The following is a 72,089-nucleotide window of genomic DNA, read 5'->3' as shown; positions in this document are numbered from 1 at the left end:
ATACCATCCACCTGGAGCTTGTATACCAGTTGACCTTGTGCTAGACACGTTTACATGCTACCTCACTAACCCACACATGTGAGGAAACCTACTCTCTGACAACTTAGGAGTTGCTCTTTTAAGCTTTGAATGTCTTGACCACTAAGAGTTGAACATTCATTTAGTGGGAGATAATTAGCTTTGGCAAGTAGGGGCAAGTTATCAGCCACCGACACAAAAATGCATACAACTTGCTGTAGCATGAGTTACTCTTGCTCTAGGATTACATTAGCTCATACATTCCTCTCTTGAAAGCTTCCTTTTATTAAGTGTACACTGTGTATGCCTTAAGGCTAGCACTTGTTATTTGGCTTCACCCAATTTGGAGTATGGATACCCCACTTCAGAGGAAACTTTTCTGGAGATTATGAGAATAGTATTGGGTAATGCCTTGTACTCCCTACCTTAACTTCATCTCCCAATGCTGGCTCAGGGTCTGTTGATCTGGTTACCTTATTGCATGATCAGAAGCAGACGTTGCAAAGGTCTTTTGTGAGATACTGAGTCAGGAAAGATGTTTAGGGTTTAAGGGTTTAAACCCCTTAAGGGTGGTGAGTCTCCACCCCAGCTAAGGAAAGGCTGTTGGAGAAAATTGGAGGGTAGAGAGAGGTCAGGGAGGGGCTTTTGAATTAAGAGTGACAGGACAACAGGAATTGATTGTGCAATAGTTTGGAAAAACAAAAGGTTATCTGTGAATTTTTGCCCTAAAAAAACGCAATGGGAAAGCAAATACTTCCAGATATTTCAGAGTTTTGTGGCCAGCTACTCACTTGGTGGTCAGGTGTTCACAGGTACGTGTGACCGCCGGGCTGCTGACTTGACTCGGATGTTCTTATTTGACAGAGTTCCATCCTAGCCACGGCAAACTTAGCCGTAAGATCTGCTTTTGGAATCAGATGCATGGCTATGAAAGTTTCAGTCCAAACAAATTACATTTTCTAGTGAAAACGAAACTTTTTATTCAGCTTTCACCTTCTGACTGCCTTGAGGTAAAGTTTGCTTACAGGAAAGACGACTTCTTTATCCAGGCCACAGGATCAAACAAACATCTGTCAACAGAAATGCAGGCTCATGGACCGATCAGAAGTTATGACTACTTTCCAGGGCATACTGTAAGAGGTAATAACTTGTTTTTAGAAGATGGTAAAGAAATATGTGGGACTTCAGGAAACTGAAATGGAAGAGTCACTTTTTGATCAAATAGACCTCCACAAAACTCTTAGTGTGCTGTGGGCCAGAAGCTGTCTGAAGGTCATGCAACTGTCCTACCTAAACTTAGAAGATGAAGTATAAAACAACACCGTAAATCAAACACCTGTGGATGGCAGATATTTTTCCTTAATATTGCAGCTACCATAATCAATGGAAAACCTCACAGTACATTATGGACATCCTGACAGGAGAGATTATTTGTTTCCTCATGTGACAGGGTAAAATTCTGGAGTGAAGGCTTAGTAAAGAGCAGCTCTTACAATTCTTTTCCTGCTAGCATACAACAAAGTTTCATTGACTTCAGATGACCAGAAATGAGATTACCAAATACCTCAATAAGGACTAATCCATCTTTTTCTGCCTGCTAATTTTGTGATACCATTGTATATCTGAATGGATTTACAAGGGGAAAATATAGCAGCATGGCTTCTTTTTTTTCCCTTTTAAAATTTATTTGAATTGAGATTCTGATTTGTTAGCTTTTTAGAAAAAAAATCAAAATGTATGAACAGCTTCTCTAAATTAGGTCTAGGTCTGCAGAGGGATCAAAGGGAATCTAAAGCAGTTGTCACCTTAAGTAATTCATGGTTTGGTTTTGCTTAGAGGATTCTAAATTTGGGCTGAAAATGCTCCTAGAGAAAAAGTGTAAGGAGTAACCCTAAATAAACTCAAATCTATAAAGATCATCCATGAAAACTGTAATATATTCTGCTCATAATTTGTTTGTTGTGAGAAGGATTTCACATACGGCGAAAAATAGTGGAAGTTAACAGAGGAAACCAGACTTGGTTTAAGATAAGGTGTTTTACTGGATAAGTAAGATTTTACTAAACACAATCTTTGCTTTCCATCAATATTAAAATATGGATCACTAATCTGTTATGCGTTTGTGTACACCAGAATTGATGGTGATGAACACAGGTGAACTACCTGCATTTAAACGAAAGCCTCAAAAGCTGTAGAGGGGTAGATAATCTCTGAACACAGCAAAATACCAAGACAGTATTCAGCAAGCTTCAAAATCATATGCACCAAAAAATTCGCCAGGCCCACTGACCTGTCTATGTGAAAGTTTTTACTGGAAAAGTGTCTTGTTGCTTTTACTGCACAGTCCATTTTGGTGGGTTTTGTGTCTTTTTTCCTCAAAGTTGAGCCAGACAACACTGGAAGAGTCAGGGCAAGGATAGTTTTACTGGTACAAGTTCTTCCAACTACTTAATTGGCCTTGCCCTCAGATGATCCCTGTTGCTTATTTTTAGTAAAATTGTCCTATTTTTCAGGAATCCAGCCTATTTTATGTCTGTTTGGAAGAGCCTGACCAGTCTTCGCAGAAGGTCTATCCTGCTTTGGAAAGCTCATCTGAGCAGCTTTGGGTGTTCCAGTCACAAGAATGCTTCTCTGCCACTAACGGATCAGAAGCAGCTCGTATATTTGGAGGCTGTTGACATTACTTTCTTATGTTACTAGTTTGTTATGGAACCGTAACTGCTTCACCTTGGGATGTTCTAGGTAGCATTGCAGCCTGTATATGGATCAACGGTGGTAAGCACATCGTGTTCACAAGACGTGTCCACTGCAAGTTACAGAAAAGGTTCAGTAAATACGACCACTGTGGTATTTTATTATATCATGATTTTGTAATAGTAAGAACTGGTTATATGACAAAGTACATTATACAGTTTTCCATCTACTTTGTTGTTTCAGTGCTGAATCAGCCACTAGGCTCCTGTAAACTCCTAGGTGGTTTTGTAGCAGTTTTTAACCTACAGGTTTCAGAGAATTTGCTATAGGAAGACAGAAATCACCCTCACTGTACAGACAGGTAAGTACAAGAGAAAGAAGTAAGTAACTTGCCCACATGGCAGCTCAGGGGCCAAGCAAGGTGTAGAGTCCAAACCTCTGCTTCCTCCCGCTCCTGCCAGGAAAGGCTGGGGCATTGCTTTTGGGATTACACAGTCAACAGTCCTCATGAGAAACTTTCCTATGGTAAACTGTTTATTGATATTTGCTCAACTTTACCTTACTTAAACTCCTATCCTGTTGCACGTAACGTAGGTAAGATACTCCGGCTTTCAGAAGAAATTGCGCTGTGCTGTAGGCAGAAACTAAGAGCCGCACCAGGAGTGCTCCTCCGACGACTTTTGTTAGCTTCACGTCTGACTGACTTAAAACATTTGTTACAATTTTCCTGGAATCTTAAGGTTTAATTTGGAAGACGGTCATGGTAAAATGATTCTGCTGGGTACAAAATGTGAAAATATGATAGCTAATAAAAGATGCTGATTTACCAGAAGAGATGACAGCTTCTGCTTTCAAAACAAAACAAAAGAAAACAAACAACCAAATCCATCAACAAACAGTAATGATTCCACAAGGTTTCCATTCAATTTGAATTCATGCTCTGGATTTCACTTGATAGCATGGGACAAAGTGAGTCCCTGCAGCATCATGCCAAATGTGCTTTAGACTCTCCATTAAGTGGTCTGTAAAGAATATTTAAAATGAATCACAGAATCATTAAGGTTGGAAAAGACCTTTAAGATCCAGGCCAACCATCAACCCAACACCACCAAGCCCAATAAACCATGTCCTGAAGTGCCATGTCCACACATTTTTTGAACGCTTCCAGAGATGGTGACTCCACCACCGCTCTGGGCAGCCTGTGCCAATGCTTGACCACTCTCTCAGTAAAGAAATTTTCCCTAATATCCAATCTAAACCTCCCCTGGCACAACTTGAGGCCATTTCCTCTCATCCTATGGCTAGCTACTTGGGAGAAGAGACCAACACCCACCTCGCTACACCTTCCTTTAAGGTCTCCCCTCAACCTCCCCTTCTCCAGACTAAACCACCCCGGTTCCCTCAGCCACTCCCCATAAGACTTGTGCTCCAGACCCCTCACCAGCTCCGTTGCCCTTCTCTGGACACGCTCCAGCACCTCAGAATCCTTCTTGTAGTGAGGGGCCCAAAACTGAACACAGGATTCAAGGTGCGGCCTCACCAGTGCCGAGTACAGGGGCACGATCACTTCCCTACTCCTGCTGGCCACACTATTCCTAATACAGGCCAGGACGCTGTTGGCCTTCTTGGCCACCTGGGCACACTGCCGGCTCATGTTCAGCCAGCTGCCAACCAGCACCCCCAGGTCCCTTTCCCCCAGGCAGCTCTCCAGCCACTCCTCCCTAAGCCTGAAACATATTCCTTATAGATATCAGTCACAACTCTAACTGGAAATTTTGTTTTATTCTGTGTCCAGCAGTGTTGAACGCGCAAGTAATTTGCTGCCTCATAAATGGGAACAGTGAAGGTTGCCTGCTTCTGAACATTGTGCTAGGAGACCATGCAGAAGTGGAGAGCAACATTATAGACATGGATTTAGCTTTCTTTATAAGCACCGATACCCATTAAAAAAATAACAGATCAAACTATTATTTATGTCTAGAAATGTCACCAGAATGTGCGACTAAGGACATATTAGAGTGATCGCTTTCTATATATTAGCAGCATGGGAAATATTTTTAGTGTACCCATGTCTGGATTTTTCTGCTTTAGGTAGGTAACTTGGCTGATTGATAGTACAAAAGATTGCCTGATGCAAGTCTTCACTGAAGGAATCACTACTGCTGGGAAGTTCAGGAATGACTTTAGAGAAACTGAAATCTGATCACAATAAAATCTGCGTTCGGCTCAGACAGACAGCGGTAAAATGATGCCTTCGTGAAAGCGCTTCTAAGTGGGAAGGAGATCAGCGAGGCATTTGGCAAAACTCACATGCAGTGTTTCAGCAGGGGTCTTCAACAGAAATAGAATAACTCTGTTCCACAAAGGCACCAGGAAAGCTGGATTTCACTGCACGCATTGTCTTTGAAAACAGCCCTCTGTACTTTGAAAGGAACGGCAGCGGACAGTGACTGCACTGCGTAACCAGGGGAGATAGCACCGAAAACCTCGGGGCGTGTATTCGTCCCGCCGTGCCCACACGATGCCCCGGCAGAAAGCAGGTCCGCCCCGCGTCGGGAGCTGGGTGACCCTGGCAGTGCAACGCCACGTCTGAAGCCATCATCAGCCTTGCTGAGGGGGTCGAACCCGGCCGGCGCCCAGCAGCTCTCCGGCTTCGGCGTACAGGAACACCCTCAGCTTGACTTGTGACCAACGGCTAGAAGCTGAAGCTGGACTAATTCAATCTGGAAATCTGGGTTTTTAGCAGAAGCTGCAATTTTAAATGAGACTAAATCTGGAGAGGGCATCCAAGAGATGACCTCCTGCCTAACCAGCAACCGCGGGGCGGATGCAGAATCACGTGGCAGCTTGGAAGACAAGCTGGCTTTGCTACATTAAGAATTCATGTATATCAAATATGAACTTAATTTTTATCCTTTCCCACTGTCCAGAGATGTCAGAAATCAGTTTAATTGCATAGCCTGTCAAGACTCTCTGGGAATTATGTGTATTTTCTCTCTCTCTCATACAGAATCCATTTTTGCTCTGAATAATTACTGCCAGAGCTGAATCAGAAGCTGCCAAACTTTCAGAAAAGAATCCAACCCTTTTCGACAAACTTTCAAAGCAAATATGAATTTGCTTTGCTGGCCTTTCTTTTTTTTTTTTACGTGCACTGTCATTTGATTCTCTTTGAATAACTTAACATGAATGAATTTAGTGAAGGTGTGGTTCATAAGAGATCTTTGGGCAGATCCTCAGCTGGATCGTTGGCTTCAGAAAAGCTATGCTCAGTTATATCCTGAAGATGCACCACAGTGAATTTGAAAAGCTCTCTTGGAGATTATTCACCTCATGTGAATGCAACTGTTCCCATCAAATATCTTATTTTAGGGATTTTAGCTATTGAGTCAGAGGACAGACAATAGTATGGGTCTGAGCCCAAGCAATTAACTCTTCACTCAGTTTTATTACAGAATCCTGAACTGGACTCCCACAGAGAACCTATAACACTGTTAGTCAAAGAAAACAGAGCAAAATTTTAAATAATTAAAAATTTGGAAGACAAAATTAAACAGCAGCCCATGATTTGCACATAGAACATTTTTAAAAGACACAAACCCAAAAGGACATTAATTGAAACCTTTAATCCCAACAAATTATTCATTCTGAGATAATTACCGCCATAAAATCCTCTGCCACAGAGACACTGACAAGAAAACCATCTTCAAAAGTTACATACGTAAGCAGCATGGAACTTGAGAAAAGAGTTGGCAAGGATGAAACCCTACAGAGACGTGAAAAGAAGGAAAGATTTTGGAGGGAATTGAGCCTTTCAGCATAAGTCATTCCTCTGTGAATACATGCTATAATTTAAAAGACTCTGAAACAGGAAAGGGATGGGAAAGATTTGCTAGCAGAAAGCCAGTTCCTCTTACTTATAAGAAACCAGTAGGGGAAAAAAAAAAGCAACAAACTGGATCTTGAAAAACAGTTGAATCAACTGTCAGCAGTACAGGTGATTAAAACTGAAATTATACAATTTCTTACTCATGGCGCATGAAGTGCTATAATCAAAAGAAAAAAAAAAAAAAGGGAAGGTCTTCTGCTATTGGGATTCCTCCATTCTTTCCAGCTACAATAGTTTCTGAGATGTACGACATTAAAACTGTCTCTGTCCTTTGCTCCAGTCATGCTTATTTCGGCACTTACCCAAGGGTGATAGCGGCTCTTGGAACAAAGCAGTGTTCAGTCCCTGCCGTAGCCGTGCTTCACAAATGTTGGGTTTGGTTTGTATTAGCGGGGAAATGGCACGTGCTTTTTAATATAAACAAGGTTGGCCAGTATCTTAAATCACTTTCTCACTCTCTATGTTCTGGCTAAGAAGCTTTAGACTGACAAATAAATACACTTGCCAAGATCTCCAAAATGCTCTTTTCCTAAATAGTAATATTGCTATGTAGGAAAAGAGCGGTGTCCATCGGTACTGTATGTTGTGCCAACGGCTCTCCCAGGAAAACGCTCCAGTCCATGCACTATGGTTCTTTCCTACTGATTACTTACTCCTAAATATGTTCAGATAAAGGCGGCTTTGACATAAGCTTCTACTGAAAATTCTATATGGCAAAGGGTTATACTCATCACGGATAATTTTGTTGATAAATTTTTAAACGTTTTTAACCATTGCATATTTAGTCAAACAGACGTAATTGTTGAAAATTTGCAACAAAACAATTTAGGGGTTTTTTTCCTTTTTTCTCAACAAGTCTAATTTTATACTTTGGAAGACAGATATACACCTGATATACAGAGAGGTAGCCCTCTAAAAGTTACATTTAGTTACTATGAATAATATTCTTACTCTAGTAAGGCAAAAAACACATACAATATAGAAAATGTTAGGAGATTATTTTTTTCCTTTTTTTTTTTTTTGTTTTTTTAAATTTTGCTGACTCTCAGTATTCTGAATATTACGCCAAGCTACATGGGTGGGTCCAGAATCTGGTAGTTGGTCATTCCCATTAATTTAATGCAAAGCCCCGTTCAACCTGTCCGTGTATTAGCCACAGTGCTCGGGCGTCCACGCGTCAGGCATTAGGTACGGTGCTCGGGCTCGGTTTAGTGAGTTCTGTGGAAGTCTCGGGAAACTGTTTTTTAACCAGGCTGCTTGTCTCCATGCGCGTCCTGGCCTTTCCAGCAGTCAGCGATGAATCGCGACTTTTATACTTAACCTGTGAATAAACCTGCTGAAAGGCCTCTTTGGAAGTTCCCACCGACAGAGCAAGAAGCCAGCAGAAATGTGCATTTTAAAAAGAGCGGACGTCCCCGATTATGTGAGGGTAAATGACAAAGCCCCAGAAGGAGCCAGACCTGCAAGCACAGACCAGGGGAGCCCACCTCGCCCGCCAGCAGTGCCCCAGCTTCGCTGCTGGGCTGGGAGAGGGAAGGTAATTTCTCAGATCTCTCGGAACGGGGGAGCGAAGCACAGAGCGCAGCAGTGAGCCCAGGATTGCTTTCGGGAGGCAGTTCCCCTGACATCACCAGCGTTTACATCATCTTTATTTATGTAGCAGTTTATCACTCTCCTGGGGTGCAACTGCTGTCAGGCTGAGCCGGCTTCCAACTAGACCGGCAAGTGAAAGATCCAGTAGCACTCACCGCGCCGGACACCTTCCGACCTCCTCCGCCCTGGGCGAGCCAGCCCCAAGCAAGCACAGCTCCCACGAGCCGAGAGAAAGCAGCCCCCAAACCCGGGGGCAAGGAGGCACCTTTCCTCCCTCCCCACGCTGCGGGAGGGCCAGCTCCAGCCAACAGCCGCAGAAACCGGCCTCCCGCAGACGAGCGATGCTCTTGCACGTGGCCATCCCCTGGTCCCCCGAGCAGGCACTGAACAGGACCCCAGAGCGCGTTAAAAGCTGGAAGGAGGCCAGTTCAATAAGCACTACGAGCTCCCTTATATGCAGGAATTCCTTAAATCCCTAGATTCAGGGTGTGAGCATAAGCAGTTCTGTGCTTTGAAAGAGAATTACTTGTTTAATAAAATAAATCATCTGTATTCAAAGAAAGCATTAGCCAATACTTACCTTCCCCTTCCTCACAAACCCGTCTTGAGTAAAGACATTGCACAGTACGTGTCTTCGGGCTTTTTGGTGCATTTTCTTCCTGGTAAGTTATGCCCTTTTCTGAGAAATTGTGTGAATGACATGCAGGGTACAAATATACCCTCCTTGGTCCCCAACCCATATAACTCACGAGCCTGCAATACAAAAAGGTCAAGGAAATGAAGGTGTTCTGGAGAGGCAGGAGGATGGCCCGAGCTCCTCGGAGATGCTGCCAGGGTAAAGGTGAGAACCCTTCCGATACCAGATTCATCACCGCCCTTGCTTTCCTACCCCTTTGACCGTGTTAGCTGATGAGCTGTATCCAGAAAGTGAGACGCTTTGCTTTAAGCACAAGAGCAAACCTCCCCGTAGCTGTCATCCAGCCAACGCTCCGCGGGGATACACACACGGTTCGAACGAGACCACGTCCTTTGCGGAGCTGGGCCTCAAGAATCGCACCGCTATGGACTCTCATCACTAGTTATGAGTTTTAGATGCTTCTACCAAATAATAAACCTGCTTATGTGTTGGTTTTCCAGCTGAAAATGCAGGGATTGCTTCCTGCTGAACTAAAACTGCTCTGGGCTCAGAATTACCTCACGCAGGGCTTTAAGCACCATGGCAAGTCTGCACATCGAAAGAGAAATAGTTCAGTTTGGTTTCCCTTCAAAGGGGATGCCGTGAATCCGATAGGAGTGTTCCGTGCACAATGCAAGGGTTAATAAACTTTAATAACAATAATAAAAGATTATTTCAGCATATCTGTTGTCCAAAACACCCTGGTGCCCCTGGTCAGTTGTGCTCCCAGTACTTTTTAGTTACTTAAATATGTTAAAATCACACTAAAATTCACAGACGACAACTCGCTGCTCACCAGAAACGCCCACACCAGCAAGTGCTGAGGTATATATCTTTGAAAACCATCAGAGAGAACTTTTCCTGTCATAAATTTTCCCGACTCCTTTCTTCTTCCTACACACACACACAAAATATAAGCTACTGTAATCTCTGCTGGTTTGCAGGAATGCTGCCAGCAATTTACTGTGGATTATTGGCACATGCATCCTCTCATCCTCCAGGTAAATGCAGGAAGAGTTTACTTTTGTCACTTGAACATAGGATACACTTGCTGCAATTTCTGCGTGCACCAGATCTGCTCTCAGTGTTTTCTAGAAAGCAAATCTCCTCTTTATTGGAAATAATTAAAAGGCAAGCCTTCAACACAGAAATAAACTGAACTAGACTTGACCGCAGCCAGCCACCGAGTTTTAAAGCAAACCCTGCCCTTCCTACATTAGATGCAAAACAATGTTTTAAATCGTACTTATTAATGCATTTTCAAGCAATTATTGCCAAATCAAGACAGATTTCCAGTGAGGCGTGGGCTCGTGTTTAATAACAACCCTAGTGCTTATTTCTTATCCTTATAAGAAAAGCGAGTCCTCCCGATGTCCTTCTTTCCTTTCCAAACAGCTTGCAGCCATTTATAATGACACTAAAATGCATAACTGAGATTGCTCCTGCTAGGCTAGTGCCTTGGAGCTGCCACTCTTTAAGACCGAATGCAAGGGAAGAAACCCCCCTTGGTTCACGTTATTTGACCGTGCAAGCGGCTGTCCCCCAGCCTCCGCATTTGCTGATCTCTGCTGCCCTCTCCTGCAGGAGCTGGAAACCCTCCTTCGAGGGTTCTCATGAAATAACACGTTATCAAGGCTGTTAATGGTGACTCGTTTAAACCCAGAGGGCAGGAGTTTTAGGATTAGGGAAAACCGAAGCTGAAAAGGGAAAGTGCTCAGGACAGCTTACTGAATGGAGTAAGAGACAAAATAATAATAGTAATAACAATAGTAGTAATAGTAGTAGAAGTAGTAGTAGTAGTAGTAGTAATAATAATAATAATAATAATAATAATAATAATAATGGAAATATATCCAGATACTGATGTGTATTTGAAGGCTCTGCTAGGGAGATACCCCACAAAGGAATAGAAAATGTAAAAGTGGCAGACTTCTCTATTATGTGTACAGGAGGAGGTAGACGTTCCGTTGCTCGCAGGAGAAGCAGAGTAGCTGCTGTTCTGCTTCGACTTTCGGCTGTAGGCACGGAGTCAGGCGGAGGCACAGAGCAGTGCCGCTCCCTGGCCTGCCACGGCAGCCCGCTGCTCCGGGAGCGGGATGCTCCCGGATCTGCTTGGGATGGTAGTTTGTGAGACGCTGATTTCACACGACCTCTTGGGTTTGAAAGCTGAAGTCAAATAAGATATTATCACAAAGCACTGGCATTTCACAGAAACACAAACATTTTAGAAGTTCACAAAAAATGAAAATGTGGTGGAATGGGAAAGAGAAAAATGTACTTCACCAATAATTTTGTGGCTGAGGAATTGGCCTGCAAAGCAGTCAGAAAGGACAAACAGATGATTTCAGTTCAGTTCAAAGAATGTATCTCGGCTTTTTGATGAGATAGTTGTGGCATAAAATAATAATAACCCCCCTGCACATTGGCTTAGTCCTACTGGGAGGAAAAGCTGCTACCAGAAAACATCACATCCAGGACCAGGCGATCACAGACAAATTACCTTCCTGCTCCCTTTTCATATTGGCAAGGCTGCTTTTTCTTGCAATGCATTAATGTGCCTTTCAGCTTGCTTTCAATCAAAACCAGGCTTAACTTTGCGGAGTGGAAAAAGAAAGCAGATGCTGAGGTAAACCACAGAACAGAACTGGAAGAAACAGTCAGAGTCTCTTTGGCTTGATAAGTATTTAAGAACTATTTTTCTAGAGGGAAGGAAGAAAGAAAATACTCCATTTTTTTCTGGTATACAAAAAATGGCTATGCCTACCTTCTTTTCTGAAACGTAGGAAGAGTGAGCTGGTTTGTACAGCATTTTGCATGCCGCAACTCCTGTTTAGTCGTTTAACATATAAAAAGCAAAACACCCATGCTGAGAATTTGCAAAACGGTCCTCTCAGATTGTGGAAATGAAATTTTTGGGTTGTTAGGAATTAAAAAAAAAGAGTGTACTCCAAATTAATCAGTTGTTCTTGTACTAAAGAGGGATTTTATGCAAGAAACCAGAAGTCATGATATTTGTATCACTTCAATTACTGCAGGTACCAGTTAGAATTTCCTATGCAAGAAATCACTGAAATAAGAACATGGTAAGGTAAAAGAGACTCAGATATTTGCAACTTCATACCTTGGTTTTGTGTTTGTGGGTTTGGTTTTGGGTTTTTTCCTTTTAATGATTTCCAGCTAGCGGTGGTACGCACCACGAACATCTGACGTATGCTGCCTCCAATGCAAATGATCGTGTTGGTATCTTCAAACACAGATGTTGCAAGTCAAGTTTTGTAATTCAAAATAAAAACCAAACCCCTCACATATTTCTCCCTCCCCGGAGGTTTCAATCAAGAGTGCGGCTTCATGTCTGCACAGGCAACCTGAAGCCAGACTACCCTGACCCCAACCCTCCCCTCCGCGTTCCCCTCCCTGCGCCTGAGCGCTCTGTCAGCACATGGTGAACCGGGACAGGGGACTCATCCGGAAAAACGTTGATCGAAAAAACCCGCAAAGACCTTAAAACAAACCATCCCCGCTATTCTCCAGCCAGCGGGAGCCAGTTCAGCCTCCAGCCATCTCTTGTGTCTCTGCCACACAAGCACCAGCACGACGTGAGCGAGACCACGTGGGGAGGAGCGCGGGCACCGGGGAAGCGAACGCGGGCACGACAGCATATCATTTACTGATCCAGCTCACCAGGGACTGGCTTAACCCTGTGCTTGTGCAACGACAGAGCTCCCAGCTGAGAGGATGGGCAGCGCGTGCTCCTTTATTCTGAAAAACACATTAGATATAGCCTAAATGCTGTGAAGATATGCCAGATTATTCAAATAATTAAGGACAGAACAAAAAAGGCCTTTGGGGGAATTCTCCTTTCAGTCAAGGGGAAGAGACTGACACTATTTATATTCAAGAGTACTGGCTTATCTCAACTTGTTCAGGAGAAACTGCAGAGTAATGATGGGGGGTTCTTGGCTCAGCGGAGATGTGGATGCTCAGAGAAACCTTTCTTCAGCACGTGGCTCTGGCTTTAGGTTGAAACCCTTCCAACCAGGGCAGTTCTGCCAAGTCTCCTCTCTCCAGCCAAAAAGGGTGTGCTGGCAGCACAGCTCAGCCCTGTTTGTCTTCAGTCCCAAACTAGGGAACAGAGCAACAGATACATGGTAAGAGAAGCGGCAAAAGCCATTGACCTCTTTCATTAGAAAAACCTTGCCTTGTGGTGATCCTGAGAGGCCAAGAAAAGATGTTCTGATTTTGTCTTCCAGCAGCAAATGCCCAAAATACTTAAGAAGTCATAAGGGTGCTTCTGATTATGAGGAAAGATCAAATTATTCTTGAAATATGAACTTATGTTCATACGACTCTCGACACGCATAATTCTCTGGTTTCAAAGCTACTTCCTCTGAAGGGCAAGGAGTGGAAATCCTGCGCAAAAGGGAGCGTAAAGCTGCTGTATTCATAGCTGTGTACCAGTGCCCAGGACGCCCTTATCACCCAGGAGTGAATTAGAAACAGCTTCCTCACAAGTATTTTCTCAGACAAAGGGAATTCTGGTAAAGTGGACAAATAACTTATTATTTAAACAAAGAAATTTTTCATAATGAGGGTGGTGCCCCATCCCTGGGAACATCCCAGGTCAGGTTGGACGGGGCTCTGAGCCACCTGCTCTAGTTGAAGATGTTCCCGCTCGCTGTAGGGGGGTTGGACTAAATGACCTTAAAAATCCCTTCCAACCCAAAGATTCTACGATTCTATGATTTAATAAACCATACTTTCCAGCCCTAGTTGTTCTCCAAATGTTACATTCATTGCTTTAGTATGTGTCCTCCTGTTCCGAGGGCCATTTTCTTCTGCAACAGAAAGGTGGTTGGTTATCAAACCACCAAGTAGTACGCAAGAAAAAAGCTCATCTAGGAGACATAGGAAAAGAAATTTGGTCAAGATGATTGCATAAATCTGTTTTGACAAAAAAAGATGAAAATAATTTATTATGAACCAGATTATGAGTTTTATGAAAATTTGCAAATCTACAGTGCAATGGACAGCATGGAACTTGACTGATGGAGTGAGTCGATGTGTTTTAAGAAGTCTTGTATTTTATAGCAGGAGTCCTGAACCACCCTCTTGTGTTTGTACAAAATTAAACACCGTAATAACGGCAGAGCAGCTTCCTCAGCAGAAATAGAGCAAGCTGAGGTGGGGAGAAAGACAAAGAAGCCAGTAGTGCTCCTGGGCAGAGCCAGGTTTGCATCTCCTCTTTCCCTTCATTTCCCCAGTATAAGACTGGAGCTTTTATTGTCACAGCACTGTGCCGTAGCTCCAGCTTGGCTTAGGAGGTGGTTGCTTTCTTTGATTTACTGCTGCCCTTTCCGTGCTTCTGTATCATGGCTCAGTAGTAGGAGAGAAAGCAAAAATGGGAGGGTAGCACAGAGGCAGAGCTAAAACAGAATAGCCTTTTCCCAGGGTCATTTTGCTGTCATCCATCTGTCCATAACTTCATACTTTGCTCTTTATCTGAAAAACGGCTTCTTTGTAAAAAAAAAAAAAAGGGGGGGAGGGGGCAAAAAAAAAGAAAAAAAAAGAAAAAAAAGGAAAAAAAAGAAAAAAGTACCTTACTTTTTCCCAAACATAAGAAAACAACATCAAAACACAGAAAAATCAAAACAAGTGTTCAGAGGTGAAGACCTGAGAACTGAGACTAGATTATAAGACCAACTTTTTGACATCGTGAATAAGGAGTACAAGAGCACAGTGATGTGATCAAAGCTGTGGTTTGGAAAATGACACCTGCAGCAGCAATCTTGCTAGTTTTCCATAACACAAGATAACGCTAAGGCTAAAGCACGAGAAAAGAATTACACAGTAAATCCAGACAAGAGATACAGAGCCTGAGGGAGATGCATTATATTGAAACCATCAATAAAACTTTCTGACATAGCTTGGATATAAAGAGTAGATACCAGTCCTGCAAGTAACATAAAACACCAGATTAACGTACTGTTTATATAAAGCATTACTACAAACAGAAACCAAAAGGGTAAAGTGAGATATGTTTAAGTGGCGGATGTAGAAACTTAGAAAAAGAGAACATGTGTACTTGGCAATCACTGTTATCTGGTATATTTAAAGTAAAAGAAAAGATCTGTCTCAGTTGTAGAAAACCCTGAGTATTTGGAAATGTGCTGAAATGAGTTAACATTTTATTTCTATTTAAGTATTACGCCTCCAAACCTGCAGGTGTTGTACTACACTTTGCAGTGAAAACGTGTTTGAAAACTTGCTCTAACCTCCCAATGCTGCAGCGATCGTGTTGTTACACAGATTCTCCGAGAGATCCAGTCGATGTGCTGGAGAGACATCTCACACCCTCTGTGCAGACGGAAATTTGAGATGCCGTACCAGAATGAAGAAGGGAATCCAAAAGTCTTAATAGCCCGGTGTACTGGAACAACCTTGAAGACAACAACTGAAAAACATACTCAGAAGAGACCGGTATGCAGAAAGACGGTAACCTTTGCCTTTGTGTCAGTGAGCCTCTAGGTCCTGCAGTCACCAGCAATGAGCGCGCCTCACTGGGAAAAGGCTAGCAGCTTCACCAAGAGGGGGTTATGAATATTGTCATTATACTACCAAGGAAGAGCGATCTGTGAAGTCACACACTGTGCACATTCGTCTGAGTCGAGATCTGTGACTGCTTGTTCCAGGCTACTGTAAAATTTCATTTACAGAATCATTAAGGTTGGAAAAGACCTTCAAGATCATCAAGTCCAACCATCAACCCAACACCACCATGCCCACTAAACCATGTCCTGAAGTGCCACGTCCACACGTTTTTTGAACGCTTCCAGTGATGGTGACTCCACCACTGCCCTGGGCAGCCTGGTCCAATGCTTGACCACTCTCTCTGTGAAGAAAACAACACCATGTACATTTGAATGTACATGTGAATGTTACAAACAATGCTGGAAAAAATACTTTCAAAGGGACATCACAATAACATTATTCATGAGTCTATGATTGGATTCAAAAAGCAGGCCTCGCAGCGATGACAGACTGACTCGCTAGGGCCATAACTATGAAACAAGTATTTGAAAAAAATGACCACTCCCAAAAAAAGCACAAAGATGACCTTCTCTTTGCAACTGAAAAATGCTGCCTATAGCTTTTTATTAGTTACAGAATGTGAAACAGGACCCAGACAAATCTAATGTAACTCTATTCTCTCCTGCTACTGTAAGGTGAAAAGTACTGACAAAACACTGCCTTTTTTTTAAAGCGCCTGTCGGCATCTGGTTTGAACAAGATATAATGCTATCACTCAATAAATCCCTGGAAAGCAGTCACCGAAATGGAGTCTGTCAGTGGGAACCGCACTGAACTACAGTCATTATTTGCCAAATGAAGTAGCAGTGACTATGGCAGGGGGGAAAAAAAAAAAAAAGTATTTTCAACTTAAGGACCTGAATCCCAGAAGGAAAACCATTAAGTTGGGCCAATTAAGTCACCCTCAAGGAGTATTTAAATGTCTCTGCCTTTAGCACCTGCTGGTTTGGAGTCTAATGGACAACCCTTGCTTTACCCATAGCCCTGCTCATGAGCCATTCCATAACGTGGGTGCTTACAATCCCCTCCCGTCATCCACGATTCCTCCTGCTGCATTAAGAGGTAAGGAGGAGAAATTAGGAAGGTGGAGGGGAGAGTTTAACCTATGAAAGGGGACAAACAATTTCAATGAATACCATGGAAATACACCTCGTATCATGTAACGGCTTATCTAGCATTTTCAAGCCTGAAATCAAATTTCCCTTCCTCCAGCAGGCATCGGGGGGCACCACGTACCTTCCGTAACTGCATTTTTAATCTGGTAGTCGGTTCCCTTCTCTGGGCACACACCTTTTTCCTTCTCTTCCACAATCGTTATGTCCAAACTAGAAAGCCATTTAAAACTTAAAACAAACAAACAAGTTAATAGTATGTTAAACACAAAGAAATTCTAGAATAATTTTCAAAAAATTAAAAAAATTTAGATGCTGAGAGTCAGATATATTTGCATGTTTTCTATTATCATTCTGCCAGAGCAGATGGAATCAGCTGGATGAGGTACCAGCTTGTAAGCCCTCATATGGTGTGCCTACAACCTACGCCAGTGCGTCACATTTTACCCTTTTCAGTATTTCACATTTCAGTCGTCTGGTCATTCCATTCCCAACTCATTGCAACTTAATTTGTTCAGATGGACTGAGGAGACAGCAAAATAGCAGAGCGCTCTGAAAAGGTCAATGTTCTCAATTACAGGAGGTTGGAAGCCTTCTGGTAGTTGATTTTTTAAAACAGACCGTATCTATGCATTTCCAGTCTCTCTTCATTGTTTATTGTCGTTAAAATTTGCAGGAAATAAATTAGTGTCTTCCATTTAAATCATCAGCATGTATTCTTGTAGGATCTCTTAATTCACTGCACCAAATAAATACTTGTCAGGCATTTTAAAAAAGGTAGACTGTGTCTTTTGATCAAAGGAGAAAAATAGGTTGCCCATGGACAGCGAAGGCTGACTGTATGTATTGCCAACGCCTGCCCATCCTTTGGGGAAGCCAGGTTTCAGACTTGCAAGGAAAGTTTGTACACGGGCTCCACGGAAAATAACTTCAGTGTGTCCAAATCCAACAGTCTGCTTAAAAAAAAAAAGAGTTTCAGATCTTATCATGATCCCTCTTCTCCTTTTGAAGCAACAGGTGTGGACAAACCCATTTTCCCTGTGGGGTAAACTTACTATTTCTACAGAATCCCACTTACACAAAGCAACATACGATATGCCAGCAACTCGTGCAAGTAGGTGTGGAATTGGAAAAGACTCTGAATTATTTTTGTAGCTTCTTTTTGGGAAGTGAACACATACTGACTTCGCTATTTAATTTTTTAGTACTGCAACCTTTGGAGAGGTGGGCACACAGTTCCGCTGGATCACTTTATGAATAATCCTGTACTAAATCTGTCACTTTTAAGCAAAAGATTTATGCCTCGAGTATCTGCAAATACATCATCAGTGTCCATCCCCCGATTGTTTCGCCGTTCTCCCGTTCCTATATTTTAACAAAGCCTTTAAAAACACTCTTTTCCCCAGACATTAAAAAAAAGGACTTTCAAAGACTTTTTCTCTCCAGTTCAAGAACTGTCAAGTTCTCCTCCCTTCCCAGTTTCTGTTAGTTTTTCTCATTCTTTTCAGAAACTTCTGCTGAGCTTTGACATCTGTTGCAACCTGCCTTTATTGAACAAGGAGACAGACCGTTCTTTCGTCTCCACGCAGTGAATTGCTGCCGTATTCTCACTGACAAATATAGCTCCATGTGTGAAAAATTTTGCAAGGCGTAAGCACAACCAATTCAAGCCTATTTGTTTTTCTCTCTGGTTTTTCTGACAATACAGGAATTCTTGGTGCCGGTTTTCACTAGTCCTCACACAGTGGAATGATGAAACGTGCCGTCTTAAGGAAACTACGTTACATGCCACCACTTTCTAATCTTGGCTCTTTCCTTTTAGTCCTGCTTAACATCGCTGCCTTCCAGCAGAACCAGATGAGGTACCTGGAAACTAGCACAGCTGTGGCTCACCTCTTCAGAGTTTAAATAGAAACCGAAGAACTTACTATGAGGAAGTCCCAGTTCTACTAATGGGTCAGTATCAGCCTCATAAATGACTTTTATGCCACTACGTAGATCTACAAATACAAAATGTTTACCCTGAACTCATTAATGAATTCTCTTACCCGGTTCACACTGATATCAAAGTTGTGCTGACTTCTTCTGGGAAGGTAATAATTATTTACAAGAAAAAAAAAAACAACCTTATTCTTTGCCAAGCTATTATTATTCTACTGCTCACCAACAATTAAATTTTTAGTTGAGCTTTTCAAATACAGTTTTGGACAGCTGGTGAACACCCAAACCAAACCCATTTCCCATTAAAGAATCTGTGATTGTCCTTGTTTTCTAGGGCCAACTGCAGCAAAACACCATCTCTTGGATTATTTACTCATGACACTGAACACATCAACATTCTGGACCCGGTTACCTTGATGTATAATATATGCCTCGATCTGTCTGCAAAGTCTCTAAATTGGCAGACCGTTTGCATTTCAATGAAAGTAAATGATAAATTATTTGCAACTTATCATTTTTACACAGCAATAAAATAATTCATTTTATCGCTTTCCATAGATTATTCCCCCTGAATCAAATACATGTGTGTATATACGTGTGTGTGTGTGTATGTATATACATACACACACACACACACAATATGTAACTAAAATTACTTCAGAAACTGATCTAAGTTAGGCAATTTTAGACACTGTTAATCAATATGATTAATTTAGAGAGACTGCCTTTATTGTGAGGCACACCATGCTCCAATTAAAACTCTAATTAGAGCTTGTTTATACTGAAACTAAGCTGCTAGACTATTTTCTAAACTTTTTATTTGCGGCTAGAACAAGTACCTCCATTATCCTAAAACTGAAATCATTTGGACTTACTTTCTTTATGAATCGCATTAGGAATTGAAAAAAACCCCCACCCTTGCCATCAGAAAAGTCCCATGATAATATTTACCACAAGCTTCTCTCAGGTTGTAAAACCACTAGTTGAATGTGAGCACACGGATCTAGAAAGAAAGTATCTGCAGGTCTGCATGAGCTTCACACAGCAGATGTACAAATTTCAGAATGCTTCACTGAAACGACGGCAATTTATGCATCTCTGTAGACTCAATCACGTGCACGTGTTTTTGTTGGTCATACAAGTCCAAATGAATGGGGTAACCATCACTAGTTACGCTATTAAGATGTTCTCCATCCAGAAGTTCTCCATCTAGACAACACAAAATGTCCAAAAGACTCCTTATTTATGGACAAAGGTCCTGGTCTTTTGGAAATGAATCTTACATAGCTATCGAATAACCTGCTCCAATAATCAGATATTATGCTTAATTAATAGAAGACTCGTGTTCAAGGACAGATGAGTAAAGAATCTCTATACACTGGCTTGCAAACCCAATTCCTCTACTGCTTCTTCATTGCCAAGAATGGTCAAATACAGGTTACAGAATTATGGCTGTGTTACAGACTTCAGTGTTGACAGAAGCTTCAAAATGCAAAACCTGCAAAACACAGATTATAAACTTCAGCTGCTGCTTGAACTATTCATAGTGCTTTGAGGAAGGAATTCTCAAAGGAATTTAAAGGAGTTAAAATCATATTTATTGGCAACTTTTAAAAATTCATTCATTTCACTATCTTTATACATTCCAAACTCTCAATGTTGTCCTTTAAACATACAAGTGAGAAGTTTCTCACATTCCATTCTGTACAAGGCAATTATACAGCAGATGTTTATCTGTACTTGTTTTTAAGCAACTTTTAAGCCAAAGTGACAAAAGCATCCTAAGACCAAGAGGAAAGATATGTGAATAGGAAGGAGGAAAACAAGACTTCAGCGACATGGATCTCAGCACTGCTGAATGCATTTTGTATTTTTGAGAAGTCAATTATCTATATTGTTGTAACTGTACCTGCCTCCTAGTCAAAACCAGGATGAGCAATGCTTGCTGGCATCTGCTGAGAAGCAAGGAAAACTCTTGTATTATTGTCTGTGGGGTAGCATGAAAACAGAAAGGAAATGTTTTTCTTTCATCACTTATTTCCATGCTTTTAAACATCAGCAAGCTCAAACAATGTCCTGCTCTAATTTAACCTGCACAAATTTTATGTTTGCTAGTAAAGGTTGGGAATTAATATTACTAAAACCCAACATTTCATTAGTACTAATACGGAAAATGTGACTAATACATACAAGGATAATTCCTTGTTAAGGATAACTTGTCATCCTTGTCAAGGATAACTCACTTCCTCTAGGGAAACCAGCCCTGAGCATTGTGCTGGTCCAGAAGGCAAAATAACAACAACTACACAGTCAGCATTCAATCCCAGTGCAACAGATGACATTTTTGTATTAAAGACAGACACACAGAGATTTTAAAAGTTTGTTTTTATTATTGTAGTGTGACTGCATTATTATCTAAATAAACTTTTCAATCACTTTTACACTCTATTTTCACCATAAAGGTTTCAACAGGGAATGCCACACAGCATTCTGCAACCTTCACACTTAGAAGTATATAGAAACATTCAGTATTAAAAGGCCTTTGCAATGTGTTTCTTTTAAAAACATTAGATTTATAAATCCAAGTGTATATTAAAGCAGATTTTTTTCCAGAGACACACTGGCAAACAATTCTATGTGATCCATCAAAGAACAAGTTTGCATGTGCTTACAATAACTCTGCAGTAACCTTGTCCATAAGTACTGCTACCTAAAACAAGAGTAGGAATTGAGGAGTATTTTATCGGTCAATGTGAGCCAGAATTTAGCCCTGTTAATAACAATTAATTTTGCTCAACTCTGTTGCTCATCAGTTAAAATTTAAGGCAAGTTTCATTGTATACTTAATTTCCCAAGCTAAAGTAACTATATAAGTGTTGATCGTAATACATTGAACAGAAAGTATTTTATTGTGTATGTAAGATGTGGCAAGAAGAAATAAGATAGGTAGCAGTTTAAGCATTTACTTTTCTATTTAGAGCACTGAAACTCAGATTTTCAATTTGTATAAAAAACATCATTACTGAAAAGCCCAACCTTGCAAATTTTATCAGAAATGTTATTTTAGATTTGAATTAAAAAGTTTCTGGAGTTGAAGAGATGTCCTGAAGCTGGTGCTCCTCTAGGAAGGAATGTAGAATATGTATCCACTTGAACATAAGGAGAATCCAATGCACTATTACTTTAAGTAGACAAGCCATGAATTACATTCAAACAAGAGACCTTTTACGTGATACGATTCTTTTCACTATTGCAACAACTTGGTATAAATAATTTTATTTTTTAGCCAAGACTACTTTTCACATGCCACAGTCTTCAAGTTGCAAGGGCAATTTAACATCAGCATCCACTCCTCAGCTGTAAAATTTCTCAGTCAATCAGTAATAAATAGAAAAGATACATCTGACATAAGAAACAGTAATGAAAACAAGTACTTAAATACTGAAATACTGGTACAAAAATGAGAAGAGATATTATTGGTAGCATCCTTAAGTATCTGGACCATAAGATGTGTTAGAATAAAAAGTATCCAATTAAAAAGCCAACATTTTGGCTTTGCACAATGCTTTTTCTACCTATTATTAATCACACATTCAAATAACAAACAAAACAATAACTGTGGAGACAGCATTAGCAGTCTCCTGAATATTCTGCAGGAGCCTACCTTGCTGCTTTTGAGGTAGGATCTTCTCCGATCCTTTGATCCCATGAACCAGCCAACACAAGGCAGAATTTAGTCCCTACAGTGTGCAGGGAGTGGACACTTAAGAATAACATGGAATATAATACTACTTTAATTGAAAAAAAGTACATTTCATGGATTTTTGAAATGTTAGGAGACTTTTGTAAGTAAACCTGTTAAAGATTCCATTCCAGGCAGTTATGAAAAAGACAATACAGTGAACCGATTTAAAGTAACAGTAATTTTAAACAGAAAAATTGGATCAAAAAAACACAACGTTCCAGGAAAGAACTGTGTGTTTTGTGATCTATATTTATTCTTTAAATATATTTATATTTTTATAGTACAGATTGAATCATTTATACATATAAATACAACAGTAGTGAAGAACTATAAAGATTTGATGTTTAGAAGTATATGGTGCAGACTTTTACACAGGTATAGAACTCTTCTAGCACATTTTTAAATTTGACTTCTGCTATAGCAGAAAAAGTTGGAAATATTCTTGTATGATTTTGTCACAGGCTTCTTTCCCCTTTTGTGAAAATGAAGACAATTTTAACATAAAAATAAACATTAAAAAGTTCTTAATCTTGCCTCCATGCACATTTAACAACATTTGCTCAAATATCAGCTATTACACTGATTCAAGAGAAAAATGTATTTTCACACAGTGGAATCTCAGTCTGATAGACATCACAAATTGCCTCATAAACATAGAATTCTTACTCTTGCGTCACTTCCTCTTTCAGCTGTTTGAGCTCAATCAGTAACTCTTTACCACTTTCTCCTGCTTTTGAGGCAAAGAGAACAGCTCCCTGTTTAAAGCCCAGGAGCTTCAAGCTTCTGGCATAATCTGCATATACAGCGTGGATCAATTTATGTAAATGAAGCATTAAGGAAAACACAAATGAACAGCAAAATGAAAAAACTCAGCATCTTTTTTTTTCCTCATCACTCCTTAGCTCTCCCAAGCTGAAAATGCTGAACATTGCTGCCAGTTATGCTCATGCAATATTTTTCAGCACAAAGACAGACAAAAATGTTGCTTTAAAATCTACTACTGAATGCATATTAGCATTTATCAGGCAATATGCAGAGTGCTATGAACTAAACCAGAGACATTTCAGATAAGCGTAAGTACCTACCATAATACCATGTTATAACTTGCAAAAGAAATTAAGAAATTGTAAGGTCATACTACAAGGTTTGTTCATTAATTAGGTGTATCTGGAGTTATCTACATGACTTACTAGTGACTTTTTTTATTTACAAGCTGAAATCAGTGATGACTCTGTAAAACACAACCAGGTATTATTTACACATGCATCATTATTTATTGCATATACCTAAATATATAGAGCAACTGTTCAGAGCTTCCGGGACACCAGGTTAGATGTCCAGTGAGCAATTAGACACCTTTTAAAATACTTAGTACATTTTCAGTTCATCTCATCTTGACCTTTGATTTTCTTTGTTTTCACTCTCTTGGAACTGGCTCCATAAAGGACTTCAGTCACTAAAACAGTATGCTGGTGTACAGAGGGGTTCAATGCAGGGCTTTTTTTTTTTTTCTGAGATACAGTGTTTAAAAGATAACTGAGCCACCAATTTCACTACAAAGTCTGCAGTAATCATTTCCAAGTTCTGCAAAAGAACATCTTATCATCTGTTCTCTTCGCTCTATGTTTGGTTTTTTTCCCCACTTTTAGTTTGTTTTCCAGTGCCATTGGCCTCACAGAGCATCAGGTGGAGGTAACGTTATGGACTTATGCAAATGACTCCTTTTCACCTATTTGCTCATACTTCCTTCAAACTACACAACCTGGAAAATACAAATAGGAACTCCTATTCCCGTGCAAACTAGTTCCTCTATCACTGGCTCATGCTTACTCACTGTGTACGGTTACACAGATGCAAAAACAGGATTTCAGAAAAAGGATATTTGTATCATCATTAACTTCAAATGCCCCATACTTCAGACAAGCTTCAACAAATAAAGCTGCTCTATCAAAGTACCTCATACTGTTAAATGGAAAAAAAAAAAAGAATAATTTGTTAGGGCAGGAAAACAGAAGAGTATTGCAGGACATTGCATCAAAACAATTGCACACAGGCTTTTTAAAATTTTGCACCTGGAGTGGCAAATTTCTTCTGCACTGAGGGCTGAACAAGGCTTCTGACTACCACCAAGGTTAGGAAGTATCACCATTTAGCTACCAGTATGGCACATATTCCCAGTCCCACATCACACACTGCCCTCAGGTTCCAATGTTGCTCCACCTTGCTCCTTGTGCCTTCATGCTTCGTAGGCATTGAGCATTCACTGCATCTCGACAGCGTCGAGTGCTTCCCTCACGGCAGTGAATGCTGCTACCCTGCTCCCAGGCAGTATGTAGGAACAGCTCATACTGTTCCTACTTGTTGCCTCATGCTCCTCTCTCTGAGCTTCTTACATCCCTTCTTCCTCTCTGCATGGAAGGAACTGGTATTTGTTCCAAAATTTTTGAAAGATCAAGGCTCAACTTACTCAGAAATAATCATAGCTACTATAAATTGTTGCTGCTTGGTCAAGGGGTGCTAGCAATCTTAAAGCCTGCAGTAAATTAAATGCCAGTATATTTACTGGAATTGCCACAAAAACATCAGTTCAAGCACACAGAAATGATGTACTACTGAGGTTAAGATTAACTAAAGAAAAACATGTTAAAATAGAAACAAATCTCAGAAATCAAACTACAGACTCCCTCCCTCCCCCTTGACTTCTGAGTCACAAATGCTTAAATAACAATTTTGGGTAAGATAAAATGCAGATTGTGCTGTTCATCTTTACCTGTGCAACATCTCTGCAACTTTTGTAAAGCATCCAAGGGACAAGAGGACAAGAATGGCTTTGGACTTCTGGTTGACTTGTGGAGAGCAAAGGTGATCTACCCAACGCTTTAACACATCAGTGCACTCCTCTGAGTTCAAACGAACCTTGAAGAGATGGGAAAGCCAGTTATGAATTCTCAGCTGCTAACTAAACAGAGTGTTCTGTTTTCAGTGAAACACTTTGGGCAGAAGTAAGAGCATCTGAAATTACCAGTTTTATTACAAAAATACATTTATCCCTTGAATGAATACAATACACAGGAAAATTAGAAATATATAGGCATAAAAATACTCCACTCTGGTCACTCTGTATTTACATGTGATGAACATTGTTTTTACAACAAGGCTTTTCTAAAAACTCAAGTATTAAGAAGTTCGAAATCTTTATCCTTTACTGAAGACTTAAGGACAAAATATCTTTATTTTTCTTAAGAGTGGGATGTGCTCATTTAGGAAATCTGAGTATGACTTTTTCCATACTTTCTGTAGGAAACATAACAGAAATTTTACTTAGAGACACTGAAAGATCATCCTTACTAATTCCTGCCCATTGTAATTTGGAAAATTAACGCGGTGTCGAGGTACTTTTATTGTAATTAAGTCTGCAAACCAAAACAGAAGCTGATGCAAATTCATGTGGTTGGTGCTAACTTTAAAATCAGCACACATGCCACATGGAGCTCAACACAAAGTCACTGCCTATTTATCCACTTCCAGGAGTGTTTTTTTGTAGGTCATTATGAACACTGTACTGCTCCAGCTATATGCAACTTCACAAACCACTGCTCAAAAATTAGAAAAATTGAGTATTCCAACCATTTTTAGGCCTCAATCCTGTCATTTGGATGACCAGGGCAGACCTCTGTAGTCAAAAGGCTGAAGAAGAATCTGTCAGCACCAGCTGAATGGCCTGTTATAGCTTAACACATGGAAAAGAACTGATAATGATATTTCAAATTCATGTTCCAGTTTTTTAACTTTGGAGAACTTTAGTACCCTCATCAGCCTTCATATCTACATATACTAAATAGATAATTTATGTTAGCAAACTGAAAATTGAGGAATTACATACCTTTGCAAGCCATGCTGCACGATTCCATTCGCCGTACGTTTGCAAGTAGCGACAGGCATCAGCAGCCTTATCGATCAGACACAGTAACTGTACACCTTCTGGAAAAGAAAAAGCACACTGTATAATAAGTTAAGGGAAAAAAGAATTGCTACGTGTGAGCAGATCATTCATCCCCAGAAAAAGGATCTCTCTTATAGCTTTCTTAGTACATGAAGATGTTGAAAAACCATCTACCACCTGGCTCTCCATATAGGCTGGGTGTCAGTTATCATATCTTTTCCCTGGGCTACAGAGCTTAGGAGGACTTCACAAAGCTCTCATTTATCTTTGTCCTCAATACAAATGACAAGGAGTTCACTGGACTCATCATAAAAAGATAATTATCTTTAAATAAAATAAACAGATTTCATAAATAATCCTTTATTTTAATTGAACGTTGTCCATAGTGTAATTAGAGTGAAGTGTTAGTTGTCCACAGACTGCAAAGTATATTTTCCAGGCAAGTACAGACATTTGTACTTCCTCTGCACGTCTTTGAATATTTCAGTCAATCATCGTATTGTGAACATCTCTTGCATTAAGCAAAATTAACCTATGTATGTAAGAAAACACACTTTTTGAAACAAGTTCTGAACTGGAAAGGAAACTAAGTCTGTATTTCAACTTCAGTAATAAGAAGCCACTTTTAAATTAATTCTTTAATTAGGAAAGTGGAAAATATGTAGCTTTGTGTGCTGAGTCTCTTTTAGTGCAAACAGTTGCTGAGAGAATTACTCCAGAAATACATTTTCCAACAAAAATGGATCAGAACAAGTTGAGCTTTACAACTGAGTTACTGCTCATTTTTCTGTTAACTACTGTAGAAAGAACATACTATAACATATGCAACATATAAGATTTATTACAACTTTCTGCTCTTCCATCTCCATCAGCAGCCTTAATAAGATCACAATTACTAGTTTATACGCAAATGTAAAATTAAAGTCACATTTTACCTGCAAGCTTTCCATTGGCTATCATGTTGGTTGCTACCAGTTTAATGGTACTTTGAGATGGACCTGATGAGGTGACAGTTGTGACCAAGCAAGCTTTGAGTGAATCGCAGTAATAATGTGCATTCTCGGAACTTGTTTCCAACAATAGTTGTACTGCTCTGTCAGTCTGGCAAGACAGGAAAAAAAAAAAAAAACCCCAAAAACTTGGACCATAACATATTCACTTTTAAACAAAAGCCTTTATATTTTTACCCTTTTTAACACCTGGAACAAATAACAATGAAAATTATTCTAAAACAGACTACAAAAAAATCTACCAGTTTAGTAATAACTAAGATTCTATTTCAAAAAAGCATCCTTAGTAAGGATAGCATTTAAACACCCATCATGAATGTAACGCTTAATCACAGACTAACGTTTCTAGAAGAGGCCAAAGAAAAATTTAATTCAGAATATTTATCTCCTTGTTTACACAATCTTTTGCAGAGTTATAAAAGGAAGAGAAGCATTTAAAATGAGCAGAGAAGAAATAAAATTGTAAAGATGCAGAAACTGGCCAGGATCTCAAGGACTGATTAAATACTTCATATTTTAAAACAAAGGTAGAATTCACCCATTTAAAATGTTAGCTACAGCTGAGCAACCTCACCAGTGGGGCTCATTATACTGGCTGCAGACACTGGTCTCCAAATCAAATGAATCAGTGCAGGCATGTCACCTCTGCCTGTTACTAAAATGAGGTGCCTAACTTTTAGAGAGGTCAATTTGGTGAGGTCAGTCAAACTGATGGCTTAGATAATTACAGAAATAATGAAAAGCCACATTAAATACATATTAAAATACAGTGATTCAATAAACTGGCATTTTTAAACTTCTATAGACTGGCATTTTAAACAGACTATCTGCAGACTATATATTTCTGGCACCTTCTACCGGTAACGTTTGTTGACATGCTCAAATGCACAGTGGCACAGAAATCATTTAAGTTCGAGCTAGTAATACCAAAGCTATTTCTGGAAATGGATGCGGCACAATTGCATTAGTAGGGAACAGCTCATGATACATACTGTACAAATGCAACAAATATTCCTATCAGGGTCTCTGTGAGCAGCTCTGTACAGTGTGTCACTGCTCAGTGCAGATCTGCCAGAAGCTTAGGTACATCCTTTGTCACCGAAAATGAGAGTACTAAGTGCAGAATGAGTTATCCCACAGATGTTAAATTTTAGTTATTTCTGGGAAACTCAAAATGTAATTCTTCTTTTCTAGTCACACGATGGAAAGAAACATTTTTATAGGGTTCTGATGAAAATGAAATAGTCTGAAGCAGGTAACACCAAACATTACCATATACCATGTCATTACACAGAGTCTGCAGACCAGTAACATATTACGACAGCAAAAACTATGCACTGCATGAAAAAAAGGATGACAAGACACATATGAGTTAGACAAAACTTTACTTGAATAGGATAATTATATAAAATGGACAGGGAAGAAGAATAAAAAATTAAAATATTATCCACAAACCTGGCCCAAGAGAAGAAGTTGATCAGCACATTTCCTGGTATGATCATACGTTGATCTCTTCACTTCCTGGAGATTTACCCTTTCAAGTTGGAATTTCTGCACGAAGAAGTAAAAAGACTTTAAATGCAAGACTACCATAAGAAATAAAAACAAGCATTTAAAAGATATGGAAAAATTTTGAGAGGTTTTGGAATACCCCCTCTTCTAAATAATAGGGAGTGATCTAATCCAGAGTGGTATGTTACTAATAAAAGTGAAATATATATAGTGAAAAGCTGTAAGATAGTAAGAAGGTTACAATGCTGAGCATTTATTATGCTGATGACATTCTTATTAAATATATTTTTGAACTCCTTGAAATACCTGGAAGTAATAATTTTCACACAGTGTGTCATAGCAAATATCCAAGGGATTAACCAAATGTTCTTGAAGGATTGCTGTGTCTGTTGGTTTTGCAGGCTTTTCCTGGGATAAGCTATGCAAATAGTGGGCAGCAATAGTCCAGAAATGCAGTTCAGATTCATCCCCATATAGTCTGAGAAGACACAAATCAGGATGTGAAATATGTTTGTATTTTTTCATATGCCACTTAAAAATATTATACACTTAAAATATCTTTTTACAAAGACCATGCATTCTTGTGGGCAAGTACTTTGCATTATCAATGGGACAAACTACAAGAAAAGATCAAGGAATGACATTCAGCAAGCTAGAGAAGTAAGAGGTTGGCCAAAAGACTGTTACAATAGCAATTACTCAGTGAATGTTCAGCATATAAATATGTGGAAGCTGGTATTTTATTATTACTTTACACTTAATCACTAATACCCTCTTTCAACTACAAGAAAGTTACTAAGTTTGAAAAACATCTCTGAATATAGACAGACTAAAATTAGCTAGAGTTTAGGTAGAAGAACAACACAGAACAAATACATTTGAAATAAAAAACAGGCCTTCCCCTGTTTGCATATAACCTGCTGTGTGTTGTGAACTTCTGAATTACATTTTTGGGCGCTGTACAACTAAACGTAATGTAGTTAGCAGGACTGCATTTATGAAAGTACCATCAAGACTGAAGGAAGTTCTCTACACCCAGCAAGCAAATAAAATTAAGTGTTTCAGTAAGGTAACATTTCCATTCTCTGCCCTGAAAACACTCTAACACCTGGGTAACAAAGTAGTTTAGGAATTGCACTCAGTTAGAGGGGAATTAGTTGAACGCTCAAACTTTAGCATGGTCAGATGCACTAATAGGATCAAGATTTTATTAGGAAACATTTGATATAGTTATCTGAGTCTCTACTACCTGGCAACTAGGAGACATCTTTGCAAGAGAGTAAAATCTGGATCAAGCAAAAGTTTCTTTATGTCACTGCAAAAAGAGAAAGCCATAAATAATCTGTAAAATGCTGTGCAAATTTGTCTGTTTTTGAACACAAATAGGATATATCACCTATAAATTAAAACAAAACAAAACAAACCCACAATTTCTTTTCTGAACTGAAAAAATGCATCTATCAAAACAATTACAACAGGAAGTAAACATAATTTGAAATATATTTCATCTCAAGGAGCACGTCACTCTACCAGTTTAAATAGCCTGTGAGGAACCCCTTATTCTTGTAATAAAGGGAACAACCACAAGGGTGTATACAAAGCTATAAATTAGTCTGCAGTGACTACAAATTACAAGATTAATTTAATTACAAACAATTTTGCAACTGTGCAGTGCCATAGCATAAAAGATCCACATGCATGAATTTAGGCTTTCTACATATGTTTCAGACTGGATAAAAATATGCTAAGCTATCTTTTCCATCCTACTAAATGAAAGGAGAAAAGGAAAATGGAAAAAACTCCTGTTTACTAGCTTCAAATCTAATTTTCATAGTTTAAATGGAATGTCAAAATCTCTTTGCTGGATAAGCAGAGCAATGCACGTGAATCTTATTCTGAAAGTGTATCTCCAATAAAAGCTTTTAGAATTGTTTGTCTTGTCTTCCTCAGAGTTCAAATATCTTAACAAACCTTGGAGTGTTTAAGTAGCAGTGTCCAATACAGTCTGGACCAACATCAAAGAACCATACATCACAGAGAAGTATTGCCTAAAAAATTACGAATGCTCACTGGTCAGTTACAAATTATATACTAACCCTAATGAGTATCTTTAAATCTCTAGTTTTCAGCCACTACTATGATAAGTCAATGTTAAAAATTCAATACTGACTTTCATCACACTTTATATATTCAGAACAGCACATTTTGACTGTTGAGTCAATATTTAACAAATTACTTTGCTTATTTAAAAAATACTTTTGAGATTGTATTATGGTTTATTTTTAAGTAGAAAAAATTGAAATAAAAATTTTAAATCTTCAATAAAATTAATAAAGCACCACCCTTAGGAATTACATAAAAATAAAAATTAACTGTTTAAAATAAAAGCTGTCATTACTCAGGCTTATCTTTAGAGAGGTAAAAAGCATTTTTTCTTCATTAAGTTGTGAGTTGCCAAAAATTTCAGGTTTTTTGCTTTCCCTAAATTCACTAGCCTACTCAAATATTAATATGAAAATTCTTACTTGGACAATGAATTCAATTGCTCTTGCAGAAGGTTTTTAATATTTTCATTCTCTGGATAATCACTGGATTAAAAAAAGAGGAAAAAAAAAAGAAAATTACAGAATTATCTGAAATGGAAGAGTATTACTGGTAGTAGAAAACCACAAGAACATATATGGAAACAGTATTTCATATTCTTATGGTAAGACATTAATTCAAGATTCTATGCCTAGTTCTGAGTTCCAAAATAGTAATGAAAGACAATTTTTCCTTTCTACCAATCTCAGAGTCAGTGCCAGCAATCCTTCTTTTCCCACTTTTCTTTTACTCATTAACCTTGAAATTAATTAAAACGACAATGTCTAGCACACTATTATCTGACCACCAACAGTACACAAACACAAAAACGGATACAGAAAGGTGCTCCTACTAAGACGTGAAGTATGGCTCACTAAAAGTAAAGACAGTCCAACCGATAGTCTTACAGGCCTTTCACTTTCAATTACACTTTAGGAACCAACTCTGACCATTCTTACATTAACTTCTTGAACAAAGAGAACACACAGTTGTTCTCTGAAGTGATATAACCTGTAAATGACGTCAAAATATTGCCAGTATCTTAAAATAGACAGCAGTTTTCAATAGCCAAGGGCTACTGAAAGTCAAAAGAAATAAAATACTTGACCTTAAAGCTTTTTCTATTATTACTTTTAGTAATAAATAGTGAAGCTATTATCTGGAGGCAACCTGTACATCTAACAGTTATTTGCCCCAAAAGACTAATAAAAGATGTAGGATTTAGAAAAATAGTAATATATTTATATATATTTTTATTTTCTTCTTACATGTTTATAATATCTAGAGAGTATTTCTCATTCCACGGCTGATGCAACAAGAATGCTTTTAAAGCTAATGAAGCCCTTGGAACAAGCAGATAGGGACACCATGCAGGTTCTGAAACAAAAGAAGATTCATTGTTGGGTAGCTAATGTGCAATAACACTGTGTTCAGTAAGCATAAAATGTACCACCTTGTTTGCAAGCACCAGAGGAAAATCGTAAATCACAGTCTTTTCATATACACAGCATGGGTTACTAGACATAAAAGCTTATCTTTACACTCAAGCAAAAATATTTCATAGAAGGTACAGGGTTATCAACCATGCTTAAATGAGAATTTCAGGACATTCCATATTGGATTTAGCCATAGACTCCCAGAATACATTATACTGGCATTAAGTAGAGCTGTATACAATGATTATTGCTCCTACAAGGACATGCTGGAAAGTACAGCTACACCAAAATGTACCATAACATATGTTTTAGTTTTACTTTGCAATCGTAGTTTCTAGTATAATAAAAGGATTAATACCCATCATCCCAAAAGGATGTTGGGAAGTTTAATACTTGTCTATATGAACAAAGAAATAAGATGAAAATTATAGTCCTAACTGTTGTCATACATATTTAAAAGTCACTAAGTCTGTTATTCAGTACACGGTTTGGACGATATGCAATAAATGCTACCCAGTGACTTAGGAATAAAAGGAGTGCCAACCAGCTACATTATTAACTATTCAGCAATTCCCTGTACTTCATATGCACTGAATGAAGCGGGAATCTTGTAAATGTGATTTTGTAATTAAAAGATCGTCACAGTGTAGAGGCAGCTAAATTGCAGGCAACCTTAACCCTGGCGTATCTTAATTTCAGTGTGCTTGGTTTTAGAACAGGCTCTGGTTTTAGGGTCTGATAAATTATATGTATCCTCAAACATCCCACATCACAGCTCCCAACACCACAGTTTTGTTTATTAACTATGTCTTAATCAGAATCTACATGTTTTAAGGAAATTGCATGAATAAAGGCAGGATTGACCAAAAAGACCAAAACAAAAGCAGTTATTTGGAACACCAGTAATAATATTAGAAAAATGTAGCTTAGTTAGCTATTTACATAGTTAAATATTTAAATTCCCTTCTTAAACATATGCCAAAAAAGTCAAAGAGCACTAATATTTCTATTTTAGAGTTCAGTGGGAAAATCTACTTTGAAAAGCAATGAATCAGTCTACAAACAGCCTTTGACATCGGAAATATTAGTAAAAATATTTTCACACTAACAAATGTTTCAAAATCATGTAATGAATGTCAGTGACGTAGGTACTGATACCTAATTGATATACCGATGCTTTTTAGATAAACTTCCTAGACATCTGTACAAAAAGCTCGTATTTTGTTAATTTATATCCTAATTAAGATACTAAAAAAGTACAGTTTATTTAGGAGATTAAACTTGTATGAAAAAACCACCCATATGACCTAAGCCTAAAAAATTTATCTGCATCTATGAAAACCACTACAGGGACACCTAACCTCTACATGTGACAATTCTCTGTTCTAACAGAAGTGCTAAACATTATGGTCCACTTTCAAAATGAAATATCTAGCAGTTCATAGCAAAAAAAGAAATCAACATACCTATTAGGTCCTGTTCATCCATTCTAAAAGAAGAGGGTTTCATGGACAAGTCTAGAACTCTAATGCACCCATCATCTGATGCCAAGACCACTTTGTCTGAAGTGCACCAGTCCACATCCAGGATTCGGAAATTGACGTTTCTTCCACTTCTTAAACTGCTCACCATTTGCACCTTGGAAAGTTATTTTTCATTTTTAGTAGGCTTTAGCATAAGACTCTGTCACACGCCCATGAGGCATACCACAAAATTTGCAATAAAAGGTGAAGTTAGTCATAAATCATTGTAATGATGGTCTCTTCTGGAGAGCAGGGAATTTAGAAACATTGGAGTAAGGCACATGGTTGCCCTGAAACAATACTTTTTCCCATCTGAGACCTGAGGAAAGATCCTTTTGAGCACAGCTGCTTTTTTGTTATCTTTTTTGACATAAAATTTCCACAGTAAACTCGTGTAAATCTATACGCCCGCTTTAATTCCAGTCCCTGATCTAGCATACGTGCAAGAAGGGGAAAGTGAGGTTCTCATTAACCAACTCATGCTCTTCATAAACATATACTTTCTTGATAAATACATCTAGACATACATTTAGACATACTATTAACATAACATTATGGAACTAGGATCATTTATTGTCCATAAATAAAACACAGATAAACAAAACCTTCTACACTGCACTTTTAACCACAAGTCAGTAGTTAGACATTCTGTAACCCTTCTGTAGCATCACAGAACATTACGATTGTTAATAAAGGAAATATTAACAACGCCTCTGCTGCAATCAACATTCTGCTGTTTCCTTTCACCTGTTCTAGTGCAAAGCATGGAGTTAAGAGAGATGTAAGGTACGACAGCTCTAGAGCATGAGGGAATTAGAGAAAAATGTAGAAATATCAGATAACTGATTGTAGGCAAAAGTGAAATTCTAAGGACAGGATTATAAGGATAATAGGACTCCGACTATAAAATATTTCTACAGATACTCTGAAAGAATTTCGTCTGAAAATCTGAAAAAATTTTAAATGCTTTCATGATGGAAACTCTTCCTCTTGTCCCAGAAAGAGAGGCAACAGCTACAGGAGGAGTATGCCATGACGTGAAAACTATTCAAATATTCTTGAAGGAGAGACTCATGGGATAATATTCTACTCTGCCTATCTAATTCACAGTTGTTGGTCATATCTGCTGTCCAACTCTGTCATCAATGGAGAGTTTCATACTGCTCAAATTAACTGTCCAAGTTAGGAATTGGCACTCACTACAAAGTTAAGAGAAAAAAAAATTAAAATTCCTGTTTCAAACCTTTATATCCTGAACATACTCTAGGGGGGCTAAGTTAAAACATTACAGTTATCTTTCCTTCCCCATGGTACTATAATCCCCTGAAAGACCTATGAAGCACACCCCAGAAGATTTCTGAACATTACTACAGAATTTCTGAGTAAGATGAGAAGGTAGACAACATTAATTAACAAGTGTCTAGCTTTCTGGTGTTTCCTAATGAATTAAATCTATGCACTGAAGAATATATACTCTTTAATATGCACCGTAGTTAAGAAACGTGTAGTAAAGATAACTCTCTTGTCCACAGATTAAATTCTAAGATTGAAGCCTCCCCACTAAACTATCAGTGTCTGCCTCAAAAACGTTACAAGAGAATGACAGAGAGTATCTCAGAGACATTGTCAGCTTTATGACTGAAAGCTACTTTTCATTGATGACAGCTTAAAAATGCTTCACAGGAACTAAAAGTCCTCTGAGAAATGCCGTACAACTTTATTATACAGCTGTCAGCAAGAAACCATGACTAAGTAAAACTCAATCCCTGACTCGCCCTGATTCTCAGAAGTGATATGTGTATTTTGCAAAGAAGCACATATCAAAACAACAGATAATTACCTCTTTTGAATCCCAGATTTCTGCTCCATCATGGTACATTGCAAGAAGTTTTTGATTTCCCTTCCCTGGGGCAAAACGTATCTTTTTGACCCAGCTTCGGTGTGTAGGAATGCCCCTAAGGAAAGAAAAGCACAAGATTGGTATTGATCATTCTATAACAAATATTGTGGGTAGTTAAATCCTTTCCATGAACACTGCAGGTCCTGATACAGTACAGACTGAGGAACACAATCTATATGCATACATGCACAAATGGCTATACAAATGATCATGAAAAGTAAACGTCACATGCTTGAAATAAATATTACAATACTTAAGGTTTTATCAGAAGCTATTGCAGATTTAACATAGGAAAGATATCTAGCTGTTTTAAAAACTTTGATAAAATGTTACTCCAGCTGAAAACACAAGAGAGAACTATAACACAGTAGGCATCTTCTGAAATTTTATTTCAAAATACTTGCTTTTTTTACCTCAAACATCACAGATGAACAGATGAATAAAAATGAGGGGGAAGAAAAAACCCAACATTCTGTCACTCATCATCTGATGTTTGTCAGATTTAATTTGCATTCATACCTGGATACTCTAGCTTTCAAATCCCAGAAGTTTAAGTTTCCATCCATGTCTCCAAGAACCAGGATATCCCCTTTCCAGGCAATACATGTAATGCTACCCATACTTCCCTGGAAATATTTAAAAAGCAGAATAAAATATTGCGATTAATAGAGTCAAACACAGGAACAAACTTTTAAACATTAGTTGATTTTTTTTCTTAAATATTGTATGACGTGATAGACCAAATTCTGCTCAGTTAAAACAGAAACAATTCTATTGAATACAGGAATTTATCACGTCAGTCATATTTGCTTCAGAATGCTTCAAAAGACGCTTCCATGTAAAAAATTTGGGGTTTAAAGCAATGGAAATCACTTCTCTGTCTCTTGTTGCAAGGAAACACCAACATGATAGATCTCATTAAACACAATACTAGCATATACTAAAGTAGGGAACAAAAAAATCAATTGAACTTAGAAAAAGGAATTCTTTTATCAAAGCCTTCAAGAACAACTGAAAAAAGAAAAGACTGTTCTTCAGAGTAACTGGAAAAAAACCCTAACTTAAAATTCTAAAGAGAGTGCTCTGGCTCACTGAAGTCTTCCTTATGATGAAAGATAAAATCCATTAACAGAGCATAGTGATGTCTCAGTAACACCCTCTTTGTTATTCAAGTTTTTTTGTATATGCTTTACTAAAATTCTTTAAAATATGTCAGTAATTTATTCAGAAAGCAAGTCAGGGCCTATGAAGATTCTAACTTGTAAAAACATCATTTATTTCAACAGCATTTTCAATAGAAAAACTATAAGATTGTGAAAAGAGAATTGCTACGGTTTTTGAAGCTGGAACTTTTATTTCACATTTCAGACTACTGCATTAATGACCACTTGCCACTAGTATGCATATCCCTGATTTTTTTTCTGGAAAACATAGTTAAGAAAAAAATTTAAAGCATCAATGGTACAGAAAATTGGAACTCACGTCAGGAGGAATTCTTGCACTGTCTTTTACTGAGTTTCCTTCTACTGTGAGATGGTAAACCTGCCCATCAGCACCTGTAAACACAAAGTGCTCTCTGGCAGAAATATTCTGGCTCAGCTCCGATTTGCTTTCAGCTTCCTGTAATAAGCTTTAAAGAGAACACAATGAGACACAAGTATTTCTTTCTTGAAATTAGAATTGCAAGGCAAATTCTCCCTAGCTAATGCACAGAGGCAGCACAAAAATGTGTATTACCTTTAAAACAATTTACCAGAAGCAGCAGCTAAATCATTTATACACCTGTGGAAATGTTTGGGGGCAAATAAGAGTTTTAATTCAAGAATAAGGTAACTAATGGACTGCTACAGACACACCTGAGAGAAACAGGTACACTTTTTCTCTCATTCAGCAGTAAATCAAAGTTCCACATCTAAAAGCTAAAGGGAGGTCCATAAAGTTGCTTTGTCTGGTATGTACTCAAGAAATCAGTTCCAAAATATTTTCTTCAATGAACAATTTTGAGCAATGGCACATGGTGGAAAAACAACAAACGCAGAATAACATTAAATCAGAATGAGAAATACCTGATAACAGAAGATTCTACACTGCTAACTTCAGTATCTGATGCAACCGTCTGTCGGGCCATGGCCTCACGGGCTGCTAACTGCTTCTTCCTCAGGCTTTTTAAGTTATGAGAAGGTGACCATTCCTGTGAAAAATTGTCCAGGAAAAATGGAAATGACAAATGTTTACTCCCTGAATTTAGTGGGGATTTTTCTGTTAATTATAATGATTTCCATGAAGATGGCTTTCTATGATACCTCCCCCCTCCTATCACCCAAAGAGCAGACCAGATTTTTCCACCAGTACCTCCTTTTTTCTTGCTTCTATTTGATGACAGATGAAAACAGAAGGGTGAAAGCACTTATGCGTATGCTACAGATACAGTAACATTTTGCTGCAAAGTTATTAATAGATTTTTATACTATGTCAACATATTAAATTTAATAAACAGTAAGTAAAAGATTTTATTCCTTACCAAAGCAGTCGCTGTAGGGAAGTTTTTAGACATTTCTCTGAGCAGAGTACATGTTCTGACATCCCAGATCTCCAGTGGTTTATCTTTAAATACTACAGCTAGATACTGCCTAAAACAAATAAGAATTTGCTACGTCAAAAGTAATTATTCCTTTTAATTTGTGCATGTTACTTGACAGGTGTTGTTCATATCAGCACTCTGGAAACCCTCAAAATCTAAGAAGCAGCAGAGTAAATTAATTTGCCTCAAATCCCACTCTGAAGCTTGTGATTTCTTTGATTTACTGAAGTACAAAAGAGTCTGTCGGAAAAGGAGTCCTCCTTCAAATCTAAAAGAATTAGAAATTTCTGTTAGGTGGTACTGCTCGATTACTGTAAAGATGACGGGGGAGGAAATTCAGAGAAAGCTTCAACACCTCTAATTTAGTCATACTCATCCCGAGTTGATGACTACACCAGGTATCAGAAAGACATACCAAGACTGTAGGTTGGACATTTTTTTTTTCCTCTACTCCAGACACATATCACTTCCCTAATCTAGTGATAAATGAACATAAAATCCTCTTAACATTAAACCACTTGTCAGTCATGTCTTCAGACGTTTCATTTGTGGAGCTAAATGAGTAAAACACTTTCAATCTACCACTTTTCACATGTAACTTCAAAATACAGATTGGCTCTGCAGCTATATGAACTCTTCTCAAGTGCAATAATCTCTATTCAAATGAACTATCCTTTCTGGTTCTCACTTAACATTCTAGTCTCTTCATGTAAGCCCACGGCTATTCTTAATTTTTAATGTATTAATAAGACCATTCTATTGGTATTATTTTTAACACTAGAAGACCAGGGCTTCCTATCACAGGGCTGATCTCAAAATAAGGAGGATTTGATGGTGAACAATTCGGTTTATCAGATGACTTCTCAAACAACTATACCTCACATCTGTTTTTTCAGTAGGCAATTATTATAAAGGTGTGAAATACATGCTTAGAAAAATTAATAAACATGTGAAAAATCATCCCACCCTTAACGCTAATCTTCTAGTTTTAAGTAAGGCTTAAGTTACAGAAAAGGGAATTAACTTATAAGAGAATCAAAGTTGACAAAAATTGTTCAGCACTTTCATTCTCACCAATATTATCAAAATGTCCATTCAGTGAACGCAATTCTTAAAAGAACTAAAATATTGATGATTGACCTTGCAATGTGATTGGATCCTGAAGTGACAAAGTCAACCACAGAGACATTCACAGCATTTGCACTTGGAACTAATATTCTAAAGTATTTTTCTCTTGATGCCGTTGCACATTTTTCTAGACCATCTGGAGTGTTTTTTCCCAGAACTACTATTATTTCTATGAAGTGACGACCATCTTTATACAGTACAGTAAAATTTATAAACTTCACAAGGCTAATATACTTACTTCAAATGAGACACCTTTATCATTTCAATGGCTGGCTCGTCATTGCCTCTCTCCCCACGAAATGCGATGCTCCTGCCTGGAACACAAAAACAACATGCAGGAAAACAGAAATAGTTACTAAACTAAATATAAAAATAGAAATAGTTTATAAACTATTCTGTTTGTAAGCAGACCTATTTTATAAACTAAACTATATCATCTCCAAGTAATCTGCTGTATCTCACATTACTCTTGTTGTTGTCAAAGTTTTACTGCATTTCAAAGCACTAAATATAATGTAAACTCTACTGTCTGATATAATACCTGATCCGCTTCCAGAGCACAACTACTGAAACTGATGCATCATCAGTATTACATAAATAGAGAGTGTTCAAAGAATTATTATTTTCCACACAAAGGCCAATGAGCTATATTCCCAATTCCCCAAGGAGGAAATTAGTGAGTAAAATTCAAGTTTTGTAAGAGAAATTAACTCTGCCGTAAATGAAGTCTGAAAGTATTTCCATGGTGAAGTACTATCTCATTCCACACTTAGCAGAACCATCCTTTCTTTCTTTTCAGCTAAAAGAATAAACCCTAAGAACTTGCAATCTTTCCCCTAACAAAATTTTCACCCACCTGTACAAAGCGTTGCAGAATTCAAGTTCATTGAACTCACTAAAATAATGACCTACAAACACCAGGGTATCACAGCATCTCTTATGCAAGCTTCATTCTCCTTACCTTTCAAGTAAAATTCAAGTTTTCAAACTTTAGCCGCTCTTGTGGCTGCTCATAGCTAAATTACTTATCTTATGCCAGTTATGTGAATACGTCTAGTTATCAACAATGCTAGTTAGAGCTCTCATGTCAGAGGCCAGGCTACAAGAAGCCTTCCACCTCGATTTTCTTCATTAGTGATCAAATACCCTAGGAATTTTCTTCCTTATTGTTGTTCAGAAACATAAATGAGGATTTTGTCAAAATGTTCATGAAGTAAATATAAACCAGCACAACTTTACTAGAATTAAAATAGGAAGTCGGCCTAATTACTGATGGAAGACCCAATGATCAAATAGTTAAGTAGCTACACCTTTCTTTTAAGTTTTAAAAGAGGAAAAGTAACATTTTTTAAGGATGCTAAGGTGTCGGGTATTCACATTTACTTGGAACTTGTTTGCCTGCAGAAACACTGAGCCTTTTATCACTTATATTTACAAATGTTTCAATACTGATTTACAACCTGAGTGAAAAATCAAAATCACATTTAACATTAAATGAATTTTACAAAGTACGTATCTTTTCTGTTTTGATTTTAAACAAATGAACCAAAGACATTATCAGGAAAAAAACTACAATTTTGTTATGTTAAAAGAATAGCCTCTTTGTGCAGCAAAATTGAGTCTTTTCCATAAGCTTAAAAAAATACAAAAATCATTCTGTGCTACATAAAGCAATTCAGAATTAGCCATGTGTTACAAGATTCAGCCTCTTCAATCAGAAATTAAGTGGCTCCAGGTTTTCCCATTCAGAAATAATTTTAAATTATTGAAGTGCTTCCTGTTTTGGGCTGTCTAATCTTCCAAATTATACCTCCTAGTATTGTGCAAATATTGAACTCAATCACAAATATATCTGTCATTCATTATAAGGCCAGAGTAGTTGAAAAAAACCCACATAATCTGACTGTTAGTTTTGCTATCAACTGTATCTTTATAGTTTTTTATTTTTTAATCCTTCCAATTCTTTATAAAAGTATCCAATTTCATCATTAAAATATCCATTTTACGTTCATACTCTCAAATCCTGGCCACACACCTGGCCTACCTTGAAAAATTAGCTGTTGCTGATACAAACCACAACAAATGGTTCAACACTATTTCAGGTGCACATGAAGCAACAGGTGTAGACTGTGACAAAACACATCTGGAAATACATGCATTTAGGGAACAAGATACACCACTAATATCCATGCTGTGTGAATGCTCCTAAACCTCCTGCTGACACATACTCATTCTTCTAGTAAGTCCAAGCCAAAGACATCTCTACAAAGGTATTGTTTCAGTCTCTCTGTAGAGTACCACACGGAAAACATTACGTGGTTTCACAAGACCAGAAGAGCAGAACCAGTTAAAACTCTTCTTTAATATTTTATTTTGTCATGAGAACAGAAAAAACAAAACACATAGTAAGAATTTCTGTTTGTCACTCCCCAGCAAATCTGTCAGCCTCTCATACAGATTTCTCAGGAAATACTAACCTGTTGGTAGGTCCACCAGTTGCAGCTCATTCCTTACTAGCCCCAGATTGTTAGGTGTTGATGTCGCAAAGGAAATAAACCCAGTCAAGCTTATCCACTCGATTCCCCTGTCATCAGAAAAGAGTACATGCAGCATATTAGCCAAAATATTTGAATGGCTAGAAAATAGGCTAAAGTACAGTAATTTTTTTCATGCATTTTCTTCAGTTCGAAAACAGCACAGAAGTAATTTTCTACACTTTATGGAAACACTACATTTAAGCATTAAAAGAAGTTACGCATTTACAACTATGACGTAAATATAAAGTTACCGAATTAAATTAAAAAGCATCTTTCTTTTCAGACTACACTAGTTCTCGTCTAGTTAAAACAAAAATTTCATTTAGAAACAGTAGTAACTTTTGTGAAAATCCCTCACAGATACTCAGCACTACAGTGATTAAATCAGTGCTTTACCAGATTGGAAGAACTATCAAGTAACTCGATTTTGCCAGCATACAGAAAGAGAAAAAAATTCATATGGATAGCAAGGTGGGGAGATGTGATTCTTTCAGTCCAGAAAGAGAAGAAACAAAGACGATAAGAGAGTCCCTGAAGATTGCAAAGGCTATCACAAAACTGAAAACCTGGTCCTTTCTTTTTGCTCTTTTAGATCATGCCAAAGCAGCCACAAACCAAACACCTTGAAGTGTTACAAGGATGTAAAGTTACACTGTACATGTATGTTCAGCACATACGGATTCTATGCAAGTTCTTGAGATACACCACAGGCCACAAAAGGCTAGAAAGCAGCACTGAGTGGTGCTGTGCCAAAATGAGATAGTCCTCCCAATTCCCATTTCCCACATACACTTTGTGCCAGCCCAAATAATCGAGTGCTTTATCTGCGAAATAAATCAAGGAATTAATCTAAAAGAAAATTGAGTCTGTTCTAATACATACATATGCTCAAGTTCGTTTTAACACGGGTAAAAGGATTTAGGTTTTCCTCAAAGCCTTCAAACATGGATTACTTAAAAACTATTTCCAGGTCAACTAAGTCTTCTGTTACATCTATTGTAAAATCATGGTCTGTTTTGCAAAAATATATGTGAAATAAGAAAAAGATAAATAACAATATTTATGATTTACTGTCAGTAAATCCAACTCACATTGTTTTAACTAGTAGTTTCCTAAATGCAATATAGATGGGTGAAAAGCACTCCTGTAATATTTTGTTCTCAAAAGTTACAGCCATATTTTTATCTTTTTAGTTCAACCTTTAAAAAAATGGACAGCTTTATTCCCAAGTCCTCAAGTAAAGTTAAAAATTTAGGACCCCCTTCCTTTTCCCACCAGGACCTATGAAAGTTAAACAAAAATTTCAATCAAAATGAGAACTACTCAATTATTAATTGAAACATTACAGGATTGACTGAATAGAAATCTACAATTGCAATAATGTGTGACATTGCAAGTCTCCAAAGGGTTGCAAATACAGGAAGCTTTCCGAAATGGAAGAAATATGAATTCTGACACCTTTCTAATTTTTATCTATTATCCTACTACGTTTTTTGGAAAAAGCACAGAACACCTGTAATGCATTGTTATTGCCAATAGTTATTCACCATTCTCGTTCAAAGACCTGAGGGATTTTCTATACTTCTTTCATCAGCTCAGATCTAACAGGACAAGTCCTTTTTCTTTGCTGCCGCCTGGCCATCTGTCAATACCAATAAAAATCTACAGAAACCCAAGACACTCATAATCAAATGGAAACCTTACCTTAGCTAAATGCTTGCACATGAAACAATATTTTTTTTTTATTGTCATACATGTAATTGAGAATCTGAAGACAGTGGTTCAAGTTTTAATGAAAGAAACGAGTAATGCCTTCCCTATTGAAGTATCTCTACTTGCAAAATTCCCTAATAAAAGGCATCTTTGTCTACTAGAATTAAGGGCTACATTCAGCTGTAAACTATTTCTCAGACTGGATGCACTGTTTTAAAATATGAAATTCAGGGATTCTATACATTCAACTTGTCCCAGTTGCTTCAGGGGTAAGATTCAGTTGTTTTGATTAATGTTTCCAATGCAAACAAATTACAGAGTGTACTGAAGCAGACAGAAACACAAATGACTTTTCTAGTTGGGAATGGATGGTTGTGACTTTACGACAAGGCAGTTGCTACTCAAATTAATGACAAGAATTATAAGAAAAAGATTGGAAATAAAACCATATCTTAAAGAAAATTGTATTAAAATCTCAATCATATTATTAGAAAGTACTCTCACCCTCAAATTTTATTATTTAAAAAGAATTTTCCTTGTACTTCGAAAATATTTGTATGGTCTACATGTCCAAAATTGAGTGTCAGCAATGGAACAAGTTGTTCTTTTTTACAAAGAGGAAGGTTAAAAAAAAAGAAATTACAATTGATTGCCGAACATGATGCATCTGAGATAATTGCACATCCTGTAATGGAGACTTCAGAATTCAGTTCTGAATACACAAGATTTCACTGCAACACTGCTTACACTTGTCAGGCAACCCATGTTTACTAATGCCCAGAAATAAATCTATCACACCAACATGTGTATGACCGAAGCGGTAGGGATTTTTCATTCCTCTTTCTCTAAGTGAGGAAAGTTTTTTTAAGGAGGTGATGAATGTTTGCAAAGCAGTCTTCCAAAGGTGAGTCAGCTTAAATTCGACTGCTACAACTTCGATGTAATGCAGTAATTTTCAAGTTTTGCCTGCAGGCCATATACATTCTTGTTACAGTCAGTGAGATTTTAATTTTAAAAATTAAAGCTGTTGCAACCTTGAACTTGCTGAGCTTCAGTGAAAAAGAATGAGAAGCACTGCTCTAGTCATAGTTATCTACCTATCAGAATAAGCAAAAGTAGCAGTGAGAGGCATTGCAAATGCACCACTTTCATTGAACTAGAACCTACATTGCAGGCATTTTATTTACATGTCTCAAATATATTCTCCTCTGCATTGAAAATGTGTTATCTCCTTAACTCTCCACAGTTTGCTCCACTTAAAAAATAGAACAGGTACCAGACTTAATTATTTTATGGTTCTTCTAATTCCTCTTAGTAATAAGAATTAATTGTCCTTCTCTGCATCCTGAAGAACAACTAAACTCCTGCTGACAGCTTCTTTCAGCCAGCACACGTGCTACAATCTGCCTGTTTTTTCCCCTCACTTATGCTCCTAGCAGTAGCCTGACTGACTTTTCCTCCCTGTGTGCTCTGAAGCATTTCTTCTGCTTCTTCCCTCAGTCTTCTAATAAAAACCAAATTATAGTCAAAGGAGAAGTATCTACTCACAGAATTCTAAACAAATAGTGAAATAGTAATAGCCACAGACAAAATGAATATTCAAGGTTACTCATGAGTATGAACTATCTTAAATGGAGGACAGAAAACCAATTTGCCCTACTCCTATCACAATAAGAACTGCAAATTTCAAATCTAATTAAAAAAAAAAAATCAGTACATGACTACATATGTAGCTTCTAAAAAAGAACCCTTTAATCTTAAAAATGTGTCAATTGCTAGCACCTAGACGGTTCAGTGGCCATTATTTTAGTACAACTGATACATAAAGGACAGTTGCCATTCCAAAGACCTTAGTTTTATTACATTATCTTCTTAAATTTACAAGGCACTGAAAACTCTGCTGGTTTTGAGTTAAAATTTCAGGGTATTCTCAATTACATACTAAAATAATGGTGTTCCCTGAAGGTGTATTTTCAGTTGAAACTGAAATAGAGGCATTAACCAATCTATCTGCATTTTAGAGGCAAAGTAACAATTCCCACTGAAAGAAAAACTGTTGCACTCTCTGAATATTAATTTTAAAAAACAATTACTGTGCCTTATTCTACATTGCTTAAAGCACTCCCTTCAACTTCTAAAATTTATGCAGGAAGTCACTCAAACCATTAAGAGTGGGACTGAGGAAATTAAAACAAATATATAAAAGACTTACCGAGATAACAGCTTATGACTAAACAAAATTCACAATCATTTTAATTTTGTTCTAAAAAATACCATTTGTGCAAGGACAGTTCCCAGAAAGACAATGCCTTCAAAAGTTGCAAAACCTTTGCAAAGTGAAAAGCCCAAACTAACAATACTTCCAATAGTACATTTTGAAAAATATTTTTTCAAAAGTGTATTCCCCTCCTGTCTCCCCATCTTCTTCTCCACCACAAATGCAAATATACTTATGTCATTTTGGCAGTAGATTCAAAGCAGGTTTACATAATGAACTCTTAGAATTATCTATTCTCCGACATCTATACTTTTCTTATCATTTGTAGAACGAAAAGTAAAATGACGACCTTACCCTGATGAAGGCTTCATGCCACAACTCTGGTAGAAATTTTGACTAACATTACTACTATAAATAAATATTTTATTTTCCATGCATATATCTGTCTAGAAATATGTATCCAGCAAGCACCATCTTTACCATTAGTTATCCAAAAAGTTATGCCATTGGGTACACACAAATACACAGTACAACAGCTTTAAAACTGAACTCTGTTCTTTACTTAGGATGGATAAATACTGAGTCCTGTATTTGGTCTTTAAAATCTTTCAACAATAAAATTATTTTTACTTCAGTTAGGACTAGACCTGTCTCAATAGCAATTTCAGTCCCAAGGGGGCAAAGTAAATAAACCCTCATGTACAAAATTGAGTTTTTTCAGAGGACATGATCTGTGAGTCACAACAGTTATATAAATAAGACACTGTAATAAAGTTTCTTGTTCTAAAAAGACTTCTTTGTACTACAATGCACGAAAGAAACGGGAAGTATTCGATATGCATCCTAGATCAGCAGGCAGAGATACAATTAAAATATTTAGCTCAATGGAATTTTCACTCTAACTTTGACAGTGTGTTACTGCTTATACATAGCAAAGATACTGTTAAGGTAGACTACTCAATAGGCAATTTTCTTGAGCATCCTGAACAATTAAACAAGACGCCCGCATTGCTGGTACAATGTTAGTTAGATGTTTTAGCGTTTGTCTCCCAGAAGGATTACAGCAGGACTTAAAATTAAAACTTACTTGACTTCACAGGAATGGATGCTTAACTCTTTGTGTAAGAGTCCACTTGTAAGATGAAACACGAGGACAGAGCCATTACTTGTACCTATAAAGAGTGATTTAAAAAAAAAAAACAACTCATTTTATTCTTCTCTTCCATACTTTAGTAAAAAAGCAGGATTTATAGCTATTTCTCTTTTTTCTTTTTTTTTATTTTTAACATCTCTAACTTGTGTTTTACAATTTTAGAAAAGGTATTTTCATTTCTAATGCTTAAATCTCAAATATTCAAACCTTCAAGGTTCTCTGCAGCCAGTGAAATCCATTTGGATCAAGACATTTTCCTAAACCTACTTGTAAAGCCTGTAGAAAATCTGTTCATTCTCCTTGCATTTTCACAGCATACTCAGTTGCAGGAAAAGGAATGTTTCTTTTCGTTTTGATCACTCAATATGAGCAAATGCCTCACAGAAGAGTATTAACTGTTGTCCACCAGTAATCCCAGGGGACAATCATGGGTAGACTCTACCGAATCATTAAAGCAATTCTGTTTTCTCATCCCTGAAATAATGACTTCTTTCAAGTTACAGATCAATAACTTAGTAGCTATTAGCTTCAATTAGTTCAAATACCTTCTGAAACACTGAAAGTCACAATTTTCTATTAGATACTGAGACTTACTTCTTCTCTTTTTTCTTTATAATCATATCAACTCTATTAAATACAACAATGGATACCTAAAGAGTCATTCAGGTACCTTAAGTCTAGAATGCTGTAAATGCCCTTTATACCTGCCTATTTAGGTTCCTAACCTTTATATTTCACCTATTTTAACAGCTACACCTTATATAAAAATCAAAAGTTACATTTTAGTGGCATCACATCATGTAATGATAGCTTGCCTACATTTCAGAGTACAACTATTGATGGTACTTTTACCTCCGTAATAATAGAAGTATCACAAGAGCTGCACACATATGTACATGCATTACTGTATCATTTTCATTACTGGAGTGAGAGAACCCCTCTGTAAGCTCCTGCGTAACATTTACTTTCAAAATCCCCCCTCACCCTGTCCAAAAACCTACAGCTCTATAGCACAGGCAACCTTAAGAATAGCAAAAAACTCCCAACTCTGACTTACGACAGGCACAGCCTTGACAGGGCAGCCGAGAATCAACTGGTATCTTAGATATACCAAGAGCACGTCTGAACAACCCAAATCTGGAGGTCTAATTTTACAACCTACTACAATCTTTAAATTACAGCATCTACGTGTCTACCGTTCCAGTCCACTGACTGTATACAGAGAAAGACAGCAGCCTGTATGGATACACTGTGAAACCTCCAATGTGGTCTGAAAAAGCATGCCAGAAAAATGAGATTTAAATAGGAAGAACTCAGAGTTAATAAATCATGTGTTCGCAACTATTGTAATATGTAGATGAGTTAGCTACATTTGTAATAAGACAGAATACATTAATTCAGGAAAAATAACATGCTGGAAGTATATTTTTAGGTACTTTCATCATAACAAAAGTACAGTGTCTGTTAAGTTTAGTTATTCTAAGAATGCACTGCTACAGAACTCCATATTTAGTGATATTTAGAATGAAGTGAGAGCAGCATGTAAAGCAGACCAGTATCATAGTAAATGAAAGGATAAATACAAACTTGCTAATATATTGCAATTTTTCAGGTAGCAATATTTAAGCCCAAAGCAGTGAAAAAAAACAATCCAAAGACGATCACAGATGCAAACTAATGCAAAGGTGACTATTTGTGATGAGTTACATAGGATCAAAAACCAGATTTTTTTCTGTATTAGTAACTATATTTGTATTTAATCTAGAATTTAGTATTTTCAGAGCTAATCTAGAATTTAATATTTTCAGAGCAACCAATAACTATTCAAGATACTTACCAACAGCAAGGATTGGCTCATACTGTTTAATGTTTTTTGTTGTAAGAGGTGGGCACATGCGGATAGCAAACGGAGGCAAAGGAAGTCCTGAAAGAAGTCCGGTCAGCAGAAATTTGAGGTGCACTTCTTGCAGAAAAGAACTTTTTAACTGTTCTTCTCCAGCAATTGTGCCTTGCCCTGCTTAAAAATGAAAGCTCTTATTAGTACTAAATTCTGATCTGAAATGCTACAGAAAATTATCAGATGCAGGAGTTTGTAAAATAAAAATTACAAATAATCTAACATACATGTTAGCAATGTTTATTTAAAGAGGCATTCCTTCCTGTTGAACTCTCTGTGATAAAATATTTTGCAATACTGCACTTCAGCTAATTTCTCCGACACTAGCTTTCTTTCCTAACACTAAGAAAGGAAAAAAAAAAAAAAGGAAGGAAGAGGGGGACAAAAAGTGCAACCATTTCAGTCTTCTAGAATTCAAGGACAGTTCCTATTTTTTTTCCTCATCCTTTTTATTTTGGGTGTGGGTTTTTTTTTGAAGTTAGTTACAAATATTTTAAAATTATTAGAGCAATTCAAAGACTTACAGAGGTATAACGGCGAACAGTAAAAACTGAGTGCAATACACTGCTAGAAATATGGTGAATTTGCTCAGCTACAACAATAAAGATGGGCACAAAAAAGATTTATTTCCACTGCTGCATACCTTCTGCAGTCAGCTGTTACCAGTCTGAGTGATGTAAGGTACAAAATGACAATAGCTATTATGTCAATGACTCCAGGAAATGCAGAGAAAAGAAGAATTGTGCCCTAAATGTCATCTTTAAACACATAAGAAAAAACGCAGAAGAACCTCCCACAGTGGTAAGCTGCCTGCACCTAACAATATAGCTAACTTTTACCAAACCAAATCCAAATCTGCACCTTTGTATCTCTGAGCAGCACCAGTCACTTTTCCAGTAACAATTAGTTTTAAAACATAAAGGTAACCACCTTTATGGAACATTTCTCAGTACTAAAGTTTTGGTTGCTTTCTAGATTTCAAAAAGATGGATGCATCAGATACATTGTCTTCATCTATTTAAGATGATTTTTTTTTTAAATGAAGGCATTTTGTCCAAATTTCATTTTAAATTACTGTTTTTTGAAAATGAACTTTGAACATTGACCCTCAACATAAAATCTTCAAAAAGATTAATCTGACAATTTCTTTAGCAAACAGGAATTCTTTTATTTCAGAATTTCTAACATATGTAGTTCTTAAGCTAAAATGTACAATGATTCAAAAATCCTAGAAATGAGTAGCAGTAGTATTTGTGAACGAAATTCTTACCAATCATGTTGTCTAATGAGAGGTCTGGAAGTTTATTTTGGAATGCTCCTACAGGAATGCCACAGAATGAGACTGGGGAATACAAAGGTGATGCACTTGTACTGCTGTAAAAGAAATGAAAACAAGTTCCTAATACAAACTGGATCACCTGTTGACTTAGGTCCTCAATTTTGTTTTTTCCCCACGTTGTGCTTTCAGTATTTCTACCATTTACTAGTTGCAGAGTATTTTGAAAAGATTCCCAACATCAACTTCCATGAACAATCCTACCAGGAGAAAACGCATACAAAACCGTACAAAATTTAAAATAACTTTCATCTTCCTTACAGAGATATTTACAAGTAACCAAAAACCAGACAGATGTATCCCTTATTCTGAAGTGTCCCTAAGCACGGAATGGAAGCTTTTAAATATATCTGGTGTACTAATATGTAGAGCTATGTTAATGAATCCAGCTAAGGAACAATCATAAGTATTTTGACATTTAAGTATAGACTCCCTAACTTGGGGAATGGTTTTTCTTAACCTATATAAACCTATGTAGGTTCCAGATGACAAAACACGTAACTGAAGCAATGCCTTTCACCTAAACATACGAAATACAACTGCCTCTGCATATACAAAGCTACAGCAGAAACTTACAGTATTACCTATGTTTACAGTCTTGTAGATATCTATGCATCAGGTTTTTGTGTTATTTTTTCCCCAATGATTGTGACTGCGTTCCAGCACAACCTCCATCTAGAAGGGACTCAAACAGCCCCTGCAGCCTTGGCAGTCGTATCTTGCTGGGCTGAGGACAGGTCTATGCCATAAGGAAAGACCAAAGGCTACTGACTGCACCCAGCTGTACACAAAAATGCAGTTTCAGGCATGTACAAAGCCTTTTTCTTTAAAATCTCACTTTAAAAGACTTTGAGTTCAAATTTTAATTAAGACCATCAAATCCAGCAGGATCAAGAAGTAATGGAGGAAGACTCCTTCAAAATCCATCAAAGACTCTGTGCCAACTAGAAATATGTTTTACTTTTCTGTACAATCCAACCATATCCAGATTCCTCTAGGCTCAGCAGTTCTTACATTATTATTACACTTTTCCTGGTTATATAATCATGACAAAAATCAGTGTTTTAGAAATACGCCTCAGAATCCAAGAAATAAAACCCAGTAACATATGGATCCTAAACAGCTCTCTTGGATACACATCACAAAGAATCCATATAACAGTATTTTTGGGAACACCAAGAATAAAAGCATTAAATCACTGATGAGAAACAAAAGGATCTATGTTGAAAATCTTGTATTTCTGACATTTAAAAGCCTACTAAGAATTCTGTAATTCTCTTATGGCAGTAAGTTAGTTATTTTATTCAATAGTTCTTTAAAGGTTTATTGCAGAATGACCTTAATACATTGAATGTTTAAAGAACTATACTACTTCATACAGCATTTTTAGAGACTGCTCAAAATCAAAAACTCTAAAGGCTTTGTATATAAATACATTGTTTATACCACTGTATTCCCACCACCTGCTGTGCAACGTTATATTGCGCTGTGTCAAATTAACACAAATGTAGCAGAAAACCTTTTCCCTACTAAAAATGTAGTCCTTTCCAGACTCCTTCTGCAGTCCTTTCATCTGATTGAAAGTGAGGGATTCATTCCTGAGGAAAATTACCCAGTCTGAAGACAGCCAAATGAGAAGAAAACGTTCCCTCAAAATAATGTGAACACTCATTCCTATCTTTTGTTTCCTTATTCCAACCTGTTAGTATGGAATTATTTTTTGAAGGAACAGGAGTAAATACAGTTCCTTCGCTTCCCCAAAACAAGGGAACTAAACTATCAGGATGATATATGTTTTTCCTCTTTCTTTCATTCATACACATGTATAGCACATGTCACACTACCATACACACAAGGACATCACTGTTGCTTTTAGAATATAATTAAATACTACACATCACTTGTAAATGTAACGGATGGAAGCTTTGATAAGAAAAATAAATCCCATTACCTGTTACGCACATTTCTGCCAGAAATACTGGATTTTAATTCCCAGATCATTACCCTGCCATCACTGACTATGAGAGCTGCAGAATTCTCATTCACTGGGCAACACACCATACTGAAGGGTCGAACTGTTTTTGTTACCCTGATTGCATCACACTGACTTCTTAAATCATAAATCAGCTCCTGAACTGGGTCTGGATCTGTAACGTCAATGTCCCACAGAGGACAAACAATTAGAATGGAAAACAGATGATGTGATCAATCAACAGAGGTAAATTTGCAGAATGACTGAGCTCTTGAAATGACTCTTTGGTTGAAATCTACATGCTTCCTGTGCAACAATTTGGAAAAATAATCAAAAACTATATACTGTTGATCTTGCTGTACATCACACAGCTTTCAGAAGTTCTCCAAAATGTGATTTTGTCCTTAAAATATTTTATTCCACATAAATATTGCAAAGTCTGAAAATTACTGTTTCATATCTAGGCAGAAAGTGCATCTGCTCTCCACAATCCAAAATTCATTTGGTTTATTGGTAAAACTGGAAGCAAGTAACACAGCTTACTAGAAATGATCAAACTGCCAAACCCAAAACAAACAAAACAAGCAAACTAACCAAAAAAACCCCACACCTTATTTACATTTACAGAACTGTGTTTTCTCTTCTCTTTTCGAGTCTCCTTCATTATATTTAAAAGGGCACTCTTAGCAACATTTCATAAAAGAGACTAAGGTTTAATAATTTAGAATTCAATCAGAATTTAAGCCCATGTCTTATTTCTAAAATCAATTCTTCCAATTGACCAAATTACTTCCACAACTTTGCGTTTCTATAAAAAATGTTTTTTCTTAAATAATCTTTTCTCTAAAACTTTATTGTATATGTGATTGTTAAGCCACTTTATAGTTAAAGCATGATTTAGTGATAACAGGATTTTCAGGATATTAGTATCTTAGTTTGCACTAAATTTCAGGGAAGTCAATAAACAAGTTTTGGGGAGTGTAGCATAAATTTACATATAAATCTAATGTATAAGAAAAAAAACTACTAGAGGGGCTGCAATTCACCATCCTGTTTGAGGCATGATGGTTAATATTGTTGTTAAAGTACTAATTAAAATGCCTTAAAGTTAATTTCCAGAAATTTCTGACACAAAACTTACCTGGCTCTTCATTTGGAGTTCTAGTTATACTGCAGTTAGATCTGCGAACTCTTAAAGTTATACAACCATTTTCATGTAGGCAAAATAACCCATCACGCTGAAAACAAGGAATCACCTAGGTAAAGAGATGCCATACCACATTATATTGCGTTATCAAAATTTTATCCTTTGCAAAGTATACTTGCAATTGAACATACGATTCCCGATGTATAATCAAGTCACTAAAAATGTTACCATTAATGCACCACTTCAATGAATCTTGTGACCGAGGAAGTCAATTAAGTTGAGAAATTCATTTTTGATTGAATTGTTTGTTGGTTTGGGGTGCCCTTTTTTTTTTTTTTTTTTTTAAAACATTGACATACTCATATATATTCTTTTTATTGATCACTTTTAAAAACAAAACAAAACACTTTCTTTTTTGGTATCAGAAATCATGATTCCAAGAGAATAAGGATGCTTCAGTAAGACCCCAAACTAATCTTAGCTGTCTAATTAAGCAAAGGCAGATGCTCAAAGAACTAGTATTAACTTGTGTATAAGCAGCTTCACCACCAGAGAATGAAACGTCCTTTTTCCACAGCACTGTTTCCATACACAGTAGTTTTGCTGCAGAGTTCAGAAAACTAAATTAAACAATGTTTGGTTCAGAGGACACTTTTCCTCCTGGTGAGCTAACTTCTTTTCATCCTCTAGGACTAACCAAAACACAACTATCAGTGCATCATGAACTTACATATGATCTTAATAACCAATTACAGTGATAGAAACCAATCAAATTTTCATTACCTGTAGGAAAGGCACACCTGTTCTTTCAATTGCAATCACACCCACGGTCTGATTCACTTCCAAGTCAAGAATTAAAATTTCTCTGGGATACAATAACAGCATGTAATTTCTTTTGGAAGGCAAATACGACAACTGAAGACAGTCATTGAGTGTTACAGATTCAGCACTGTAAAACATCAGATATAAACTGTAATCAAGTTCAGAATCAACAAATACTGAGTTCAAAATAAAATTAACAGTATAAATTTTCCTGCAGCTGCATTTTTTTCAAGTATTCCCTATTTTGATCACTAGGGACCTGTAGATTTCCATTTAATTGGTACAGCAGTGCAAAGCATTACTCACCTTCAAAAGACACACATTCTGTTGCGTTTTGTCTAAATAAGATCATGGAGTAATTTTTAAAATAATAGGTACTTCAAATGGAACAAGTGTAATTCTTGCACATCTCAAATACGAAGCAATTCAATTATGAGCAGTGCTAGCTGCCATGACATTTTCTGGTATTCATGGCAAATGACCCTTGAACATACTGCTCACTTCAATTTTTATACAATTATGCATATTACTTTATTTTGAAATGAACGGAACTAGCCTATCTAGAATACTAGTCTTCAAATTCAGAAAAAGTAGCAAAGAGCAGGAATGTTCACCATTTTGTTGACTTAACAGGAGATAGCTGCAAGGTAAAGAGGCTCATTAGGTACAAGCAATTCAATGACCTGTATTTAAGCCACACTGAAGAAAATCAACCTCATGCTGTGCTGAGGTTTGAAGGTCACTTAACTCATTCAATGTATCATTCCGTTGAGGGGTTTTGTTTGGTTTTAATCTCCTCATTCTACCACACACTAAACTACCTTACACCCTTCTTGCATCTCATTCCTTGCTTCAGGTGTATTGTTCACCTTTTCTCTGCAATCACTTTCTTGACAATCTCCTGCTCTTCTTTCCTCAAAGTTTCCCTAAACAAATATAAAACCAGACAAACCATTGCTGCTACAATTTTTTCTTCCCCTTTTCCCATTCTAGTCTTTTCAGGTGTTCTGAATTTGAAAGGAGGGAGAAAAGAGAATACTATCATACCCTCAGCAATATATATACACAACTTAAAATGCAATCAGGACAATGCGGAAAAATTGTCAAAAAAAATCTTTGCTCATTTGCTGTTCTTATAGAACATACATAAGACTGCAGCAGCATACATACTGTCTTCGTAGTTGCAAATCAGGTTTTCTGTCTGATGCAGTACAAATTAGGCATTATAGAACACAAAATGTCAAGATCATGCCCTTTTACCTCATACAAAAACATCACAATTTCTTACATGATTACAAGAGGAAGTATCAAGTCTTCTCCCCAGTTTGCAATTTAAATACTGTATTAAAACAGAGTATAAATTTCATATCTGCACTAAATTTTAGTGTCAAGTGCTAACTGATAATACAGTCTGATTAGTTTTTTTCTCAAATCCACTAGACAGTTGAGAAATACTTTTATTACTCAGATAGACAGTACAAAAGGAAAAAAACAATTACACCACACAAAGTGGTCTAGAGAATTTCTAACAAAAAAAACCCTCAAAATGCAACAACTTTAGTATTAAAGGGTCAGAAAATAGACAAATGTATAAATTCTAATTTTATTTATACACTATTAACTTAAAAAATGCCTTAAGAATGCCTTGATGTAAAATGAATTATGTTAGCCTGTTTTCTTCTTCCTCCCCTCCCCAAAAGAAAGTTGTTTCTGAATTTACACCTGCATGAAAATCTGTTAGTGAAGGGAGAACATTATGTCATTAACCTATGTAAAACATGCTGGGATGATATGGCTGTTTTTATGAACAGAACTGGATGAATATCTGTCAGTGTTATATCCTTACATAATGTCCTCATATAGGACATGCAACCATCTGCCTACCCCCATCAATTTTCTTTTTAAAACTAATTATCTTCTACACTGTAATCTAATTATAACTATAAAATAAACAGGCACATAAAACATTATCTGAGAAGAAATATTTGCAACCTACCTTGGTTTTTCATTACTGATTAAAATTTTTACTTTATCAAGGGCCTTTTTGGCCCCCGTAGCAGCAGCCAGCTTGTTGTGAGAAGGACTGGAATGGGGACTAGAGATGTAAACTTTCTTTCCTGAGCTGGCAGGAGCTTTAGAAGGAGAGAAGTCAGAGATGAACACTATTCCTTCACTGGTGAGCACTGTACCAAGAAAAACAATTTTTATTATAGCAAAATACAATCTGCAATTTGATTGTGGTGTTCCATTTTAATGAAATTTTGATGGGGAGAAATGCTAATAACTTTAATAATACTGTATTAGGTAGAAAACTCCTAATTCTAGACAACAGGCTCCTTCTACTGAAAGAGCTGCAGATGGTCCATTACATCCACAAAACTCAATTTTTCAAAATTAAGTCCATACTAAAAAATGCTGTAGGCTTTACTGGCAGAAATCTCTTGTTTCTTCAGTAGTTATTCTCCCTCATCAATTATTTTTCTTTAAGCCTCACAATGCAAATAGACGGCAGGGCTGCCTATATTTGCTATATCACCATTTTTTGTTCTCATGCACAGCGTGGCTCAAAGAATCATTAACTCACATTATTTATGTTGCAGCACAAAGATTCAGCTAAGCTGTAAAGAGTAGCTAAGATTTTACTACCTGCTTATAAAAAAAAAAGTTCTTTTTTTAGGTTTATGGCAGATTAAAAAAAAGTAGACAACCACAAAGCCTGGAAACTGCACTGTCTCATTATAGATCAGGAGTGATCAAGCTAAATTAAAGAATAAAATGGTGACTCTCTTATTTCTCTTAGTTTCTTTCTGCTAAAATGTCAATAAATCTGCACTACATCCCCCTTGACATTTGAATTGCTTCTGAAAGTGATGTTCCCGCTGTATTCCTTTCAAAAAAATTCTTTTCTGTTGAAAGTACCATTTACTCTTAGTCTCCTCATCTCACTGGATTCTCCCTCAGCATCCATCCTTTTATAGCTTTTTCTGTCAGTTTAACAGGGTGCTCTATATTTTGCTTCCTCCAGCTTCCTATCTACATGCTTTCCACCTTCTTTGTAAAGTCTCAAACATTTATTTTCAGATCTCTAACTTCTCTACTTATGCCTACTTTTCCCTTCCCCTCACACAACGGCATCTTATTTTAGAAGATTCCACATTGACCAGATTCCCCTGTCTTTGTTTTGAGAATTCTTGGCATTAATGACATTATTCTCGCTAGTCTGTTACTTTAATCTCAATATTAACATTTTAATTTAACATTTTCCCTGGTCACTTACATTCATGTCATGCTATTTCATATATGTAAACTTACAAGCTAAGTGTGATGGATCAAAGGGGTCAAATGAAAAAGACAGAATATTTTCAGCATAACTTTTCTTCCAAAGTTTGGTGCCTGTGTCTGCATTCCACAGTACAATATAGTTAGGTGGATGAACAGCAAGCAGTAAATCTCTAGAAGCATCTTGATTCCACAACCACTGCATGTCTGTCAAAAGAAAGAAGTAACAACAAACAGCAAAATTAATTTTCAAAAAAGTTTATTCTATTTTAAAACTATTTTTCTTCTGTAATATCTCATCTTTAAAGAAAGTAATAGTGACTTGTTAGCAACAAGATGTTTCTATTTCACAATTCTAAAAAATAAGTTCCTTTTGCAGCCTTAATGTATGTTTTTAACAAGCAGCAATACACTGGGTTACACATGTCCACACACATGCACACAACCCACATCCAATCTGAAGAAGCCGTGAACTCTTACCTGAAACAACATACTGTATTTTAAAGAAACACTGCAGAGTCAAAGTGAAAAGATCCATACAACATCCCAATTAATATTTGGGATGACACCATGAACCATACACCATCCAAAATTAATATTTGAGGAGGTATCAGTATTGGACCTGGAAACAAAGGTCTTCTCCATTTCAAATACTTTTTAACACAGAGTCTTAAGAGTAAAATGAAACTGACTGTAACACACAATCAAGAAGCCCGGTACAGTGCTTAAATGCTAGGGTCAGTCTGAAGAGGTATGGTTGCCAATTATCAAGGCTGGTCATCATTTAAACAATGCAAGCTAAATGGGCACAAAAGACTACGTTTTCTGTCAATAGGAACAGAGAGCCACCTCAGTTACTTGAAAGGAGCTGTATTAGAACTACCTACATGCTCCATGGAGCACTGTTTTAGACAACAGAACGGTCAGGCAGGCAATGGATAAAATCCCCCGCAGCCCAGCTCCTACCACTCACTGCATGGCCTCGCGAAGTCATAGCTTCTCTACAGCATGTTCATACATACTAAGTTGTCAAAAAAACTTCCTTCCTCAGCCATTCCTCTGTTTTACCAATTCAGCTTTTTCAAAGCTGGTAAGCGCTTCTTGCTGGATTTCAGAAAAAAAAAAAAGGTAATCCAGCCACATGTGTCCTCATCAGTTACACTGTGAGTATACAAAAGGTTAACTCCTTCTCAGCCGAATGCAGAGTTTGGATCAAAGAAAGAAGACTGCCTTACACTTTTTTTCCTCATTGAAACAGTGAGGTTCCAGCTGTTATCCTACACAGCTCTTGCAGATAACACACAGAGAACCAGCAGATCACTCTGGTGCTCATTCTCTGTATTTGCACCATTTTCTACAGGCTTGTAAAAACAGCCAGAGGCCTCAAAAGCAGATGGAAAGGAAAAGAAGCTTTTGTTAGAGGTTATTGCTGAATCAAATCAGGGACTAAGGAAAGAACAGAATTTTCATTCAGTTGCTTATTAACTTTTTTCTCACCCAGCAGACTGGAAAGGCTTCATTGGGTCTGAAAACCTAGAGAAGTCTTCAAATGGCTTAGTCAAAACTCCACCAAACATTCAGTGAATTGGTGTCAGGAGTAAATAAAACGCAACTTATAACACACACAAAAGAAATAAAACTAATAAAATTAGTTGCAGTCAACAGAATAAATTTTCAGTGTCCCACTATCAGACTTATACCGTACCTACTTTCACAGGATTTATAAAAACAGAATAGTAACAAAAAACAACCAACCTAATTTCATAAGTGGGTTTGCATGTAATAGACTTCAAAATAAAAACCCGGTATAACACAAGCCTCATCACAAGTCCTTCAAAGTAGTCCAAATAAACTATAAATTATGCTTAGAAATTCATTATGGTAGTTTCTCTGGGAGAGGAAAAAAATAGAAAAAGGTAAGTCATCTACATTTTACTTCAGAAATAATTTGACATATTGCTAGCATGGGCAGCAGTAGCAATAAACAGAAATCCAGAACATGCAGCGGAGCATGGAGATGCTGCTGTAGTTGCAGAGTTATCCCTCCCAGCTAATTCTGAAAGAGCCAGTCCGATGCTGGAAGCAGTCCCCTCACAGCATCAGCTCAGGTACTGGAAGCAGACCAGCCACAGTAGCACAGCCACAAAGCTAACCAGGTTCCAGGGTTCCGGCCAGCTCCTGGTCAGCTCTGTTAGGACTCGTTCCAATAGACCGGAAAATGCCTCCCACAAGTACTTAGAACCAAGTTTTACTATAGTAAGAGAGTACTATTATCAACTACAAACTGCACCAATTAAAGCAATAGTAGGAATGATACTGTGTGTGATGCAAAAAGGAATGAAGTCTAGATCTTCTGAATCCCATTTCCTCAGTTCTAACCATTACTTTAACTTTTTCACTGATGAAATACAAGATGCTAACTACAGAAAGGGAGCATTTGATGGATGACACCTTACTAATGGATAAGCACAAAAAGAAGCAAGGAAAAAGACACTTAATTATTCCTTTCCAATATATTCCCTTAATTGTGTTATACCTGGCCAGTGGCTACATTTTCTCTTCTCTATCCTTCATCAGACCAATTAAGATAGTACTGACCTCTGTGCCAGGCTTCTAGAAATTTCTGCCACTAGCCCAAGCAACTATAAATCTTCTAGAGCTTACAACATCATAAGTGCATAGCTCCTTTCTCCAGGCTTTTTTTTTTTTTTTTGTTTGGAGTTTTTTGTGGGATTTTGGTTGGTTGGTTTTGGTTTGTTTTGGTTTTGTTTTGGGTTTGTTTTTTTTTTTTTTAACTTCCCCCAGAGACTTGTGAAACTCCTGAACAAGATCATGATTTTTTTTTCTCGGAATGTTATAAAGAATCTTCAAACATGCAGCTGCCCAGAACTGTTCAGGTAGAGTTTATTGAGTATTTTTCACACCTTCCCAGCTGCACTGGGCTACCACCCATGGAGTCAAAAGCAGCAAAAACCACCATTAAACTATCTTCTCAAATGAAAGCCAAACCCAGTTATTTATACCATCTCAAAATTTCGTCTTTCCCTTGATGGTTTGTGTTAATCCTTACCATTTATGTCCACTTCATTACACTTGAAACCTAATTCAAATGTGGCATACTCTGTTTCAAGACTTCCTACCACTAACTCCAACTCTATGCGAAACTTACCTTATTTATAACTGTCTTCTATGCTAAAATTTACACAGTATCTTTTCCTTTCTCCATTTCACTTTTCTCATCTTAATTTTGCTATCTATGCATAGAAAAGCCTCCCTGCTCCTGTGACTCAAGACAACTGCACAGATGCTCAGAGAAACCTTCTCCTTCTGGTTAAATTGCAAATGTATGTTATCATGCAGTATATTTGATCAGAAGTAGCTACATAACAAACTATCTAAATAATTGTTAAAGTATATGTGCAGAATCGAAACTCTTAACTTACAGCAATGTAATACCGTTGAAGTACTAAACCACTATAGGTGACATTAACATTCAGGTGCAATGCAAACCGTACTACATCACCTATTCAAAAGCAGGAAGATGTACTTGACACTGTAAATATTATTATTTTTAATAACATTAAGAAAAATAGATTGAAACTTTTTTCAGAAGATCTTGGAAAATATTACCATAATGAATTAAATCTCACAGCATCCCTCCGGCAGACAGTAAATCTTACATTTACACAGAAAATTAGCAGACAAACATAGAGAAGGCTAGTAATCCCAACAGTAAAATTCAATGGCAGAACCAAGCATAGTTTGCAAAACCTTCGTGATGGATTTGTACACAATACTCCATAAAATAATTTCCGTAGAAACATCATGCACTATTATTACCTTGAATTGGTTTTGTATGTTCTTGTATTTCACAACGAGCTGTTCCTGTTGCCACATCCCATACAATTATTTTTCCAGTAACATCTGCAGAAGCTAAACGTAAAGAATATGGAGAGCCAATATTGTGATGGTAATTTTCTTTAGCCCACTTAACCTGAAGATACAGATGAAGATTGGTCAATGGCAAACATACATAATAAAGACATCATAATTCATATTTTTCAAATGGATAAACAAATAATAAACAATTCAACAAAATAGCATAGTAATAGTTGAGTTTAATAGCATCTGTGTAAGCATACCTTTAAGCTACCATCAGTTGTGCAAATTTAAGGTATGTTGCAACTGTGCTGCATGACTGCACGGTTGGTATTTTCACATTACATAAATCAACAATCCTTGTTCCTGAAGGTAACTATAACAATCCATAAATACATGTTATATATGTAAAATTTTAGTCAAATATTTAGAAGAAACTAAATGGCAATGTTTAAGGTTCTGTGCTTATCTACAAACCTATACAAACCCACTGATTTCCAAACAAATGAAAGTTGAAAACTTACCATCCAGATTTATATACATTCTAAAGCATGTAATTTTCCTAATCTGTCAAATATATTATGGTATTAGGAAGAAGGACAGTTAGTCTTTCATCTATATGTTGTCAGCAATATCTCGACATGAGACAATTGCTATCTCTTTGGTCCTTTTCAGCATGTTGCCACCACTGATTTCCACATGCCACTTCCTGATCTGGGACTGCAAGCTGCATGGGCCTGCAAGTTGGCAATACTTAGGAAAGCTGTGTGCCTTCAAGTTTGAAATATTCTGCCTGCAAGTCTCCTGAGATTATAAGGAGAAAACACTGCCTCCTTCCCTATCTATTCAATATGAACTTGTTTTGCTATGTGCTTTAAAGAAGAGACAGAGAAACCTGTACCTGACAGAGAAAGGGGGAAGTCAAACACAATACTTTGCAGATATTGAAAGCATGACATTAAAAAAGTAGAAATATTATTAGGTACTACTAACTTTGCACCATGAATTAGATTTGTAACAGCATTCAGGGCACTGTAGCCACCTTTGCGCTATCCCTCTGAGAGGTGTGACCAGGATGTATCTCAAAAGCCTAGCTGAACAAATTAAACAAATATTACACTTGCACAGCAACCAATCTTCAAAGAGCTCTAGCTATAAATCCAAAGTGTGTTTCTACTGGAATAACAAAGAATTCTTAGGAGAGTCTCCTCTACCTGCAAAATCCAGGCTTGCAATTGCTGATTCTCTGCTGTTCAGAAAAAATTACCCACAAGGATATCTGCATGTAGCTATATAGCTATTAAAAAAAGTAATTATAGAAACTTGCAAAGCTATTTCTTCCTCAGTTAAATATGTATTACTTTGAAGCAAATTCCAAGCCTGAAAAACATCACTTTCCAAGGGATAAGCCATCACCAAGTTATGAACAACAAAAAGGAGGCCTTTAACGCAATCAGTCTCAATTGGAGCCCATGCGGCACTCTCAGACTGTAAGCCCTCTTTTCTCATTGTAGTCTCACTGCTCCAACGAAGTCCCCACATATGACCAGATCCCTCTGCTAAAGGAAATTATTTTCTTGCTGTAATGGTCACTGCCTCTCTACTCTGACTGCAAAATACAACAGCATTGGTCAGAAATGAACCAGAGGTGAAGTTTTTTTTAAATTTTCACAATCTACTTCACCTGATTTAAAGAACCTTATTATCACTGTTTATTAATATATCAGAACAGACACAAATGAAATTTCAGTCCTCAATCAAAAAAATTCTCTCCAACCAAGCAAAAAAAAAGCTACAATGTCATTATCTGTATTGCTCTTGGCCAAGATCTTGTATGGATCTGTATCAGTTTTGCCCTACCCAATATCTTCACCCTGGATTTGAACAGTTTATTTATTATTGTTGAAAAGCACACTTTATTGGACTCTGTAGCATAGAAATACGTTATACCATATAAAGACACATCAACACCAAAACTTCTGTAACTACTTAAGGTACTGAAATTTCAAAACCACTCACCAAAAAATTGAAGCTCTTTAGTGTGCAGAAAGACACCACCAGAACATGATGGCTCAGAAGTCAGTAAATAATCAAACGCAAAGACAAAATAATTGCGTTTAATTTTAAAATGCCAGAGTGGCCATATCTGATAAAGTATCAGTGTATCTATATGAAGATGGTCTATTTAAAGAAAATTATACATGGGAAAAAAGCGTTCAATTTCCAGAAGTCACATGCAAACTTTTTCTTTTACTACAAAAACCACCAAAATCCACATATCTAAAAATGTATTTTTCTTCATGAATTACTGACTGCCTTCTAATACAGCATTTGGGCTAAGGACTATTAAAAATTACATCTGCCAGCCAAACATTCCTCTAAACCCTGACTGAATCTGTCATTCTACACAGTCAAAGAAATGATGTATCAAAGACATACATCCTGTTCCACCCTTGACCCAAAGTCAAACTCTCTGCAATTTCAAATCAAGGACCTTCAAAAGAAAGTACAGGTACCCTACACTTAAGCTTAAATTTTAGCCATTTTTTATCCTTAAAATAAATGTTCAGTTTTGTCTATTGTTCCTTTTCTAGAGGTAAGAACAAAGGTAAAAACTTAAAAGTAACTTTCTAGTCAAATGGTGCACTGGTTACTTCCACAACAGGAAAGATCAGCAAGGGCATCAACAAAGAGATTCATGTGATATTTTGTAATGTTCCTTTGAAATTCTGTCATGTTAAGAGCCTTCTCAGAAACGTTTTTGTATGCGTTCTATAACATCACCAAATATGTTTCTATGTATCTAAAGGTATACCATTAACTGCCGCTCAAATTTCAGCATGTATGGTTTGATTTAGCTGTAAAGAAGATCACGTAAAATATGGGTATTTTCAACAGATTTTATGTGAAAATCAAGTGTTTACAGTGATTTAGAAAAAAAAAAATACATACACCAGAAGCAAGTAATACACCTTAAACACGTACATCTCACCTTGACAACACTAGCTTTGTGTCTTTCCAAAACCTGTAGAGTCTGAGCAGTATTGGCATCAACTACCAGCACGACAGAATGACATCCATATGCAATCAAACCTTGCCAGCCCCTAGAAAAGGATATATTGTCATCACACGAGCAAAAAAGAACAAAAAGAACTTCGTATCAAGAACAAGGCTTTTTTTTTTTTTGTAAATTGAATGCATGCTACTAGACACAAACATCAAACAGTAAAAATCATTTAATAACATAAAATGCAAAAGCATTAAGTCATTGCTGCACTGAACCATTTGCTGATGGAACCCTAAACCACTGTAAAGCACCTATTTGTGTCCATCTATAAAAATCCTCTTCTGTAAACTTAAGACATCACATAGGAATTCATGAAGAGTATTCTGCAATGTTATATATAAGCATGCAGGTATGCAATATATTCGCAATTATATAATTAATTGCATCTTTTTTTTTTTTTTGAGACAAAAAGTGAGCACATGAACAATAATTACAGTAATGGTGAAAATCTGCTGAGGCCTGTGTGACTTCAGGGGAGGTTAACTGTAGCCACCAATGGCAATCATAAAGCTGTGGTGAGCACCAAGCAAAAACAGTCAAAGAAACAAAACAAAGTTTCAAACTAAGAACTTCAGAGAACTTTGGTGTCCACTGCTTTGCAAGCTAACAAACCTAAAGGCCACAGTTTTTTAAAAATTACTTGGTTCAGCTCATTCAGTTTTCTCTCCTGAAGATTTAGCAGTATTAGGGTAATACTTTACAGCACAGCTGGGTGAACTCATTGCTCAGAGAAATGAGTACAAAAACAATATATGTACTGGCTTTGTACATCAAGTCTCAAAAATAACATAAACCAAAAGAAGCTGCTCTGATGTCTGTCGTCCGTTGTGCCAACAAGACCTCTGCCCAGAAAGGCAAATGTCACTGCCAGAAGGGGCTGGCCCATGCTCATCTATGGCCATGGCTTTGTTCTTGCTTGAGAGCTGGACAGCAGCAACTCCATGGGGCTCCCTGCCTGCCTCTCCAGCAAGGAAAAGGGAGAGGACGGGAATGCCAGCAGCTTGCACCGTGTCCATCAGAAGAAAGCTTGCTTGGACACAACAGCACGGCAGGCCCATTTCCAGTAAGAAACAAGGACTCGAGTATTTGTGGTGACCACCTTGGCCGAGATGGCCGGACGCGCTTCCCTCACTGGAGGGCACAGCCGGCTCTCCACAGGGATCGCTGCCATCGCTTTACTGCACGCCCGGCAGATCCCGGCGCTGCTGAGCCCCGACACTCGGACGTCTCACTGCATGAACACCCCGGTTAAAAGCGCGGGCCCCCTGGCTGGGGGGGAGAAGGAGGAGGCAGATCCGGGGCACGCAGCGGGGAGCGAAGCCCAGCCCGCGGCTGAGGCGAAGGAGCCGCGGGACGGCCCGAGGGGCGCTGCGGGGAGAGGCCCAGGACACCTCAGCCGCCCCGCTCCCCTCCTCGAGCCCGGCAGACCGACCCCGCTCTCCCGCGGCCCGGCCCCTCACCAGTCCGCCGCCCCCCTGTTCGGCGCGCTAAGGGCGCCCGTCAGGGTCCGCGCCGGCAGCTTGATGTTCACGGTGAAGCGCTGCATGGCGAGGCCGAGGAGCACCGGGACCAGCGGGGCGGCGCGAACCAGCGCAGCCGGTGCCCGAGCGCGCCACGGCCTAGCCCACCGCCGCCGCGCAGGAAGCGCCGCTTCGGCGGTGCCACCGGTCCGTCCCGCCGGCGTCCGCCAGGGCCCTGCGGCTCGGGAACGGCAGTTCCGGGGAGGCCACGCCCCCCACCGTGCAGAGGGCCTGCGCTGGGCCGCCGCGGCCGGCCTGCTCTGGGCCGCGCCGCGCCTGGGATCGCGGCGACTGCCCGCCTCCCGCCATCTCAGCCACTGGCCCGGGGTGTCCGTTTCCGGCCCGCGCCGTGGTGCCTCCGGGCAGCCCCAGAACAGACACCCGGGCCTGGGGACACGAGTTCTGCCTCGCCGGCTTTAAATCACGCAGCCCGGGCGGACAGCACGCCGTGGGGGTGCCAGAGGCCTGTCTGCCTTGGCTGACCTTGGACAATGAGCGCAAGGGAAACCTGGGCTTGGTGACAGCCTGTGGCTGGGGCACCTGAAGTCACCTCAGCACACAGAGGGCCCCGTGTCATGTTTTCGTGTGCATGGATGCGCAGGACCCGCTACTAGATCCAGCTAATTTATTTCACTATGGTCATTTCTGCTCCAAAGTTACCTCTTAAACGGCAAAACGCAACAGTGGCAGCCCTCTTGGGTAACCACTGTGTTGCTGCTCCATCCCTCAACAGCAGCATAAAGCACTTGGTGTGCACCATAAGGCACCAAGTCCTACCTAATGCAACCCATCCTCCAACCTGCCCCCAGGTTGTCGCTCGTGCTTGGCAAAGCCGCCACGGCTGACACATCCATGTGCAAGAATGCTGTGCATTCGCGCTGCCGCACAGCTGGCTGCAGAGCTCTGAAACATCCAGAGGTTTTTTCTGTGCCACAGCGTTAATAAGACGTCCAGAATCGCGTAGCTCCAGGCACGTTGCTTGACACACATGCACTGTTTGGGAGTTTGTTTCTCTTCAAAATAGAGATGGTTAGTAATTGTTTCTTTGCTATTTTTGGTAGGAAAAAAGATGCCACTAGATGGCCAAAGTTGGCAAGATCGTAATGCCAGCCACAGGTTTTTGCAATGCCGCAGTGTAACTTTGTCACAGAAGTTGCAGTAAGTGCTGTTCCTTTTATGTTTTTTTCTTTTCTTTTTAATCACAATTGAATTTGTGCAAGTGAGAACTCAAGAAACAACCTGCAGATGATGTCCTTTCCAACACTCTTCTAAAGAAATCTGCTCATGAAATATTGCTCAATACCATTTTCAGGTCACTTTAATATTGGAGCTTATTTCACAAAACCTCCTTCTCCCAAAATCTCTCTCTTTATCCTTAAAAGCAGAAAAAAAAATTTTTTTTGAGAAGTAGATGAGTTTTTTGTTCCTTTTTGTTTGCTACCTTTTGAGGGCAACATGATCTACACCTCCAGAGATCAATTTTGCAGTAGCCCGAGCAGCCACTAATCTCATTAATTTTAGTTATTTTTTGCTAATTCTGGGTTTTTTTCTCAGTGTCCTTGGACATCCTGATGCTGTCCATGTTTTCAGAGGGCTTTATTTGTTTGCTTGGTTTCTTGGATTGGAATTTTGTGAGAAGGGTCCTTTGGAACTTTTTTGGCACAATGGAGACAGAGGCTCTTGACAGTTTTCCATCCATTTTCTTGGCATCAGAAAACTGAGGGATAAATGAAATGCTTAAAAGAAATAGTACTTCAAGGTAGTTGAAGGTAAGGACAAAGGTACGAGAAGAGGAAAAGGAGGAAGTGAGGGCCGTGTCGCCAAATGATAGGTTGAAAAATTAAGAATCTAGGAGTGGTTTCAGGGTCAGACAGCACGGTGAAAATCAGGCTGCATCAGCCAGACGAATATGTACTGAAGATAGGGGGATAGAGAGGAAATGAGGAAGAGGTTTGTGAACAATGATAAGGATCATTGGAAGAGTTGAAAGGAATAGGAATGTTGTGAGATGTCAGAGGGGAAGAAGAGCTGTGCGCTGGATGAACTACATGTGATTCCTGGGGTCCATCCGTAGCTACTCACCAAGACAGAGGCTGGTGCACAGCAAATGGATGTGAACTAAAACCAGAGATGCTAACTTTGTCTTTGAGGTGGTTAACAGTATGCACTCTTTTATATCTCATTTTTCATTTAAATCATTGCTAAGCAAGAATGTGAAATGCTCATGTCAAGGCACTTAGTATTCTCATTCATGTGTAAATAAAATGATACACTTTCGATTGCTATACAAACAATAAATATCAACCTTTAAGCTGTTTAACTGCATAGTCAGTAATTCTGTTAGCTCCACTAAAACCCCTGGGACTAGCAAGTGCCCAAGATATGATACTCAGTGGGAGAGACTTCATTCTGGACAGCTTGAGCTCCAATTGTCGTCACAAAGTACATGTGGAGAATGAGGTTGTAGGTGATCATAAAAAACAATACAGCAAAGAACTTCAGATTAAATAAATAATGAGAACTATGGTTTTACATAGCTTTCAGCTCATGATTCTAAATAATTTTTCTGTGAGTTTGAACAAGAAAAAGTGGGACCAAGGTAGACATATGTGCCCACTCTCCCTCTTTTAGGTTTCTCCTTTATATATTAATTACTGTAGGAATAATCCCCTGAAAGCTTCTGGTATTTCTTTAATTTCCATGGCCTTAAGGTAGAGCTCCAGGAGCTCCTGGGATCCACCACTGAGCCACCACGATTCAAGAATATGTGCTGTTGCATTCCATTATACAAATCCCAGTTTGAAATCAGGATATGTAACTAATTCATGTATGCTATCAGGCAGAGTTGTATTTGCCTTACAAATTACGTTGTTACTGCCTTAATGTTGTCAGTTCTACTCGGTGTATTTAAGGCTTCTTAAGTTCTCTCCTAGTTAAGTGTCCCTTGTTGAACAGGGGCCAACAGTGAAAACTACGCACAGAGCTGATGACTTTCTCTTTATTAAGACTCATGCATGGAGCGTGGGACTTGCACAGTTGTCCTTTGCCTTGTACAACCTCACAGCTATGTGTATAACTTACATATCTCTAACTCTGTGCCACGTCATCTGCCCCCTGGAACCTCCTCAAAATGCAGCCAGCTTGTCTGAAACAAGCTATCCTTCTGTACCTGCAGCTTGAGATCACTGAGCGTAAAGGCAGATACGGTACAGCCATGCCACATCACAGACTGTGTTCAAGAATGCCATGCAGGAAGGTAGTTCCCTTGAGAAGACATGTTCCCCATCACTTGACCTGACATGACACTGTTTTTTCTCAAGAAGACAGCTGAGAGGTGTGCATTCAGACTCGTCAGAAAATTAGGTACTCTTTCAGCACAGCACTCCTCTCCAACAAAGAAGCATGAGCAATCACATCCTTATTCAGCAAAGCATGCTGTGCAATGAAACACTTCAGGTATTTCTAAAGCTGCACTAAAGAAAGGGGATGGAAACATCTCAAGGCATCTCTGAATACCGATGCAATTCAATATACTCTCCCTTGCTTTGAGTGTTAGTGTGGATAATGTTGTTATTTAAAATGAAGCAATTTTTTTTTTTTTTGCAAAGTCAAGATTCATTTAATCCCAACCTAGCTCTATAACCCTAATGGGATCTTTGTATTTAATTTTTTATTTTCAGAAAAAAAAGCTTAAATAAAAGGTATTGCTGAAAGAGATTCTACTTCTGGGGCTTCAGAGTTCTGACAAAATTAACATAAAAATAAATTCAATATATGAATTTCAGAGTGTGAAATATTTGGCGCCTATCATCACCTTTATGCAAAACCAGATGTTTTTGACCAAAGGCTCAAATACTTGTCTCCCTTCCCAAATGCTTCCAGCTCAAAAGCTTGAAAATTATCCAGAAACTCTCCTCCAAGGGAGTATATGTGGTCTAATCCAGTTCCAGTGAACTTGCTTGACATGTAAGTGTAAGTATTCAAAGGTAGTGGAGCAAATTATGAAGAGAGCTCTAATGAATGTCTGCAGTCTCATTTTGTCTTGACTAAGTGTCATCAGAGGAAAAACTTACCAAGCAGTCTGCTGTTTTTCCCAGAAAATATTTTCCTTAGCCTTAAGCATTTCTCTTTTTCTAAGCATCCATAAAGATGAGGAAATTTAGAAGAAATTATTATTTTATTCAAAAATTAAACTTAATTTCTATGGTGTTAGTTTTGTTTCATTTCTTTCTGATTTCATCCTAGCCTCAAGTATCTGTGACTGCTCTAACACAATCACTGAGAGGCTCTGGCCCTTACATTTCCTTTTGTGTCCTTCTTTGAATATTCCTGCTGAATTCCCCCACCTCCCTGAAATATATTGCTGTAGCTGAGTTTACAGCTGGGTTAGATTTGCAAACTGCCATTGTTAAAGTGAATTTTCATTAAATTTAACTGTTTGGGTTTCAGATGTGATTTCAAAAAATCGAAATGAATCATAAAAGATTTACAGCTTTTGTAAAAAGAAGAGAGAATTATTTTGTTACTCAGGCAACATCTGTTCCAAGTGTTGGTGCCATGAGATAATTAACTGGAATAATCTTAAACAGGTAAATTACTGCTGTATGACTGTCATAATAGTTTGTTAACTACTTTGAAACACGGTATCAGAAAAGTCGTAAATAAAACAAAAGGGGCTAATGAATAGGACAGAGAGCTCAATCTTGTTCTAACACAGACTCGCCAAGCTCTAAATCGTGCCGCCTTATGCTGACCGATGCGTTAAACAGTACCCAGGAAGAGTGAGTTTGCCAGAATCTACATCTCTCTGTCTCATTTCCCACCCAGTTAAGGAAGCACATTTTTTGTTCCACTTTTCTCTTGTCTGTTCAGTTTATGAGGTCTTGAGACAGGATTGCCTGTTACTCTGCATTGGTAGAGTGTCTCGTGCTCAGAAATCATGGAACTTTGGAGTTAAATTACAACCTAGAGGTCCTACGTGAAAATAGTAAGGCAAAAGAAAAACAGTGTACCCATCAATCCTGTAATATCTTCTACACTGACAATGTGAAAAATCTGAGAAATACATCAGATAAACAGACATAGATCAGAAATATGGGTGTAATCACTCACAAACACAAAGAGGGAACAGGAATGCTAATCCCAGATATCCACATCCAATGCCATTTGATTTTTTTGGACTTCAAAAATCAGATTGTTTCCTAAGAAGGGAAATTTCCACTAGCATAACCCTGAGCTTTTTTAGTGGTGAGTACTGCTAAAGTTCAGACTCTGGCTCTTGTGCACGCATCTCTGCTGCATGGGAGTTTTGTGCCTGGGATGCCAGGCACTGTGCAGCAGCTATCCATGCCACTAAAGGATCCAGCAAATGCGGAAAAGGAGAGAAGCTCGGGGTATTTCAGATCTTTGGAAATGTTCTAGCAATCTGAGAAAGCATTTGTTTACTATTTTATTAGATATGTACATAAAGTAATATTTTTTGTAGCTAATAAGAAATTTATCAACATCAGTGCATTTTACTCTAAGATATATGATAAGAGTAACAGTGCTTACTGGTGTAAAGTTGGGATTTAAAATCTATGTGAAACAATGCAGTATACTCAAGATTGATAAATCAATCAGTGTTTCTGACAACCCGATATTCCATGACATAAATGTTTAAGGAAGAAGAATTCTCTAAGAAGACATGCTTCCTGAAAAAAATAATGGCAAATGAAGTAAAGACTGATTTTAAGAGCCATCTGCAACTCCATGACTACAGCTAATGAAAATGTGAACGCTGTAACTTGTTGAGTTTGATAAAGTGTATATTGAGAAATAAAAGTGTCCTCATGTATTTTGCATATTAAATGCATGGAAAAAGTTTTAATCCATGTTATTAATGTTTTGGGTTGTGCATGTTTTAAAAAACTAAATTCAGAAATTCAGATGTCCAGAAACCACCGTAACCATGTATCTCCAGTAAAGTGTTACTAACTGCTGCATGTACTATATCCTACATATCAATATTTAGGTTGGATAGAGCCCACAAATGATTCATATGAGAGCATAAACCTTCAGTTATTCTTCTTTCATAATGTATAACACTTTCATGAAAGGATTTTCATATTCTTCAGAAAATTGTATATTGGGACTTGTCCGATTCCAATGTCCAGTGAGGTTTGGCAGTTGATGTAAA

General features: G+C 37.8%; 1 protein-coding gene across 1 annotated transcript; it reads right to left on the bottom strand.

Annotated features, from left to right (window-relative positions):
• Positions 1 to 22,918: 22,918 nt before the first annotated feature.
• WDR11 (WD repeat domain 11) lies at positions 22,919 to 65,937 on the bottom strand (the record flags this gene model as incomplete). The annotated part of the gene is given in 29 exon segments (XM_082002372.1): positions 22,919 to 23,076; positions 24,139 to 24,218; positions 25,027 to 25,172; positions 26,140 to 26,237; positions 27,135 to 27,300; positions 28,665 to 28,760; positions 29,028 to 29,199; positions 29,971 to 30,036; positions 31,247 to 31,309; positions 32,072 to 32,180; positions 33,706 to 33,877; positions 35,603 to 35,717; positions 36,182 to 36,288; positions 37,145 to 37,292; positions 37,729 to 37,853; positions 38,184 to 38,292; positions 39,610 to 39,680; positions 41,847 to 41,955; positions 46,927 to 47,011; positions 48,830 to 49,006; positions 50,160 to 50,263; positions 52,177 to 52,372; positions 53,339 to 53,453; positions 54,128 to 54,293; positions 56,163 to 56,349; positions 57,479 to 57,652; positions 61,286 to 61,439; positions 64,317 to 64,428; positions 65,852 to 65,937. Coding segments are annotated over 29 exon segments (3,666 nt in total).
• Between the last annotated feature and the right edge of the window lie 6,152 nt (positions 65,938 to 72,089).

The sequence above is a fragment of the Phaethon aethereus genome (assembly GCF_964289735.1).
Source record: "Phaethon aethereus genome assembly, chromosome: 7".
Classification (NCBI taxonomy): Eukaryota; Metazoa; Chordata; class Aves; order Phaethontiformes; family Phaethontidae; genus Phaethon; species Phaethon aethereus.
Note: the sequence above shows the minus strand (reverse complement) of the source record. Positions and strands in the feature narration are given on the sequence as shown.